The following is a 72089-nucleotide window of genomic DNA, read 5'->3' on the forward strand; positions in this document are numbered from 1 at the left end:
GGAAATCCAAGTAAAGAGCATATGAAACAGAAGCTATACCATGCTGATACTGTGAATAAAATTTCAGTATGTCTTGGAGCTTTACTTTTAGTAACTACAGAGTTTGCAATGATACACAAGCAGGATATGGGATGAATATTGCCCAGCAATAGAAAAGCTCTTTATTAAAGAAAAAAATGTACATATCTGTTATTTAGTGTCATAACTCTATAATACTATTAAATTAAATCCGTTAGTTCCTAACCCAAGTAATCTCTGAAAGTTTGTGATAGATAAAGCCTTTTCATTGTATTTTCTAAGCTCTTAATCTGTGAAAACTGGGTATGTCTAACAGGGAAATAATCTAAGAATAAGGTTCAATACTTGAAATTCAAGCTTCAAATACTTCAAAATTCATAGAATCATGGAATCACTGAATGGTAGGGGTTGGAAGGGACCTTTAGAGATCATCTAGTCCTATCTCCCTTCAGAAGCAGATCCACTTATCACAGGTCATACAGGAACATGTCCAGACAGGTCTTGAAGACCTCCAAGGAAGGAGCCTCCACAACCCCTCTGGGCAGCCTGTGCCAGGGCTCCCTCACCTGAACAGTGAAATAGTTTTTTTCTTCTATTTAAATGGAACTTTTTGTGTTCAAAAAAATTAATATTCTTTTGATTATATCTTGATTTGGAAATTAGTACTAAAGCAATTCAAAAGTCTCGAACTCTTAATAAAAATCACTTTGAAATCAAGGTGAGGAAATTTTCCATTTCTGAGATGGATCAGACATGAGTGAAGCATGACCATGAAAACAACCTGCCTTGTTCAAAGACTGGCACACTGTTTTCATCATTTTCTCTCATTGTTTGGAATACTGTATTGAGTGAGCCTGGTGTTTGGAAAGGGTGAGAGTAGGTGTGAGATGCTGAGACACTGTGTTTAAGAAAGGGTGATTTCTAGACACAGACCTAGTGCCGGCAGAACACCAAATTCTGCAATTTCATTACATCTGCAATAAAATTTGTCTGCTTCTCTGAAGATAGCAAGTGTTGTCATCTAATCTGGCAAACTGAAGACCTCTTCCTTCCCTGTGGTTCTTTTTTCATCCCTTAAATAATCAAGAAACTGTAAAGTTCATTTTGGAATAGTAGTCAAATACTTTGAGAGGAACAAAAGGTATTTCATTTCAATATTGAAGATGTTCCTTATTTGAGGTGGTGTATCTCCAGTCCTCATTGCTCTGCTTTCAGATGAAGGTGCAATGTCAAGCTTTTCTCTAGTATTTTATTTATTATTCTAGAAATTAATTGATTAATCTGTTTTGAATCTTTCAGTATGTAATTTGCTAATTGCATGAGCATATTGATTTTGATCATTCTCAGTCTTGCATAGGCTGATGATTTTAAAACTCATATTACAATCACTGAAAGATGATGCAGCCTTTTAATTGTTATTCTAGACAGTTGATTCATGAGGTTCAACAAGGACAAGGGCAGAGTCCTGCATCTGAGGAGGAACAAATCCCTGCACCAGTACAGGCTGAGGACTGATCTGCTGGAGAGTAGCTCTGCAGAGAGAGACCTGAGAGTCCTGAATGATAATAAACTGAACATGAGTCAGCAATGTGTCCTTGTGGCCAAGAAGGCCAATGCCATCCTCATATGCATCAAGAGGGTGGCCAGTAGGACAAGGGAGGTTCTGCTCCCCTTCTCCTCTGCCCTGGTGAGGCCTCATCTGGAGTCCTGTGTCCATTTCTGGGCTCCTCAGCCCAAGAGGGACAGAGAACTGCTGGAGAGAGGCCAGTGCAGGGCGACCAAGATGATCAGGGGACTGGGGCATCTTTCATATGAGGAAAGGCTGCAGGAACTGGGGCTGTTGAGCCTAGAAAAGAGGAGACTGAGGGGGGATCTCATTAATGTTTACGAATATCTAAAGGGTGGGTGTCAGGAACTTGGGGCAGCACATTTTGATGGTATCTAGCAATAGGACAAAGGGTAATGGGATGAAGCTGGAACACAAAAAGTTCCATTTAAACATAAGGAAAAACTATTTCAGTATTGAGGTGAGGGAGCCCTGGCCCAGGCTGCCCAGGGAGGGTGCGGAGGCTCCTTCTCAGGAGGTTTCAAAACCCTCCTGGACATGTTCCTATGCGACCTGATCTAGGTGACCCTGCTTCTGCAGGGAGGTTGGACTGGATAATCTCTAAAGGTCTCTTCCAACCCCTACCATTCTATGATTCTATGATTCTGTGATTTATCTTTGTCTGAAAAGGAAGAGTATGACCTTAAGTGTAGAAAATAGTTATTTAATGGATTTTATCTTACCTGTATAATACCAAGCCATAAGTAGTTACTAAAATATCTTCTTGAGGTACGGAAACCTTGTCAAACATTTCTTTTCATTTGCACCTTCAAACACAACTGCCAGGCTCAGGGAGGCAAATATTTCCTTTTGGTTTTGCATATTTCCTTTTCAGGCACTGATCCATAAACGTACTGCTAATTAAACTGTGAAGGTGTTCACAACTACTACTAACAAACATGTGACAGATGAGGTTTTTGCATGACAATCTGCTTTGCAAATTGAAAAGAAAAAGATTTATAGCTTCACTTCTGTTCTTCTTGAATTATTTAAGCAATGGGTCCTGTTAATTGAATCTCTCACTTTTAAGGTACATAGAAGCAGATCAGCTGGTCCTTGGGTAATGAATACAGATAGTCAGATTTTTTTCATTCATTATAACCTCCCTGCTAGCAGCTACCCACAGGATTTTTAGGAAGATGAATGCTGTCTGACCTGCTATTATCCCATCCCTACTAGCTATCAGGGAAGCATTGACAGTCCCAGTCATGAGGACTGCACATGGCAGACCAACATGGGTTCCATTGCCTCAAAGTGACACAACTTGGGAACTAGTGATCAAAATTCTGCTACTTCTTTTCTATCAGAAAAGATTTCATTTTCTTTCTGTGTTCCAAATGCATTAGTCAGAAGTCCTGAGAAAAAAAAATGAGTACCTCCATACAGTGAATATGATTGATTCTTTCTTTCCCCCACAGCCTTATATTTCTTTCCATAGGAATGTGGAGGGAAATGTCTCAGCAGGGCCTGGGCTATGGTTTTCCTGAGGGTCAGGGGTATACTAATTGTGTTCAGTATGTTAGTTCCTAAGGACAGAACAGATCCACTGTGGTAGGAACAATCCTTATTGCAAAGAGATGATATCTAAATAAAGATAACACAGAGAAAAAAAAAGAGAAAGGATAGAAACTGAAAATAGGATAAACAATGCAATGACAGCAGATGTCACATTAGTGGAACGAGTCTTTTTAGGAGTTGAGAGGACACTGAAGGCACGGATGTGTTCAGACAGAGCTGAAGTGACAGACCAACTTGGCAAGCACAGTGTTGCCTCTACTGATTTTCCAGTGGAGGGTTAAATTTTCAGTGCTGACGGCTATCATACACTGAGAAGCTGAGACAATGAGGAGTCTGACAGAAGACAAGGGTATATCTGACTTGAGATGGCAAGGAGCTGTCCAAAGCTGTGTTGATATTGGTCTGAGCTCTAAGATCTCAACTGCTTTGTCAGCCATCATACTAATTCACATTTACAATGTAGGTTTTGAGCCTACGGACTTCAATTGGTTCAATGTAAGTTTGGATCATCCTTTGTCATTTTGTTCTCTCTCAGAATGCCAATGCTAACTGGCAGCATCAGCCACTGATAATTGATCTCTCCTGTTTAAACTTCAGCTAGGTTGTTCCAGATTGCAGCGGTGAAACTTTGCAAAGCACGTGTTTACTTAGAGAGTTGGGAAGGAGGATTTAGAGGAGGCAATATCACATCATGAAAATGGCAAGATATCAGCTGCTTCAAAAATCTCTGGAGGTTTCTGCAGACTGCATATTTCTTGGGATCCTTTAGGATTGAATTCAGAGTCTAGATGTCAAAAGTCAGCCCCGTGTTAAGAGTATTTCCAGAATCATCAAGCTCAAATAACAAGTTAGGGCTTCTAAATCTTGCTGAAAAACTTGACATGGAAAAGCCTCTGCTCCTAGTATTTTGGACTAAACCCCATCTTTAAGGTTGCTGAGCTTGCAGTCTCTATGAAGCATTCAGTTGCAAGCTTGTAACCAAAATGTACAATATCCTACAGTAAATGATACATAAGAGAGTAGCTTAAAGATGGAAAGGAAAGCAGCAAATGTTTCAGAGCAACCTTCACAAGCTCCTCTGTGCTCACAGGCAAGTGCCAGTTTATACTCCCTTACTAACAGAGATCTCAGTGATTATAATTACTGGTTTTTAAGATCTGAGAATCCCAAACTTGCCTGGTGCCTGCATCCTGTAATTGTATTAAATCACAGAATCAATCTTAAGGGTTGGAAGGGACCTTGAAAGATTATCTAGTCCATTCCCTCTGCCAGAGCAGGAGCTCCCAGAGTAGTTCACAAAAAGAGATTGTCTTTTCAATGCCATAACGAAGATCTACAGACTAAAACAGCAGGTTTCCTCTGAAATTTAAGATACATGGGATGGTTTCATGTAAAAAAATTATCTTGCAGAAGTCTAGAATATATGCAATAGAGACTGCTGACCCCTCTGTCTGCCCAGCAACAGAGACAGAGCATTCTTTTGTGTTATTATTGAGTATCATCTACTAATCTACAATATAATCTACAATATTTTCCTTTATAAATCTATTTTTGGTTTTCCTTTTTGAAGTTCATTTTTGCCTTTGTTAACTGAATAGTACTTTAAACATGTAAACAAATAACATGTTTGTCTAACCTGTTCTCATTATATCTTGGCCACTGAGAAGTTACTGAAAGCAGAGAAATAGCTCAGCAGCAGGAATCTGCTCAAGTAATGACAAAAAATATAGATAAATAAAAAGTGAAGGCCTCCAGATAGGATTCACCTATTCTAACCATTAATTGTTTTCTTTCTAGAAGAGTTACACATGAGCTACTCACCCAAGACTCTCTCAAGAATTAAAGGAGAGAGCTAGGCAATTTTAAATCATGAATCATCACACTTTACACACTTGCATCATGAGCTGACTCATCCTCCACATTCATTTCAATATGTTCACTTATCAGCTACTAAGGGGTCCCTGCAGTGATGTAGATGTTTGCATTGCACATGTCTGCAAAAAGCGTGTGTCCTTCCTTTAGCAGGAGGCTGATTGCAAAGGTGACATTGCCACCACCCTAATTTTTTGTGGAAAAGGCTGAAGAGAAAGCAGTTGGGAGACTACTGGTCATGAGACTACTACTCTCCTACTAAGACTAGGAGAGGAAGCATGTTTTTTTGTATTTGACTCTTCTGATCACTTGTAAAGAAAAGCTCTTCTAGACAATATTGAAAGTTCCTCCCCAGTAACACTCCACTCTTTCTTGGGATTGGAGCCAATCCAATTTATAGAAAATACTTGCAATGGTGAATCATTGAAATCCTGCTTTTGTAAAGAGGTGAAAGGCACGTTAAAATTTCCTCCTGGGACAGAAGAATCTCCTGCCTGCTCCCAAGTTCCCACTGAAAGTATGAGTAGAATAGTTTCAACAGCTTTGTGGTCGATATGAGTGGAGTAAAACTTCCCAACTCAGAAAGGAAGAAGTAGGTTGTTATCAGAATCTTTAGTCTGTGTTGTATTAGCTTTAAATAGCAGAAGAGGCTTCACTAGCCAGTAGTAACTATTTTCCTCCAATTTACATTTGCTCAGAGATTATCAACTATCTCTGCTGACTATCTGTTCCCAGCTTCTCTCATGTGAGACTGCCTCAGAAGAGCTAATCTACTTATAACTCAATTAATGAAATGGTATCATGAACACAGCTTTAACAAAACCTTTTAATCAGTGGTTATCTCTTCAGTCATCTCTTCTGACATTCACAAGGTTTTCTCCACTGCAGTCCTGTAAGATGGTGACATTTCTCATTTTAAAGAAGTTTCTTTAATAAACGACAGCAAGATAGGCAGCTCTATCAAAACACTGATTAGGAACTTCGATGTATCAGATGCCAAAACGAAATTGAGGGTCGTTTCAAGTTCTTTGCATCTGTGGCCACAAATTTGGTGTGATAGCAGCATATTCACATATCTACTGCTGATTTCCTCCACTACAACTTCTCTGGATTAAAAAATATATACATATAATCTTTTTTTCTCAGTCCCAGAAATATCTGTTTTTCAAAGATATGTGATACACCACCATCTGATTAAAACCCAAGCAGATGTTTACATTTCAAGGAAATTAGTTTACTTGTATCACATTGCATTCCTCCTGCAGTTTTTATTGAAAGAATAAAGTAAGTGTAAAATGAATTTAAGAATATACTGAAGACAGCAATTCCCTCCACTAGTCAAAATATGTATTAGCTGACAGAGTCAGACTTCATTCAGTAGTATTGCAGTAAAGCATACAGAATCTCAGGAAAATTTGATTGAAGAAGCTATAAGACAATTTGTTTCTTCTTTGGCACAAGGCAGTATTTTGCAGAATTGTGTACATTAGTGGAAAAAATCTGCATTCCTGAAACTCCTAAATTGATACATTCTTAAGGCCATATTTGCTTGGCATTTCAAGTGAGTTTAGAATGCTACAGAACTATCCATTTTACAGAGTATAAACAAATTAATTTGTTTCATAATAAACATCAGGTTTATAAAATGATGAACTTTTTTTTCCCAAAATTCCTCATCAGTAATGCACTTCCTCCTACAGCCAAGAATACAGTTCATTTCTTCTTCTTCATGAAAGTAGAATACATGTTCTGTCTTTTTGAAAGCTCGATCATAATCAGGTGTTATTCTTCAGCTGGTACTAATTACCATTCATCAGCAAACAAGGAGTAAAGTGGAAGCTTGATTTAATCAGCTTTTAGGAGTGTAAGTGTAAAGCTTTAACTCTGGGAATCCTAGGGATACATCTTGATGTGAGATTTGTCTCATATCCTACATGAAGCAGTCTCACATATCACAAAGGGAAATGTTGGAGACATGGATAGTTCTACATCTATAGTAATATATTCAAAACTACCAGGTGCATCAACCTGTCATTCCAATCCTCAACTGCTAGATTTGCCTTCACAAGACCTCCACTGACAGAATTAATTATCTTGCTTTATAGATGAGGAGAAATAAGGATTCAACTGTTAGGAAAAGCAATTCTGCAAGAGCCTAATGAGTTCTTCCCAAAAGCAGAGTTTTAGAAGAATAATCAGAGTTACAGACATTAGGTAGAAGGATATCTGTTAAGTCCTGTATGGGTTGTCTCTGATGAGGATATGGAGATCCAGATACCAGCAGATGTGCTGAACACCTTGTCATATCCAAAGATAAGCAGCAGTTACAAACTAGCACTAGGCTTTTCCTGCTTCTGTTTCACATAGCTTTTCTTTTCACTTATGAACACAACTTCAAAGATGTGCTTCCTTTGGTTGGGATAGAATTCATTTCCTTGACAGGAGTTGATATGGGGCTCTGTTTTGAATTTGTGCTGAGAACAGTGTTGATAATACAGGGATGGTTTTCACTATTGCTATTAGTGCTTACACAGAGTCAAGACCTTTTCTGCTCCTCACATGTCCCCACCAGCAAGTGGGCTGGGGACCCAAATGACCCAGGAAATGTTCTAGGACATGTGATATCACATTCACAGAATGGTAGGGTTGGAAGGGACCTTTAGAGATATCTAGTCCAAAACCAGTGCTCAGGTAGGTTCACCTAGATCAGGTCTCATAGGAACGTGTCCAGGCAGGTCTTGAACACCTCCAAGGAAGGAGCCTCCACACCCTCCCTGGGCAGCCTGTGCCAGGGCTCCATCACTCTCACAGTAAAATAGCTTTTTCTTATGTTTAAATGCAACTTTTTATGCTCCAGCTTCATCCCATTACCCCTTCTCCTGTTGCTAGATACTATAGAAAAAAGGATGCCCTCCCCCAAAAAAGAGATGCCCTGTTCAGCATATGAAAGCTTTAGAACTCAGATCAAGTATGAAGATTACCAGATGGACTTTCAAAAGTGACTTTGTTGAACATAGACAGAATAAGTCTGCCATTGGTCAAGTCTGCATGCATCCTTAAGTCCTCGCTTTCAGATCTGCATTGTACAGTCTAAAAGCCATCAGAAAACAGTCTCTCATGGCAACAAAGGAGGTTTGGTGCTCAAATACCAGGGCTTTTTTGAGGAGAGGTGGTGTCATTGTACCTGGGGTTGTGCAGCTCCCTGAAGTTGTGTGACCTACTCTCAGTGGTCCTGCTCTAACAGGGGGATTGGACTGGATGACACATATAACATTCTGTGACTCTGTGATTCTGTGATCTTCCTTTGCCATTTCTATATACAAGCACTTAGGAGAATTAACGGTGTTATTTCTTGTAATAACCTGTAAGCCCGTGGATTGCTCTGACTTAATCACACCTGTGTATTGCCTGTATGTTTCCTAGGATGTAGAGACCTTGAAAAACCTTAATAAAAGAAATCAAAGCCTCTGATGAGTCACAGCTGGTTAGTCATAGGTGGGATTGGTTGCCCTCTTGCAGACCTGCTCTTCAAAATTCCCAGCAGTTGTCATGCTTTCTCCCACACTGTCCTGAGGAGTAAACTGAGTAAATATCCACACAGTCACCTTGCTGTCCTCTAAGTCCAGTCCTCAAAATGCCTAAAGAAGAAGGAAACAAACTCAACTGGGTAAGTCCCTTGCTATATTATACGTGTTATATTTTATGACAGCAGAAGTGTAAGTTTTCTTATACTGTTTCTGTTGATTATCTTGCAACATGTACTGCTCTGGTTTATGTAAGCTTTTTAGGACAAAGACAGTCATATACTTACAAATTTGTACATTGCCCAGCGAAACAGTGCCTGAGGTTCATCCTAAACATAAATAGCATCAGGCAAAGCACCATAATATCATGTCATTGTTAAGTTGTTAGCATATGTGAAGAGAATATATTTTAATTAAATCTGGATTATATATGAGAGCTGTATGAAATCTTGCAGTAGATGAAGAATAACCCTTCTTCCCCTGATAATGGCCTTAGCAGCTGCTTGGAATTGAGAAAAGAATTCTGAAGTCAAATAATTGTCCAAAAGAACAGCTTTGGCTCAAAAACCATCTGCACGTACTGCAAGAAGGAAGGCTTTGCCTGTGCCTTCAGCAGTGGCTAATCAGACTGCAGCACAGATGGCTGGGCCTGTGAGACATGATCACAACAAGCGGGAAGACTACATCATCATCATCAAGTGACTGCACTGCTCTTGGATGGGTAGAGATTTCTGCAGTGGAGAGTGGGGCTGCTGTTGACATGGTCCTCAGCAAGCTGAAGGTCTGGATGCAGTGGTGCAGACTTTCCTTCCCTGGGCCATGTTGCATTGTTGGAAGGAGCCAACATTTTTGTTTTGTCTGGATTACTGATGAATAGAGACAATGTGAGCCTCACTTCTCTTGGCTATCATTGCAGTGAGTTAACACTATCTGGTACTCTACTGTCCAATTGCATTAACAAGAAGTTAGAACAATTAGGCATTCTCTAATTGTATCTGAATAGCCACTGCCTGTTCCACAGACTCCACCTACTTGGCTCCTAGCCCATTCTGTAGATTTAAGTGTCAGCTGACACTTAAGCACCGTGGCAAAATGAAAACTTACTGATCAGAGTCAATCATCTTGTGACCCTATAAATAGTAGTCCTAAGTGAGACCCTTTGAGCTCTCTGGAATCACAGTAGTCTCTGTCCTTAATTCTTCCCCTGAGTTAGGATGCCTTTCAGAGCTTGAGTTTATGATGATCTCCTGGTGGATGCTGTTGAAAAGCCAATCGTTGTTTGCTGACAAAAGATGATGATAGAATATAGTGAGTAAATCAATACAATTAGGTTTTGTGCATATTCAGAACTAAGGATTAAGGATTAAAGATTCAGGATTAAATATTCAGCATAAAAGATTCAGGATTTAAAGTGCATTTGGTACCAATAATTCACTACATTTGGCAAAAATGTGTGTATCATTTGATTTAGGGGTTTCATTTTAAGTTGTATAAACTGTATTATTTTGAAATTAACTGAATCATTGCATTGATTATAGAAAATAATATCTGATGATTTACTGATGATTAAGTATAGGATTAAGGAGCTTTTCACAGAATCACAGAATCTTAAGGGTTGGAAGGGACCTTGAAAGATCATCTAGTCCAACCCCCCTGCCAGAGCAGGACCACCTAGAGTGGGTCACACAGGAACTCATCCAGGTGGCTTTTGAGTGTTCCCAGAGAAGAAGACTCCACAACCCATCTGGGCAGCCCCTTCCAGTGCTCCCTCACCCTCACAGTGAAGAAGTTCTTCCTTGTTGTCAGTTCATAGCACTTCATCTTTGCCAATCCTTTCTCCTCACACCCGTCCCCTACTCCATCATGGAGACTCTCCCATGGGATACAATCCCTCATGAACTTCTCCAACAGGAGTCCCCCTCACTGGCTGCAGTTCTTCATCAACTGTTCCAGCATGGATTCTTTACATGGGGTAGAGGCCTTCAGGAACAGACTCCTCCAGTATCATTTCCTCGTGAGGTCACAGGTCCTGCCAGGACACTGCTCTAATGTCAGCGCTCCACAGGCTGTATCCTTATAAAAAAAGGGTATCCTTATAAAAGACAGGATGGGAAAATGCAATTGTTTAAAGCTGAAATATTTCAGTCATATGAGGAGTTTATCTACATGCTATGAAAAGTAAGATGTTAGATACAGTGGTGCAGATGGTCCCTCACAAAGCACGTTACTGGATTTATTTCTAGAGAAATTTTAATTGTAAATATATTTAGGTTCATATCTCAAAATCATAATCTTGTGTGTACTTTCTGATGACAAGTACATAATGCATCTTTTTCTCCAGTATGTAAAGTGTCAGCTCTTTGTTGTCACCCATTTTCACACAGAAAAAAAAAAACAAAGAGAAAAAACAAAATCAGAACAAAAAAATCATATTTCTCCAGAAAAAATAATATCTGTAAAGATTACTTTTTCACATTTAATTCTAAATGACCTTTTGACTTAAAAGTTATTTGGAAGACCTTAAAGATGCATTGATACGCTGGGACTCAACAGTTAACATGGCAGTTTGTTATTTGCAATGTCAGGCTGCTCCAGTAGAAAACAGACACTGAGATACTGACATATTAGAGAAGCTTCTACAACCACCACCAAAACAGATGGAGACTGGAGAATTTTACCCTGTGAGGAGATGCTGATGGAGCAGGTCTTGCTATAATTGGAAACGACACAGCTTTGGAATGGAGTCGTAAAGCTGTCAGACAAAGAAAGTGGAGCCAAACTCTACTCAGAGGTGTATAGAAACCAGAGAATAAGCAAAAGGCACAAGCTGCAAAACTGGAAATTTATAGTATTTAACTAGATTTTTCCTCACTGTGTCGGTAGTCAGACTCTGTAAAAGCCTGCCCATAAAGGCTGTGAGGTCCTATCCTCCAACATCAAATTGGACAAGGCTTGATCCAAATTGTCTCTCTTTCCAGGGAAAGACTGAATCACAAAACTTCTAGAGGCCCCTTCCTATCCAAATTACCCTATAGAATCATAGGATGGTAGGGGTTGGAAGGGACCTTTAGAGATCATCTAGTCCAACCCCCCTGCAGAAGCAGGTTCACCTAGATCAGGTTGCATAGGAACATATCCAGTTTTTCTTTGACTTTTGTAATAATTCCATTGAACATAAACCACTGATCAAGTCTGAGACTCTCTGGATCCAGCAGCACCAAGACTCCTCCCTGAGAAGGCAGGTAAGAAAGAAAGGTGTCCATTCTGAACTCTGTGACTCCAATCTCTGTGCAAATCATTCTAAACAAACTATAAACAAATTTCCTCTTGTATGTTTCTTCCCTGTAGTATGTAGTAGAGAGCAGATCTTGACATTTTTTGAATTAATGATAAAAATCACATTTGCTAATACCTTTCATGGTGTTTTTTAAGTGATCCAAAACCTAAATAACTTGTTTGTGACACCAGACCAACCTGAACCTCGTGAAGTTCAACACAGACAGATGCAAGCTCAGCATCTGGGACAGAGCAACACCATGAGTCAATGTAGGACATCATCAAAGTGACTAGTTATGGATGCACCATTATTGGAAGTGTTCAAGACCAGGTAGGACAGAGCAACCTGATGTAGTGAAAGCGAGGTTGGACAGGGTGGGGAGGTTTAACTAGATCATCTCTAAAGGTTTCTTCCAACCCAAATCGTTCCACAATTCAAAAAATTCAATGATTCTGTGATTCCATAGTTCTATGATACTGATTCCATGAACTGGCTAAAGAGCATCTCTGCAGAGAAAGAAACAGTAGCCAGCTGGACACAGCCAACTGCAGGAGAGTGAACAGAATACTTGGCCACCACGCATTCAGCTTTAATAGCAAGAGGGCAACCATCAGGTCATAGTACATGATTGTTTCTTTCTATTTGGCACTTGTGAGACCACATGTGAAGTACTCCTTCCTTTTTTTTACTGTGAGGGTGAGGGAGCCCTGGCACAGGCTGCCCAGAGGGGTTGTGGAGGCTCCTTCCTTGGAGGTCTTCAAGACCTGCCTGGACACGTTCCTATGAGACCTGATCTAGGTGAAATTGCTTCTGCCAGGGGGTTGGACTAGATGATCTCTAAAGGTCCCTTCCAATACCTACCATTCTATGATTCCATGATTCCAGTCTTGTGTCCCCTAAACAGTAGACAGTAGAGAAAATCCAGACTAGTGACCCTGAAAACATTTGTGAGGCTGGAGTCATTTGCTATCTAAAAATCTGATCTGTTCTTATAGATCAAATGGAGTCAGACTTCTCAGATAGGCATAGTGTAAGGATAAAAAGCAAAGCACAAAGAAAATTCCTTTAAGAAACAAGGGAAACGTTATGATTTTGATGAAGTGGTTGGGTATGGGAACAGGTTTCCTAAGGAGATGTTAAATCCCCACCCTTGGGGACATTCAAAATTCATCTGGGCAAGGCTCAAAGTAACTCAGTCTCTCTCTGTAGCTGGCTTTGATTTGAGAAAGAAAGGTTTGACTAGGAACATCCAGTTCTTTCCAACCTGATTTCAATGATATATATGAAATATGATGTCATGGAGAGGGAGCATATACATTAAAGTAAGCTGAAATTCATTTACTTTAAAACACTAATTTCAATACCTTTAGTCACAAAGTCATTACTTGATTCCACCGTAAATCACATTTTTAAACCTACTTTTTTCATCTTAATATATCATAGCCTAATATCTAAGTGCATTCTTAACTTTGCTATCCTGGTTTTATTTTGCTTAATTTTTTAATTTGACACATCTTTATTACCTTTTTATTGAGTTTTTTTAAGTGCTGTTTATACATTCAGCCTTGGTACCATCCCAACGTTGTTTTCTTTGAGCATTAATGAAATTTAATGAATTAATCTTCTTTTATAGGTTTCAAGGTAGTAAAAAAGATGAGATCATTAGCCAATGTTATTGATGCCCAACACAGCTACAGCACAACTCTGTCTTAGGAATCTTGTCATATCTGAAGGGAAAATCAAGCCTGTTCCAGAAATAAGTTTCTTTTGTTTTCACAAATCAACAGTAAGAGGCCAAGTAAACAATCCAGACACTAACTTTTGCAGCTGATAGTTGCCTCTTACTCAAGAGGGTTTTGAATCAGTTTGTTTTACCTTTCCAACTTTTATAAAGAATTCATCTCTGTGAAATGGTTCCTTTCTCACCCAATATTTTTCCCAGAAAGGAAGGGTCTAGATCTCTTAGGACTTTTTCACAAGTCTCCATAGCATCAATTTAAAACAGGCACATTCTGAGACTGGATTTTACAGTTTTACTTCCTCTAAACTCCTTTATTTTCTCTGACTAGATCTACAGCAAGAAAGGAGAACTTGGAATGTGTGTCCAAGAACAGCAAAGGAGAAGTGAAAAGGGTCCTTCAAATTCCTTTTAAGATTGCCTATGCCACAAAAGAAGAATCCAAAAATCGAAATACAAGCCATATATCTCCATATTTTACATCCATCAGTCAGCTTCATTTTGTTTCTGTCTTATTTAAAAGAAAAGCCCTGAAGATGGTTTACCTGAACAAAGGGGAGGATCGATAAATAATAGCACTGAGACTGGATGGATTCTCAAAGAATCATTAGTATTTCTTTTCTGTTACTGTGACCACAGGCAACCTAGAGGGAACTTGCTTGGATCAATATCCATAAAAGCAACAGTAGCTTTGAGCTGTTGGAGTCTTGTTCTGGAATTGTCTCTTATTTCTTTCACTTTCTGAAGTTTGTAAGACCACACACAGGAGGATTAAACGGTGTGAAAGGTCTGGGTGGAGAAAAACAATTCAATTTACCCAAAACAGCTGCTGGGAGTTATGATTGGACTATGGGAAGTGTACAGAATAGATCCATCAATGATGAAGAATTTGAGGTGTATCTGAAAAGAGAAGAAAGGCTTCCAAGTCCTGGAAGTTTCACACACCAGAAAGCCCTTCTCTCATGTAGACTTTGAGTACTCCCTGCTCAGCCCTGTTCCTCATGATGTGAGAAACTAAGAAAACTGCTCACTACTACTGCTACTACAACCACTGCTCACACTTTAAGAACACAATAGATACTTATGTCTTCAGGGGAGTCTTCCCATCAAACAAAATCCATGCTACTGATTTCTAAAAGCCTACTAGGAGGGGATTATTATCTAGCTGCCAAAGTTAGCAGAACAGACATTGAAGATCTACAAGTTTCCATTCTGGTCTGTGCTTCTGGGTAAAAAACCAACTTTCCCAACCCAAGAGAACTTCATGTTGCCTTTGTATTATATATAAGTATTATATATCGTGACCTACTTAATCTGCAAAGTGCACAGAGAGAAAATTCACCTGTCATAATCAGCTCCATTAGATACAGAATCATTTCTTGATTTTTTTTTTTAATAGATATAGATACTGTAGAATGGATCCATGTGTGTGTAGTGAGTTATATTGACTGCAACTGAAAATATGGGGACAAGCTGTGGGATTTAAACAGTTCTCTCAAGATCAAGAAAAATCAAGTCCAACTGGAGGAGGTTTTCAGAATGGCTGGAAGGTGGGAGATAAAATGGAAACTCCACCATGGGAAGAAGTAAAGACATCTTTTTTTGTATTGAGTCTATGGAAGGGACAAGCTGAATGGAAGCTCTGACTGCCATCCATAAATGCATTTGGCTAAAATTGAAATCACTGGTGAAATTAAAACAGGGTAGGAAGACAAACAAACATGACCAGTAATATATTTGAGTTGTAAATTTGAAAGTTTTTTGCCATTTCACAGCAGCAAAGCGCTGGAACAGCATCCCATTAGGACTTGCAAAAACAATTAGTTTGCAAAAGATAATAAACTACTAGGTCTCCCAGATCCCATGAGAACTGTAGAAGAGAGGCACAACATTCAAAGTTATCAGAACAAATTAAAGATATGGTCTTAAATAAAAAAGATGCAGTTCAATGTAGGAAATTACAAGATATTACTTTTAACTGGGAATAATCAACTGCATAGAAACAAGATGAAAATTTCTGTGTTAGAAAGTTCTGTAGAAAATGCACCTGGAAAGAAGAGTTGATAAAAGAAAGCAAGAGTCAGCTTTAGTGAGAGAACACATACTTCTTACCAAGATGCCAGAAGGTTAGGGTATCACTTTTTTCTATGGTATCTGTGTACAGGACAAGGGATAATGGGATGAAGCTGGAAAACAAAAAAAGTTCCATCAGGAAAACTTATTTCACTGTAAGGGTGAGGGAGCCCTGGCACAGGCTTCCCAGGGAGGGTGTGGAGTCTCCTTCTATAGAGGTCTTCAAAACCCACCTGGATGTGTTCCTGTGCCACCTGATCTAGGTGGATCTGCTTCTGCAGGGGGGTTGGACTGGATGATCTCTAAAGGTCCTTTCCAACCCCCACCATTCTGTGATTCTATGATTCCATTCTATGATTCTATGTCTACAACATTGCTGTCAGTGTAAGGTATGTGAAGAAAAACATCCTGCTTTTCTCAAGCACTGGAAATATCCCAGTCACCAGTTCAGGCACTATAACCACAGAAATGCACAGGGAGTTCAAAGTCTAAAAAAAGGCAACCAGAATGACCACAGTTTTGGAAAACAGAGTTTCTAAATAAAAGCCAGGGGAGCTCAGTGCAGTTCAGTTGTAGGGAAGTCAATTTTGCTTCAAAGAAATGTGGTCAATGAAGGTTTGAAAAGCATGATTAATTATCTTTCTCTGATTAAGTTAGTCATTCTGTTGTTATTAATTTGTTTGGGACTTGTACCAACCAAATATTTTAGAAAATGTCAAAACAAAGGAGCAATGTTTCTTAACCAAACTGTACACATGATGGGCATGTTACTGTGTGTTCACAATGCAAAGAAGACACCTTGAAAGAGTCTCATCTGGAGTAACATATCAAACCTTAGATGTATCAAAACCTACATTGAAAGTAATAGTGAATAGATTCCCAGAAACTGAACAGTCATGGTTAATGAAAACATGCCTTGCTATTGATTATGCAATAAAACAAAAATAAAATACTTCTGAGGCTGCTCTACAAATAGAAGCAGCCCTGGAGCTCTTCTAGACATTTCTACAGAGTTAACAAGCATTTATCTAGCTTCCTCTGTCATTTCTAATTAATAATATTATGCAATGTACTTAAGAAGTTCAGTGACATGGTGATTAATTACCACAAAGCAAAACTCCTTGTGTAATTGATCTCTAAGCTCCTATGCTAATTGCAAACCTACCACTTGAGGGTGTTATAAATATTGATTTCAAGTGTAATGTCTCATTCAGCTTTTCCATTTGGGCGTTTCAGTGTGGCTCATTATCATGGTATTAAAGTCTATGAGGACATAAGCTTATTTGAAAAGATATATTACCATTAGGAGGTGAATTAGGCACTGAAATTGCCCTGAAATGGAACCACAGGAAAAAAAGTGCTTAACATAATATTTTCTGGCAATGGAGAAGACTGGAAGTTAAACACTGATAGTAAGAGCAAATTGAAGTTAGAAATACAACATCAAGAAGTGCCATTTTTCAGTATGCAACAACAAATACATGGATCTCTTCACTTTTTCTGCTTTAATTTGTCAAGTAAGCATGTCATTGGGAAAAAAATAAAGTTTAAAAGTAAAACAGAGCAAGGATGCAACCACCTCCTATGCAGATGAGGTCATATCTTGCAACTTCCCCAGCCACTACTTCGTATTCAGAATGTAAACACAACGCCAGCTGTGCTGGGAGGAGAGGTGGTGGTCATGGGGGTAATTCCACCTCTATTGAAAGCACAGCAATTTATGTCACAGGGAAAATCACGGGGACATTATTGCATTGCTTTGCCCAATGTGAAAGGAGCAGAAGTGCTTTGGGTAGAAAAAAAAAATAATCAGCCCAACCTCTGAAAATTACGTATACAGAATACTGAGAGGATTGATAGATAATAGGATTAGAGTGACTCAGAATGGTAGAGCTTATTAAAACTTTGTATTCCACCCACAGAAAGGAGTAGAAAATCTCTTTCACTGTGTGTCTTCTGCAAAACTTAGGTCAAGATGCTCAAAGGAAAACAAAAAGGAAGTTTTCAGGATTGTCTGTTTGCTTTTCTTATTTTGTTCTCCCATATGTTTTTTTCCACTTCTTGAAGAGTCTTGTCTAGATTGTACAAGTGTACTCGAAGGTTTAAGAATGTGGATGAGTCCATTTCAGGTTTCATCTGAGTCTGGCAAAGGTGAAGTTCAATTCAGAGCAAAGATTTGTCAATTGCTCTCAGGAGCAGAGCTATGAAGAACAGATACCAATGAGAAGGGCCACAATAAGGCCAAATGTTGTCTTTAGGTGGTTGTACAAGATCTACAAAATACAACAATAAAAGTTCACCTTTTCACATTAAGCCCATTTCTTTATATTTCAGTATTTCAAAATAGAGTGTTTAGTCTTGGAGTCCTCATTACAGGTGCAATCTGTCATAACCAATCAGTTTTGTTCCAGTCACTGTTCAACACTTGGTGTTCAAATGGAATAGGTTGCCCAGGGAGGGTGTGGAGTCTCCTTCCTTGGAGGTCTTCAACACCCACCTGGACATGTTCCTATGTGACCTGATCTAGGTTGACCTGCTTCTGCAGGAGGGTTGGACTAGATGATCTCTAAATGTTCCTTCCAACCCCTACCATTCTGTGATTCTATGAAATGAGCTAGCTTTGGAGTAGACAGAAAACTGCAATCTTCCTCTCTGCAGGAATGAACACATTTTAAAGTGTTTGGTATTTCCAAAACTGAAATTAAAATTGGGAAAGAGTGGGTACTGCAGGTTCTACAGTCTGAAAAACATAAACGAGTCCATTGCTGTCCTCAGTGTTCTGCTACAGGTTTCTCCATGTGAGGTACAGCTATATGTACAGCCCACAAGGAAAGGAGTGCACTGTCTGATATGTAGTTAAGGAAAGGGAACAGAAGAGGACTAGGAAGATGAATGTAGTACTTCTGGAAAACAGTTCCTAAAAGGCAGTGATACACAAGAGATCCCTGGAGGTGAACCTTCAGCTACCTTGGAACAAAAATCAGTTGATCATTCCAGTGTCAGCCATATTGACTTTAAAGATGTAGTGATAGCATTCAGATTAGAACTGGGAAATTTTGGTTAGAAGAGTGAAAAAAAATGAGCAAAAGCTTATTTTTCATGATCCACCATTGGAGGAAAAATCACTCAACAAAACCCAAGGAAAATCCTTTGTCAAATCTTCCTTTTCTAACTTAAAAATTGACTAGAATCAATCTTCCACTATTGCTTCTTGTCATAACAGGACCAAATATAACTGCATGCATTCACTCTAAGGCTTCTCCAGAATGCCTGCCCTGTTTTCTGTTATTCTGTGCAAAAGGAAGAGAAATAACAGCTCACTACAGGAGACCCTTTTTTATGCACAAAAGTGCACAAAGTCTCCCACTTGAGAAAAAAATAGTGGTTAGGATCTAAGCAGCTGCTTATAATTTGTCTGTTATCTTGCTAATCTGGCTTTGTAAGGTTTTTCCTTTCCTTTTCTTTCTTGTTTCTTGTGGTTTATTGAGGAAGGAATAGTTCATAGAGCATAAAAAGAGATTCAAAGTGTATTATTCTCAGAATATTCCGTTCCTGAGTCTATGATCTTTTCCTTACTGAGGGCTCTGGAAGCCTTTCAAATATATTTGATGGGTCTCATAAACACACAATTTAGTGTTATTTATAATAAAGAGGGAAAAATATCACATGGCTGTAGGCTATAAGAAAGTCCTAGATTTATCAAGATTCCTCCTCCATGTTGATTCAGAGCTGAAGTCTCCTAAGAAGGGTACTTTGTGAACTTCATTTGTGCACTAAAGCTTTATTTTTAATGGGGATTTTATTGCACTTTTAAATTGGATAAGACATTTCTATGCAAAATAAACAAACAAACTTAAAACCAAATAATCCCTTAGTTTTAGACGACACTTTGGTTTCAGGTCAAGTGCTTAAGATATTGGGATGAAGACAGTAGTGACACTGAAGAGTGTCATTTACAAAATTAACCACCTTTCAAATCTGACAAATGTTCTTAGATCTAACAACACAGGAGTTAAACAGAAAATGTTCCAAAATACTAATGCTACATATTATTTGACCTTATTATTTATGGTAGGGACATCAATAACCTAATTATGCTGAAAATCTTTGTCTGTCTCTGCACCCTTCCAGCACAATTAGTCAGCGATGGATGCAGTAGACACAAGCAGAATGTGGACTCACTTCTGGAATAAACTTCATTTATCCTGTCTTTATCCTCCCATGTTTGTTTAATGGGGCATTGTAGAGCTTGCCCAAGAAAAAGAAATCACATGAGAAATATTAATTTCAGTGAAACATGACTCCAAAGTATCATCCAGAGATGAGCACTGAACTTGAACAGACAAATAGACAAAGAAATAAGGTACAGATGAAGGTATGCTTCATGGCTTTATTTAATTAAAGCTTCGTTTATATTGCAGCCTGAAGGCTGGAATATGAAAAGAGGCAACTCTAGTATGTAACATGCCTCATAGGGGTTGTTTCTTGGTGTGGGGCGGAGGGGGAGTATAACAGTTGTCAATGTATAACAGTGTATGTTAAACCTGTTGCAATATTAATAAAGTCAAAGAAAAACGTCTGATATTCAGTGTGGACAAATGGCAGTCTGGTTCCCCAGTTTGCCAAAGCTACTTTCAGAAGGTCATGTGAGGTGATTAATCATTTTTAGGATGTTTTTTCCTCCAAGAAAGAAATAACATTTTTCACCCATTGCCTTTTAGTTATTGCCAGAAGTGTTCTGAGATAACTGAAAAAGATACAATTACACAGCTTTATTATTATTTATACCTTTCTTATGCTCTTTAATTTCAGCTCAAACATCTCACACTTTTTATCTTCAGAAGTCTGAGTCATTTCTGCAACAGCCTCCAAGATTTATACCTTTCCTGTCTCTAACAGCCTAATTTTGCCTCCATGAGAAATAAGCCTTACATAGAAACTGATCTCCAAAAACATTTCTCACCTCAGGTTTTAGACACATTGCCCTTTCAGAATCTTTTCTCATCCTGCTTTCAAGACACCGTTTGGTCTGAGTCAGTAAAAACTATCCTTAAAAACTCAAGGTTCATGGGAGAGAGGAGTGGATTCAAGAGAACAGCAAAGATATGATTTAAAATGAGAATCAGAAGTATCTCTCAAACTCCTTAAACTTCATTTTCTGGAAATAGTGGAATTAAATTATTAAACATTATGTAAGTACTTACATCACAGAGAGGTGATAAAAATATGGCCAGTGTGGAACAGTCAAGAACAAATTATGTTAAAGCAACCTAATTTCCCTCTCTGATAATTTAGCCTATGTAAATGGAAAGAAAGAAGAAGGGCCAACAGTCTCAAAAGTTTTTCACATTGCTCTGGTATGAAGTTCTCACACAAATGAGGGAATATGGCATATATTTTACAGATAAATCAGAAAATCACTGCCTAAAAACTTGGTAAAGAAGAAAAGGAAAGTCTTTTGGTTTTCAGAATGTTTCAGGTGAAGGTCCTACCGAATATGTTCTCAACTTGTTTTTATTCAATAATTTTATTAGCGAGTTGATGATGGAGATACAACCTAATCTGATCCCATTTGCAACTAACAAGTGAGAAAAAAACTCTTAAAATACTCTGGAAAAAAGAACCAAAATTTTAAATCACCTTGCTAAATTCAACAGAAATTCAAATATCCTCATGGTGGCAGGCAACTAAAAAATATAAAGTATTATAATGATGCAAGGGGAATCGTGCAAGACAACAAGGAAGCCTTTAGAGTTGGCTTTATCCCAGAAGACTGGGCTTTAACATAAGCAACATATAATCAGAATGGATGCTGCTGCAAGAAGTCAAATTCCAGCCTGGACTATGTAGCATAAGATAATATTCTCTATTTGTACAGTGATGGACTTATCTGGAATGTTGACAGAGTGCACCTTCAGCAAGTTGCTTGGTGATGCCAAACTGGGAGCACTGGCTGATTCCCCAGAGGCTGTGCTGCCCTTCAGCGAGATCTCAACTGGCTTGAGAGTTGGGCAGAGAGGAACCTGCTGAGGTTCAACAAGGACAAGTGCAGAGTCCTGCAGCTGGGAAGGAACAACTCCTTGCACCAGGAGAGACTGGAGGTGACCTGCTGGAGAGCAGCTCCAGGAGATAGACCTGGAAGTTTCAGTTGATAACAAACTAAACATGAGCCAGCAATATGACCTCATGGGCAAGAAGCAGCCTGGGGGCATCAAGAAGAGTGTGGCCAGCAGGTCGAGGGAGGTTCTGCTGCCCCTCTGCTCTGCCCTGCTGAGGCCTCATCTGGAGTCCTGTGTCCAGTTCTGGGCTCCCCAGCTCCAGAGGGACAGGGAAGTGCTGGAGAGAGTCCAGCACAGGGCCACCAAGATGATCAGGGACTGGAACATCTTTCATACGAGGAAAGGCTGCGGGACCTGGTGCTGCTCAGTCTGGAGAAGAGGAGACTGAGGGGGAACCTCATTCATACTTACAAATATCGGAAAGATTTATGTCAAGGGGATGGGGCAACACTTTTTTCTGTAGTGCTCAGTGATAAGACAAAGGGTAATGGACAAAAGCTGGAACACAAAAATTTCCACTTAAGGAAAAAGTACTTTACTGAGAGGGTGATGGAGCCTTGGCACAGGCTGCCCAGGGAAAGGATGGAAACTCCTTCTCTGGAGGTTTTCAAAACACACCTGGAACACCTATGCAACCTGACCTAGGTGGACCTGCTTGAGGAGTGGGATTGGACTAGATGATCTCTAGAGGCCCCATCCAACCCCTACCACTCTGTGATTTGGCAATTCTATATTTAGTCTTACTTGAGAAAGGGTAGAGAAAAGGTTTAAGAGCATGAGTTATGGAGTAATGTTTGAAGGAACTGAGTTTGTTTAGTCTAGAAAGGAGAGGATGAAGAGGAACATTTCAAGTTGATGATATATAAGGTGTTGTTAAATTGATGAGAATCCTCAAGCAGAAAGAGGAGTGAGAACAAATCAGTATAATCAGCAAAAGCTGAGGTGGCAAGAATAACAAAAAACCTAAAAGTACAAAGATAGGAAAGTAGCTCAAACCGTCTGAGGAAGGTCCAAGTACCTCCTGTACTGCACAGTTTAAAACAGCCATGGCAAACACATCAGAAGTAGATCTTCTTGCTTCTGCCTTGATGATGTCAACAGGACTAAGTGATCACTCAATGTTCCTTTAAACCTTATGTGTGATTGGAAAAAAGGAGGCACAAGAACACTAGATAACAGATACTGGAATGCCTAAAATCCAGCATGTCATGTACTCATTGGTGTGATGGTATCAGAGAGTTGAGCTGGGATCTCAGAGCACAGTATGAGCAATAACCCATTGTGAGGATCCCGTGACTCTGGGGTCAACTTTTCCAGGTTGACAGTTTTGAACTTTTAGCACTCATCCCAGCTCTCCAGTTATAATTTCCTTTGAAAGTAGCATCCACTGGTCAGTGGTGTGGGACCAGGACACAGCAGATCTAGACACAAAAGTCTGCTGTACAGTTCTACACATAACAAACATTCATTGCTTTGAGGGGTGGGGGTCCAGGTGACTTTCCCCTCTTGGTGTGGTCATGGAGATATGGAAGGGAAGAGGGCATTGTCCTCCTGAGTCAAAGAGCTCTGGGTCTCTGCACAGAGGAGGGAGTTAAAACTACACAAAAGACTGCTCACTGCAATACAAGCAGATCAAAATTTACCTTTCAAGGCAAAATGTCACCCAGAACCACTATGATCAATGCAAACCTTGTAGGGTTTTAAAAACACGTATGTGCATAAGAAGATATTTTCCCTTTAGTACTTGATATTCTAAGAGCTCAAATGTCTAAGATGAAAAAGAGTCATATCTATTTCTGTTATTATAATGTCAGGCATATTAACACCTCCAGAAATTATGTTCTTTTTTTTCCTTGAGATGTGCCTGCTTGAAATGGAGCAAAGTGTTCAATGTGAGTCAAACCATTCACTCAGCAGCTTCGGCTCTTGAAACATCATCCTGTCATGTTCAACATGACCCCATGCTTTTTCTTTCCCTAAGAAAATTTCTAAAGGATGACCAATATATGGCCAGTAATCAACACAATTCATCAGTGCTTCAATAACTCTAAAAGATGTTTGTAAAAACTTGACCTTATTCTGTTTAGCAGAGTGCTTATTTATGTAAGAAATCCTAAATTTAAGAAAAAGAGAGGTAACAGGAATGAAACCCAAGTAAGTATTCAATGGATGTTTTATTGGGAAGATTCTTCTGTAACAGAAGCCTTGCTCCAGTATCCATTTTCTCTACAGATAAGAGTTCACTGCCTGACTGAAATCACATGAACTAAGGCATGTCAAAACCCTGAAATCACTGCCCATGTACTCAGGGCACAGCCAACATACTCTTACTTGGTATTTCTGCAAACTCCTACTTGTCCACTCTGTTGAAGATGTCATCTAGTAGAGAAACAAAAAGAGAAAGAAAATGATGCAGACATGAGCCAACTCCTGATTGAAAACCAGAATCAAATACACAACAATCTGGTTTCCCCTTGTGATTCCAAACAATGTACAAATATTAATAATTTCCTAGACTGGATTATCTTCCCGAAATTGCTGCTGTAAAGCTCTATAGAGCAGGAGTGTTCTCAACCTCTTCACTTTTCTGGCCACAAGAGCAATTGCAGTATTTTATGTTTCAGCCCCATCAGAGAAGCTGCTGCTGAATGCTCTGTAGAAGCTTCTCACATTTACTGTTGCCAGCTCAGCCCCTGCCCTTAGCAGAAAAATCACCATCATTTTAGCAGCACCTTTGCAAGTTCTTATCTTTCTTTTATGTTGTGGTTTTTCTCTAAAACAGAAGCATGTTGCTGGCTAGCAAAAAAAAAAGGCAGAATTTGCAGAAGGCTCACGTGGACTGTTACCAATTCATTACCTAAGCAACAGACATGGATGGAGGTGGATGTTGGAGGGTGGGAATTGAGACATCTGTTTAAGATTCAGCAGGAATAAAGAAGAGATGCTGCACCAAAACACTATGTCAAAGATCAGCTGATGAGAATTGAGAAGCATCTAAACTCTGAAATACAATATCTCCTGACCTTATTGGATTTATACCAGTAAATTTCTAATTTAGAAGGAAAACTGTCTTGTGATCCCTGTTCAAAAGGTTGTCAAATCTTTTAGCGTCAGGGACTCTCCAGCGTCCTGTCAATCATAGCGACCTTGAGTTTTGAATTGCTTGGAGTTTCTTTTTCCATAACAGGAACATTTTCTCTGATTTTGCCATTTCAACTTACACAGAGGAGTCTGTTATGGAGAAACATGAGTTCTCCTTGCCAAAGAATGGTTACGTTGTCACATTTTGTCAGAGGCTCAGGAGAAGGGGATGGAAAGCCATGGTATATTTATGTGGATCAAACTGTATCAATGTAAGTATTAGGACAATTTTTGCCATTATTTTTCTATCCCACAGAAATAATTAATGACAGACAGACTCCTTCAAAAGTTCTTGAGAGCTCTGGAGATTCACCTCGTTGTTTTCCAGCTTGGGCTCTGCAGTGGTGCATTCTCTTTTTATTGAGTATACTTAAAAAGGAAAACAATAATCCCCCATTTTACACCAGGAACCTGGACCTGAAGGCCCAGATGGGCAAACAGATGGATATAAGTCCTATAAGTGTGAACTTGTGGCATAAATGCTCAGCTACACCCTTGGCTGAACTAGCAAGAGAGCAGACAGCAGGTCCAGGGGAGTGATTGTTCCCCTCTTGTCCTGCTTTTCTGATACTGTGTCCAGTTTGAGGTCTCCAGGGAAAAGAGATTTTGTCAAACTAGACTCCTTCTGCATAAAGTGTCTTCTGCATACAGACAAAGTTGTTTTGCACAATTTAAGGAACTTTTGGCTCAAGTTTCCTCCAGTACAGAAAGAGAATTTAAGCCAACATAAAAACGTCATGTTTTTTAGATAGTCTCTTGAAAAATTGCATTCTCCAGTACTGTGAAATGCATCAGTACCAATCCTCCTGTCTTACAGATCTCTTGTCCAGGTGAAAGTGCACTTGTTCATTCAGAGAAGCACACACATAGATCAAACCTTTCTGTCACATCTGACAGTGAGACATCACTAAGTCATTTCCCTCAAGTGTCTGTAGTTCCTCCAAAGGGAAAATGTTTCCTTATTCTGCAGTAGCACAATACTCTTTTTGTTTTAACTGAAAGTCATCTGCTGACATTTCTTCATGCAGCCTGGAAAAGGATAATGCTTCATGGCACTCAAACACAGCTGTCCCTTCAATCTGTGTAGGCATATCAGGAGACAAAAAACTGCTAATGTTCCTATCACCTCTTCAGCTCCTCCTTCAGAGGAGAAACTCCAGAAAAATGTTCAACAGCTATGGGTGCTACAAAGAAAATCCAAATTCTAACAACACTGTTTCAAATGCCCAGGCAGTGGGGATAAACAGCTCTACTCACTGAGGAAGGATGTTCTGATGGTCAATCCAAACCCACGGAGACTGTAATTGCAATAAGAGCACCACTTCAAAGAAAGTCTTGAGCTGTTCAAAGACGTCACAAAAGGACTAGGAAGGAATTCAATGAACGAAGTTTAGCAGAACACATTTTCTTCAATAACTGGAGCCATATTCAGTATAATCTGGATTGTGCTCTAGATGGATAATTCTTGTGTTAAGAAACTGTGTACCTCCTAAATGAAGGTTTCCAAGAGTTTATCCAAGTGGTCTTTGGAGGGATCAGTCTGGCAGTGCTCTGAATCAACTAATGGTGATGCAGTCCTCAGCCTAACTAACTATGATCTTTTGCCCTTTGATAAGAGCTGTTACTGGAGACTCTGCAATGTATCTGCAACTATCTGGATCACAGAATCACAAAATGGTAGGATTGGAAGGGACCTTTAGAGATCATCTAGTTCAAATTATGTGCCAAAGCAGGTCCACCTAGATAAGGTCACACAGGAAAGTGTCCAGGTGGGTTTGGAAACCTCCAGAGAAGGATCCCCTACACCCTACCTGAGCAGCATGGGAAAGGACTCCCTTACCTCATAGCTTTTCCTCGTGTTTAAATGGAACTTTTTGTGTTCCAAATTCTTTCCATTACCCCTTGTCCTGTTGCTAGATACAATAGAAAAAAATGATGACCCAATCTCCTGACATTCACCATTTAGATATCTGTAACTATTAATGAGATCCCCCCTCAGTCTCCTCTTCTCCAGACTAAACAGCCCCAGGTCCCACAGCCTTTCCTCATAAGGAAAATGCTGCAGTCCCCTGATCATCTTGGTGGCCCTGCACTGGCCTCTCTCCAGCACTTCCCTGTCCCTCTTGAGCTGAGGAGCCCAAAACTAGACACAGGCCTCCAGATGAGGCCAGCTATCAGACAAATTATGACTAGTTCCATACCTACTTGGGGAATATTATTTGCTCCAAGATGCAAACTATTCCTTTCTGGAAAAGAAAAAAAAAAAAAAAAAACCAACAAAAAACCCAAAACTCACCCAAAAAACTCATCACTTTAATATTTGCAAATATTCTCATAAAATTTCGTTGCAATCCAAAAGTTCACAATGAAGACAAAGAAAAGGTTCAACAAAGGAAGTAATGAAAAACAAACAGTTTTCAGTATTTTTTAAGAATCAATTAATTTTTTTAATTATAAAGTCTTATTATTCCATTTCCACTTATTGTTAGACCACAAATATCAAGGTTTTGCCAACACTGATTCAAAATCTGATTCAAAAGAATAATCACTGAATGGCTGAGATGGGAAGGGATCACTGGAGATCGTCTGGTCACACCACCCTGATGAAGCAAGGCCATCCAGAGCCATTTGCTCAGGACTCTGTCTGAACAGATGTTTAATAGCTCCAGGAATGGAGACTCCACAAACTTCCTGGACAATCTGTGCCAGTCAGTGCTGCATCACCCTCACAGTTCAAAGGTGTTTCCTGATATTCAGAGGGACCTTTGTTTTGGTTTGTGCCCATTGCCCCTTGTCCTGTCACCGAGCACCACTAAAAGGAGGCTCTATCCTAAAACTATCTTTCAGACATTGGTATTTCTTTTGTTCTGGTGTCACCATCTTTCTTACTCTACATACTATAATACCTTTTTTTAATTTGTTTTTCAAAGAATGACATATTTCCTATACTTTTATTATCCTTATTTTTGTAAGAGGTTTAAGATTTACAAGCCATCCAAATTATATATCAAGTATTCTCCAGTTATGTTTAAATGAAACCTTAATTTTTACTTCAAAATTCTTCCTTTCACACAACAGTTTCCACTTTTTACTAAGTTTCATTAGTTAATGCTCGATTTCTTTATATACATTACTAAGCTTTGTAGAGATGTTCTCTTTTTCTTTAAATAATTTCTACTATGACAGGTTATAAATTATGTCCTAGGATCACTGTCTTCCCAACATCCAGCAATTTATCTGCATTTCTAATGCACTCAGCACAATATCCAAGTGCCAACAAGGTATTTGATCTTGTAGTTTTACCTGAAATTAGGTATTTAAATATTTTCTCTCTGGTTTGTATTATTTTGATTGATTAATGAAACCTGCTCATTGCAAGTTGCTGTTTCCAGGAATAGCTTTGAATGTGTTATAAAAGCATTGGAGACAGCAGAGGAAATTTTCTGCCCTGGTAAGAGTTTGCTGGAGATTATCCAAGTGCCAAATTAATTGGCATTTAGGCCTGATCTGATTTAAAAGATTCACTTCATTATTTTAGAGGTGCATTTGAAAAGTACCTCATTCATTTAATTTATTTTATTGCTATAGAAGAATGATAAATTACAGGTTACCTAACACTTTGACTAGATCCATAAAGAGATCTAATGGTCTGTTACTGCCTACAAAATCCTGACAGGCAGAGGATTGACAGGCATTCAGAGAATATGTGAATTTCTGTCAGTCAAAGCAATCACAAGTTCTTAAATGACAAGAAGGGGTCTCTCTCCTTATATTTTGCCTTCTCTTTTTGGATTTTATGATCTCACATGCAGATAAGTCTATTGCAAACACAGATATATTTCTCCCTACCAAACAAGAGATCTTGTAGGTATGTTCTATCAAGGTCTCAGCAGGATGTCGATACTAAACAATTTGAAATTGTTATGTCAACTCTTCTTCTTCATTGGTTATCAGTTTTATTGACTTTTTCGCTCTGGAGGAGACTGAGGGGGGATCTCGTTAATATTTACAAATATCTAAGTGATGGGTGTCAGGAGGTTGGGACAGCACTTTTTTTCATGGTACCTAGCAACAGGACAAGGGGTGATGGGATGAAGCTGGAATGCAAAAAGTTCCATTTAAATATAAGAAAAATCTATTTTACTGTTGAGGTGACGGAGCAGCGGAGCAGGCTGCCCAGGGAAGGTGTGGAGGCTCCTTCCTTGGAGGTCTTTAAGACCCGTCTGGACACATTCCTGTGCAACATGATCTAGGTGAACCTGCTTCTGCAGGGACTTTGAACTAGATGATCTCTAAAGGTCCCTCCCAATCCTTACTATTTTGTGATTCTATGTCAAGCAATCTGGATAAATCGCTTCCTTTAACAATAGGGAAACGTGATACAGAAGCAATAACCTGAGATTGGACTAGATGATCACTAAACATCCATTCCAACCCCTACCATTCTATGATTCTATGATACATTTGTTTATTTGCTGGTATGCTGCAAATTTTTGTACAATGCTTCTTTTCCAGAAGACCTTGTAAAAGTCTGTTAACAGACTAAGTCATTCCAATACAGGAAGACCACTTCATCATCGTCATTGACAATGTGTCTCAGAAGATAGTTCTGTCCTGCAGTGTTATGTAGTTCTTTAAAGCCTAAAAAGATGATTGGCATCATTACCTGTATATTCAAGTTGTTTTAAACCACTTCTAACTAAAAAACGATGTTGAATCTTTCTATCTAAAGACTGACTATGGTTTTCTGAAGTTCTTACTTACACAGAGTAGTAAATTTTGCTCCTTTTCGTAGAGTTCAGGTGTCTCTGGTGAAGAACTTGAAGGACTTCAAAGGAATGAAGTCTATCTTACCTCAAAAAAAAAGGAAAAATTACTGAAGGTCTACACATTAAGATGGTCAATTGCAACATACAAGTGCTCTTCTTCCCAGCCTTGAAAGCTTTGCTAAACCATGGCTGTCAAATTCAGAGGAGCAAATCATAACCTCACTGAAATCACATGAAGCCTGGCGTGATCAAAGGCTAAGGCTTCTCACTTGTCCATATTTGCAAGCACAAGCAAACAAGTTAGATATTCTTGATTTATACTTCTACATCTCCAAGCTGCATGCTATGTCCATCAAGGTACTCTCAGGAGAGACATAGCTTGCAGAGGCTTGAAGGAAATTTCTGCAAATCTTCACATGAGGCCTGACTCCATCTTCCTGTGAAGTCACTGAAGTACACCAAAAAACAGAGTCACAATGTGAACATTCTGCAACTTTGTCAAAAATCACCCAGTAAGTTCTTTTGGCAAAGGGGAATCATTTCCTTAAGTATAACACTCAGCACAATTAAACCTTTTTTTATTACTAGCACTCAGATTTGGTCACATTAATATGGGAGTAAAAGTACAGGGAAAGCCCATTCCTGATTTTATTTTCCCTAGTGCCCAGTGTTTAAAGTCTCCCAGTTTCACTTGATGGTAACGTTCACTGTGCATTTTATAAAAACCTGGCAGCTTCAGTGAATCAAAACCAAAAGTCTGTAGCACAGTTTGAGGCTACATAAGCCACATGGGATGTGCAGGCACGTAAAATCATTTTAAATGTAAGAAAACTGTGGAACTCTGTTGTATTGTTTTCCTGAAATCCAAGTCCACATCTTATTTACTTTCAAGGCTGCTACCATCCTCCTTTCAACAGGATACTTTGGCTTCAACTCTGTGTATTTTTTCCTGGCTATGTTTTTAATAGGTCTTCACAAAGTCTAAGAAGGAAACTCTTGTCTCTCCTTCACTGCTGTACATGGATTTCTGACTATCGGCACTCGACTCCTATAACAGATATATCCTAACCAGGGTTTTTGGTAGCTGGCTAGAACAGGCTGATCTGTACCTTTCTATCCATCTGCACTTGTGCCAAAGCAAATTAGGACTTTGGTTGGGTCTTTGACAGGCTTCATAATAATCTCTTTCTGCTAATTCCCTGTGTGTGCTGACAAACCTGCAGCACAGAGAAGCCTGACACTGAAATCTCTTGTTAATGTGCCTGTCCCCAGCATGTTATGTCTCCTGTCAGGCTGAGAATGAAAAGCTTCATGAACCTTTGTCATTTGTTTTTGTACTGCAGCAGTGGCACCAGGATTTCATCCAAAGAATTGCTTGCTGAATAAATCATCAAGCTTCTCTGACAATTATCAAGTGCAAGCCTCTGCAAGAGGATTGGAGAGGAGCTAGGTCAGCTTCAGGGCTTGGAGTAGCTTTAGACTACAAGAGTTCTTACTCATTTTCACCCTCCCAATTCTTCCTTGTTCTCAGCACATCCCCACTTACTGTTACTGGTCTAAGTCTCTGTAATTAAAATACTGAGTAAACACTCTTCATCAGCCAGGCACTTCTTGTTCTAAGTGAGGCCACTGGGCTTCATTCCTGTTTTTCTCTTGTTCTTGCTTGTTCCAGCATGCTTGGGTTTACTCAGAGTTGTTTTTTCTGGAACAGGGAATAGAAAGGGATTACTTGGTTTTGATATGGACATTTTAGCATCCATCTAATTTTTTCAGCAATCTCCAGACAGGCCTATCCTTAAAAGCATATGAATTCATGTTGCATGTATTGTTTATCCAGAGTATTTCCTTCTGCCATCATTTGCAAAAGTCAAAACCTTCCTGTTGACAAATATCTGTAGGTAAAGGCTCTGCCACAGAGAGACATGAACATCAGAGAGATTAGATTAAAGGAGGATAAAGTTAGTGAATCAAAAAGCATTTGAAAGGAAGGGGAGGATTTGTCTGAACAAGAGAACAATGCATATACTAGCAACATTCTCAGTATGTTAGTTTTTAGTCATTTATGTCTAAAGCAGCAAGAAAATCATATTTCTCCATACTTTTCCTCTCTCTTTAAATCCCACTTACATGCACTATTGCTGTGCACCGAGATCCATTATTCACTGCATTGTCATTGCCTGCTGTTCACTGAATTCTGACCTTTTCTTTTAATTCAAGGAAATTCCCGACACAGACTTGAAAAAAAAAAAGCCCCTTTTCTTGCAGATGACTCATTTCTTTGCTGCCACATCAGTTCCATAACATATTTGACTTCAAAATATTACTGGAACAGAGGAAGAGAAAAAGAAAGAAGAGGATCAAAAGGTCATTAGTAACTAGTGCTCTTAGGCAAATGTCATGAGACCAAAGATGAAAAAGGGACATAAAAAGGTCCACTGATGAAAACTGAAAGGGTTAGAGGTAAGACATGACTGGACATCACAAAGTAAAAAAGAAATAACATGAATGTGTTTAATGGAGAGAACTAGAGAGGTGGCTTACAGTAATGACATCCTCAGAAGTCCAAAGAGATCAATGCTGAGCTCAAACCTTTTGGACAGCACAGATGTGTTACTTAAGAGGGAGATTATAAAGCTCAACCAGAAGTCTAACATTAAATGCATCAAGGGCAATGAAAAGATGGAGACCAACAGTGAAACTCTTATTACACAAAGCCTTCCCAATGTGAGGGAAAAAAAAATCTCTCTTCTTATTTTCAGCTGTTGGATACCAGACCACTATCTGGACACTCATGAAAGATGATGATCTTCTGGAAGCATGGAAATGAGACTGTTGGTGGAAACTATATTGGCACTGAAAAGAGAAAGGAGAAGACATTTTACCTCCCAGGACTACAATTATGTTCCTTCCATATTTCTAAGAATCAGTATGTGGAAAAAGGAAGAGGTTTGGTTGTTGAATGTGGGCTCTATCCTACCAAACTCAAACCATAAAATCATAGAATCGCAGAATCGCTGAAGTTGGAAAAGACCCTTAAAATGATCAAGTCCAACTAGTACTCCAGCATTGCCATGGTCACAACTAAATCATGCCTCAGCCACAGCTACACAGCTTTGGGATCCCTCCAGGGATAGAGACTCCACCACAGCCCTGGGCAGCCTTTCCCCCCTTCTTGGGGGGAAAAAAAAATCATAATATCCAATCCAAACCTTCTCAACTTGAGGTCATCATTCTCTCTCATCCTACCACTTGTTATTTAGGAAAAGAGATTAATACTTACCTCATTACAACCTTACAATGTTAGACTGAGATGCAATTATGATCCCAGTGAGAAGTTTAGGACTATGGTGATATTGGGAAGTGTGAAGATGAATTAGTCGTGTCACTATCTGGAGCATTTCAATGAAAAATAGAAGTATTTTACAGTCATTTCTCTCATTTAATGACAAAAGGAAAGGAGAAATACAGAGGAGATTTTAAACATGCCCACTTTACAAACCACAAGAGAAAAAAAGTGAGTGAAAACATCACTAAGGTGATAGCTTTAGAAGAACTAAAATATGATCTATAAATTAAATTGAAATAGAGATGTCATTCTCTTAAACATACATAAAATTACTTACTCTTGTAAGGACAAGGGGTGATGGGATGAAGCTGGAACACAAAAAGTTCCATTTAAACATAAGAAGAAACTGTTTCAGTGTTTGAGTGAGGGAGCCCTGGCACAGGCTGCCCAGGGAGGGTGTGGAGGCTCCTTCTTGGAGGTCTTCAAGACCCACCTGGACACATTCCTCTGTGACCTGATCTAGGTGAACCTGCCTCTGCAGGGGAGTTGGACCAGATAATCTCTAAAGGTCTCTTCCAAACCCTACTATTCTATGATTCTATGACTGTAATAAAATGAGGTCTGTCTTCAAATATTACAAGCTACAGACTGATCTTATATAAAATCTTGTTCCTCTCTCCAAGCACTAGTATCTTTCAGTCCTTTAATTATGTAGAAGAAAAAAGTTTACTAAAACTCAGGTATCCCCTCAAAACTCCCATTCCATCCTGCTCCCAAACTGCAGTCCATCTCATCTTTCTCTGGTTTGTTGGCACAATTTCAATTCATCCACTGAGTGTATTCACAGATTCAAAACGTTTCATTTGCCACCAAAAATTCCCTGTTAGTGATTGTTCAGTGACTATCTTTTAGTCATTTAAAAAAGGAAAATAGTTTATATCAGGCCTCCTAAACCATTGGAGGTTCATTATAGCTCAAAGAGAACCAGCTTTAGCTAGAAAAGAATTATTTCATATCAAAAACCTTTACAATGTGTTAAAGGGTTTCCCTACTGAGATTTACAGTCACTACTTGCACTTTGTTTGTAAGAATGGATATAATGTATGCATTATCATCTAGATTTACTGCACAATATTCCAAAAGAACAAGTTAAAGCTTGTTAATTGCACAGAGAAATGAGGTGAGTCCCAATAGCTCTGACCTAACAAAAGTTTGCATTTTGTCAACACAGAGACTTCATCAAGGAAATTGTTTGCTTAATACAAAAATAAAGTCACGTTAATGATGCTACTCTTGAAAAGTTTAGTCTTGATAATCAATGTCACACACACAGAGCACATCACAAGCAGCAAGGTCATTTCCTCACATCTGTTTAAAGTACTGCAAGCTTGGATGCAAGGCAAAGGGTGAGAACATTCATAACTGCTTAGACCTACCAAACTCTGTCCAAAAAAGCAAAGGAACCAAAGGTGTTCCTTTCAGGTGAAGCAGAAAGCATCATCAAGGTCACTATCCACCATGGCAGAGATCAGTGGAGTTCTTTTTGTGGACTTCAGTGTCTTTGGGAACAAGTCAATGCACCTTGGAGATTTGGACATGATACCAAGAAATCTGTCAGAGTTTAGTTCTCATGTGCTGCCTTCACTTATTCCTTCTGTTCCTGTTCCTCTGTTCCCCTTCCATCTTTGCCAAGTTTCTAGTTGCTATTACCTCTAAAGAGTTCTGCTTAATTAACTAATGTTTGCAAAGGACAGTATGTGGTAAGTGCTACAATAACTCTTTGGCAAAAAAGCCTGATTAAGATTCGAAGCACAGCCAGAACAGCTGTCAGAAAAACCTCTTGTACTGTCAATGTCTTTACAATGCAGACGATGCCACTGGATACAAATACATCAACAATTCATTTTCTTGAGCTTGCAAAATAAATTCTAAATACTATCTCAATAAATTTATTCTTTGCATCTAATTTCTGTCACCAAATCCATTCAGTAAAGGCTGGAATGCTGCTTCCTTGTTTAGCTTAACTATTCAGGCCAAGCAGCTAGCTGAAGTATAATCAGATAGACCATTATTTTAACATCTACTGGCTGCTGTAAACATTTTCCTGATGGAACAAACATTCTGGGGTAAGCTTTTTATTATTAATATACAAAGAATCAGAATACAAAATCTCAAGTTGATATGAAATGATTGTCTCCTGTTGAGTTCAGCCTCATACCGACTGACAAAGAGAAGCACTGATCTATTTCTTTTTCCAGTATTAATTCAAGAACAGGAAATCTTGCACCATGAGTTGGAACATAAACATTTTCTTCCTTTTTTGTCTCTACTGCTCAAAAATGTAATGATTCAGTATATTAACACCACTCCAAATTAGGGGTTTTTTCCTGCAATTGACCCATGTTGAAATCCCAAAGCTAACCTGCTCAGAAGTTTTGACTGACATACTTTTGTCTTTGTTTCTTTTTTAACTTGCTGTGAATAGAACAGGAGAACACAGCTTAAAGAATCTGAACAGATACTGACCAATGAAATAATAACTGTTATTGCATCCTTTAAAGATCTTTTCAGAAGAATAGTTAATCTTTACCAGTTGCAACCACTCACGATGACCTTGAATTAAATTATCTCCGTTTCCCTGGGAAACGTATTCTTTAGGCTCAGTTATTCCTAAAATAAATGTCTTTACATTTATTTTCAGTAGTACCTGGAGTCTTCAATCAAGTTCCCATTATATGTTCCAGTGCTATAGCACAATAAAGAACAGAAGTAACTGAGAGGCTGCAGGATAATGTGTTTAAGATTCATCATTGGATGCCTCTATTAAACACAACTGGCTTTTACAAAGGCTCTATATAGACATATCTAAACATCTAACCAACAGAAGTGATGGGGTTCCCCTTTCTCTTAACAATTCTCTGATTTTATAATCAGTGTGTTTTCTTACTCCTTGTCATTCACACATTAACCTACTCATTTCTTTCTTCCATCGATTCTACTGAGCAGAAGTTAATTTAAGCCTTCTGATAATTCAGGAACAATCTTCTCCAAGACAGAGACAGAGTTGGGCTTTTTTTTTTCTCATACAGGAAGATCTGAGAGCCAGATTTTTACAGTTGCTTTCCATATGACCATTTGTGTTGCTGCTATAATGTACGACTACGCTTCCTGCTAACTCCCTTTGGGACATCATTATCTTCAGTCACATTTTAGAGACTGTAAAGGCTCTTTTCTGGTCTTCTCCTACATATGTCAGAGGGAGTTAGCATTTATATGTGCAAGAATGGATAAATATATCTGAAAGGTAAAAGAAACTAAGTAATTAGTTTCTAGAAATAACAACTATTTGCACAGGGGCAACATTTTCTTTAAAAATCCTCAAACCTGAACTTCTTCCATTGAACCCTGGTGAAGACAAAGGCATCTTTCATATGGGACAAATGAAGGTTCTGGGAATGCTCCAATCTAGTAGAAGAGTAACCACCTATTTTTCTGTCTAAAGAAGATGTAAATATTTCTCAGAAGATTCTCTTCAAATGCTGAGTGCAGAGAGCACTGGGGTTTCAAAAGTGGCGTTGGAAATAGCTGCATTCCCCTAAATATCATTCTAACTTTCTCCAGCTTGAGGACAGACCAGAGAAACAGAGATAATGTTCAAAATTTGTGTTGAATTCTGCTGTGTATACTATTACTATCATTTTACATGCAATGTAATTTTCATGAAACCATTAGCATAAACATTGAGATCAAGAAAAGACTGAAGGTTTGAGACAGTTCTATTTGAGCCAGTTTTCACCATACTTGCAAGCACATCACAATAAAGTAAGTCAGCCTCTTGAACAGCCAAGAGATTTGGTGTTTGCCAAACATTTGATTCAAGCCATGTGGGATTTGCAAAAGCAGAGGAATAATTGTCAGATCCTTACCTGCTAGAGAAAAAAAAAAATGAGTCATCATTTGACTTATTCAGCCAAAAGGGACAAAGATAAAGAGTAGAAAGATGAATTGAATCCTATGAGACAACGAAAAAAAAGTTTAGTAATAATCTAAGTTTAAGGTAAAGGCATCAGAGATGCAAGCAGTTTGCACAACCAATGAAAAATAATAAAACCATAAAAACTGTCCTAGGAAAAGGTTAATGTCTTTTTGATGCAATTGAAACCAATGTAATTTAGTTTGGGACCTGTTATTAGCTTCCAATTTCACTTACATCTTCATATTTTTCCCCTCCTGAGGTACTCTTCAGAGGTCTAACTCTCCTCACTTGTGGTAGCACAGGGAGAAATCAGCCTGAAGATGCCTTCCTGTGCTCTTCCAACCACCAGGCTTTTGCTCTTTAACTTTTACCACCAGAGTCCTTTTAACAAAACAAGACTCTTGGTCAAGGACATCTTGAAGAAATGATTGATATCTTTCCAAAGAGTATCGGATGACAAACTAGTTGAACTAGAAACTACTTATCAGGATTAACTCCTGGCACTGAAGGATTAAGTGATGGAAAACATCAGAATATCTCCTTTGTAACTCTTTGTAGCTGGAAAAGGCATATGCTAATCCTACTGCTGGATATAAAGCTCCTAGAGAAATCCTGGGCTCTGTACAATCCTTTCCTGGGAAGTTAGTTCTGATTATATCATGCAGTGTTTATGCTCTAGAAAGCTGGCAGATTCAAAAGGACTGGTTCTCTGATGTTAAAATCCTTGAGGTTTCATCAGACTTACCCACATGAACTGCACATTGTTTAGAAATGTGCCATAAAATCCAATTCTTTGAAAGAGAGATAAACAACATATTGGGGTAGTTACTCTCCTCTTGGCCAGTTTTACAACAAAAGAGTGGTAAATAACCCTCCCAACCTTATGTCTGGTCATCGAGCTCTGCAGAGGTAAAACATGCTGTCACCAAGTGTTAGTGTTACACTGAAGCTGGCTGCAATGAGAAAAACCAACTACACCTCCATACTTTCAGATTGCTGCTTTATTTATCTTTCAGTTATACAAATTCACTCTGAACTGTATAGTTCACACCAAATGTGTAATACAGTGAGTGTGGCTGCTCTGTGCTGTCTCACTACTGTTCCTTCACTGCTAAATTTGAACTCTACAGGAGTATGTTCCTCCTCACAGTCATAAACTAGTTTTTAGACTTTCAACATGTAGAATGTGCCTTATGTAGTAGCAAGACCATACATTATGAGGTCTGAAAGCAGATAGGTTTTTAAAGCTCTGCAATCAAAATGGCATATACAGGATCAAGGAAATAAAGCATTCAATTATTCACATAGCTACCAGCACCAGAGGACTATATCATCAGATACAATTGAGAAAGAATATGGTAAGGGACTTGGATGCCACACTTGATGCTTTCAAAAATACTGGATGCAAAGAAAATAGTTCTAGGATTTCAGGTTTCCCAGAACAATTGAAGAGGTTTTGTTGGCTCTTGGGAGCACAGAGCAGATGGGATAGATTTCTGAAGGCTGACAAATAACCCAATATTTGTTAAAAATGAGGAAAAGAAGGAAATAGAATTACAGATCTTTTTTTCTTTTAACTTCCATTCCCAGCAACATGCTGGAAAAAAAAAAAACACAACTATTTCTAAATATCTCAAAGACAAATATAAGAAACTGCTGAACTGTATTTTATAAAGGGAAAGTCAAGGCTCACTTCTCTTTTTAATGGCCTAACGTGGAGAAGAAAGAAGCAGCAATGCAATATTTACCTTTAATTTTTGAAAGATTGCTGCCAAGACAGAGCCTGACAGACTTAGTTTGTAGCTTAGTTATTGTTTAGTTTGTAGCTATTGAGGACATTGCAAGAGGGAATGTACAAAATGGAGAATGGGAGATTTGGTTAGACAACAGGTAAAAACTTCCAAGTGAATATGGTGAAGCAACTAAAAGGCATAAATTGTGTGTTTACCATTGGAAGATTTTAACAAGAAACATCTGGAAAGCCATCTACTAGAAAGTGATGTAAATAGGAGTGATCATTTCTTGGAGCAAGAAAGAGTATAGGTGGTCCCTTATGGGTGCTTTTCACCGCAGGCTGTGGGTGGCAATACTTGAAGCTAGATATAAGAAGTCTTCACTAACCTTAAATTAGGCTATATTGAATATTTCAGCTGTTTTTCTCCTGTTTTGAAGTGCCAATAGTTAAATACAAACAGCTCCTATTCTCTGTTCCACTTTCCTAATAATACAACTAAATACTTTTCATCTTAAGGTATGAATCATAGGCAATTCCAAAAGGCAAATCTGTATAACTTGCTCTGACTATAACAGCAACTTAGATGGAGATGTCTACCTTCAAGATATCAGCAACAGCTGACACAAGTCCTATTTCTATTTAGAAATATAGAAAAGTATGTGCAGGACAAAAGAGGAGTAAAATGTCACGAGTGGGTGGTGAAGACTGAAAATACTTTGAGGCTGGGAGGCAGATTAAATATAAACAACTGTTAGAGATGCTGTTATTCCACTTCTCATAAAAAAAATTACAAAAGAACTTCCTGAAGTATATTACAGAATCACAAGGGGTTCAAAACTGGTTATGAAAATGATCAGGGTCCTGGAATAAAAATTTCATAAAAAGAGATTGAAAGATTGTATGATTGTTTACAGAAGAGATGAATACAGGGAGTTATGATGAAAATATATTACATTTTGAGAAGTTAGATGAAAAACTCCTTATTCATCATTTTGCCATGCCCAAAAACTCAAGGAGAAATTTCCATCAAATTCTCCAGCTGATAGGTGTCATGAATGGAAATGCAGTCTCTTGAAATATGCAAACCAGTTATGGAACTCATTGCCAAAGTGTGGTAACATTAAATATTTGTAACCTATACTAATAACAGTTGCAGCAACTGTTGCTCCAGTTTACTACTGAAAAGTGTTGGGGTTTTTTTAACAGATAAGTCTAATTTTGTATCTAAGAACACTAGAAGTGCAGCACACGTTTATCCCCTTTACATTGAATTTCACAGGTATCTTTGCATACAAATCATGACAGCTATTTGTGTGCAGATGACCATAATGGACAAATTAAAATGTAGCTTTGCTTTCACTCTTCCCCTCTGATATTACCCCTGCCCAAGTTCAACATTGATTCGATCAGACATAACTTGTCTGGCACTCTAAGCAATGTCTTACTTTGTCACATATTTTATGCCTACAGGATTCTCATAGGGTAGGAGAACAACATGAATTTCATCTACTCATATTCTCTTCCTGATCACACTCAAAGAATAAGTACCTAGACAAAATTTGTTCATGTATCTAAAAGGAAAGTGAATTAAAATATGGAGCTTCACAGCGTTCCTGTATTTCAAAAGACCATCTTTTGTGGGATGAAGGTCCTTCCCAATCTACCTGTTCTCCTACTAGCTATCAAAAGGTCCTAGTGTCTTGCCTCCTTTGCATGTCTCATATATAGATTGCTGAGTTCATAGAAGTAAAAACTTAGACTCATAGAATCCTTTAAGTTGGAAAAGACCTTTAAGATCTTCAAGTCCAACTGTTAACCTAGTGCTGCCACATCCATCATTGAACCATGTACTTAAGCACACATCAACATGTCTTTTTGTTATCCCCAAGGATGGTGGCACCACCTCTTCCTGGGCAGCCTGTTCAAGGGCTTGACAAGCCTTTCAGCACAGAAACTTTTCCTAACATGCAATCTAAAGCATCCCTTGTGCATCTTGAGGTTGTCTCCTCTTATCCTATCACTTACTCCTTGACATAACAGCATTCACTTCATTACAATCTCCTTTCAAGTAGTTATAACTTGAGTCAGATTAAGGGATAATAGCAGTACCATTATACATCATAGCAGTATCATATATACTACAGTAGTACCATTTAATTTTACCATTAAAATGTGTACATTCCTAACAGCAAATACAATGGTGCTACACCGATTTGCTTCCTGTTCACCTTGACATTCACACTATGGGTATTCCTGTCACCACTGGTTTGCACCTGGCCTGAGGTAAACTTCCTTATTTTATTTGGTTAACTTCATTCAGTCATCAGAAGATCAGACAACAAAAAAGAATGATTTCTCCTTTTCTTCAACTGCAGCCAATTTCCCTTGGAAATTTATGATGCAGAGCTTTTGCCCCCCCAGTACCAGTTCTGCAAAATTCTGAGCATCAGCACAAGCACTAAGAGCACCAGTGAGTAATGAGGGTGGGTCAGGGGCTCTGGGCAGACAGAGATCCTGTTGATGTCGAGAAATTTGATCACACAAGCGAAAATGAAGACTTTTTCATGGTGCCACAAAGAAACAGAGATGTCTGCCTAGTACCTGAAAGATGGAATGGTCATGTAATGTAAGTAGCCCCTACATTTCTAAAACTACAAGTACTTAAAAAAAGGAGAAAATTGCTTCTGTGTATGAACACCAACACCTAGGCAAGCTGCCACTCAAATGAGATTCAGGTGTGACAAGTCAAACAAAGACTTGGCATCTTTGTTTGAACAAGCTGTGCATTAAGCAAGAGCAATAAATAACATGATTATACATTGATGGTGCTGAATCAAGCCCTACAGCTTTCTGTAGTGATTTATACTACACTGAGGAAATTATATCCATCTACAAGATTATGGAATAATTAATAACATCATTCAATGAGTGAAGGGATTTAACACTCAGGAAGGCTTATAGATGAATGGCTAGAAACATGCATTTGGGTAATTGATGACAAACAAGATGATCATTACACAGAAGCTATTTAAAAATTACAGCACTTGAGTGTTTAGAACCATTTTAGTAAAAGATACAGTTACAAACCCACAGGAGTTGTCTTAATGCTCAAATTGAACTTCTAATACCATGAACCTAGCTCAGAAACGATGTTCTCCATAAGAGTCAAATTGCTGAGATTGTCAGTGGCTTTCTCTTTGACTGAAGACTTTTAACTTTTGTTGCTGAAGGAGTTGGATCAATCTCTAGGAAAGAACAAGAACTACTTCAGAATAATAAATGCTTCAGAGGTCCAGTTAACATTTCACCTTGAGAAGCTGCTTCATAACAGGACATCTGCAATTCTTCAAAGGTATGAGATGGATCAGAGAAGGTTATTTATGTTGTACCAGTTCCTAAAGGATATAGAATTAAGAGGTGGACAGCGTGCAAACAGCGCCTAATGCCATAGCAGAAAAGAACTGGGTCCTGAAGATTTTAAGCTGCACTAAAACAACTCTCCTGAAGGACAATTTTAGTTAACATACATCAAGTCATCACTGTTTTACTGTTTATATCATACAGTTTTACCATAAGGCTCATAGTCTGATATTTCACTTTGAGCGCCAGAACTCCCACTGTGAAGAGAAATGTAAAATGGAAAAGATACTTCTGGTAAAATCTTGATAAATTGTTAATAATAAACTGTGGGCATCTGAAAACTAGAGCTGGACATTCTGCATTAAATTAATTTATCCCTGGGTTTCAAGACCAGTAACACTAATAAAAATTCAGTCTGAAACTCAAATAGACAGCACCATTTACTCTCATCTCCTTCATTACAGAGATCTTACTGCTGTATTGGTACAAAGACCACTCCTTGACTAATTCCCTTTCTTTTTGTTCTTCAAAATGCAGCCTGAGGCTAGCCACATCCTCATTGTATCTTTTATTAAGAGCTCATAACCAAACATTGAGAGGACAAGCACAGCAGTGTGGGGTGAGATCTCAGCTCCTCCAGCTGTAAGGCTCAATATAAGTTTTCAGTCCTTGCTGCTCCATGGGTTTTGCTTTAGTCAGTCCTGCACCCCTACATTTTGCTTTCTGAGAAGAGCACCTTTACAGCACCACAACATGCTCACTATGGCAGAGCATCAAACACTAGACATGATTAACGTCTTTGAAATGAAGGCCTGGAAATTTCCCAAGAGCTTGCACGTCAGCACCTTTAAAACAGAATTCATGTAATAGCAATAAAAAACACCAATAACAAAAAAGGAAATAGTTGAAATGTGAGGAAAAAAACCTGATTTGCAGTGTACAGTATGCCTAATTATACTAATTATATTATGCAAATATAATTAGGGAATACAAGTGTAAACAATAAAACTTTTCTCCAACAACGTAGCAATTATCTGCATGCATTTGCCAGTAGCTTCAAGGGACTGATTTCTAAGAACAGTCAAAGCTACTGGGATTCATGTTTTCTTTTAATGATGTAGATTTTTGCAATGCTCTACAGTCACAGCTTGATGGAAAACCACTTAAGGGATCTGGAACCAAACTTTGAACTTAATTGAATATTCATATGCTGATATTGAATAACATAATAGTTACTTTAAAGTATGTGAAAAGTTCTAGAGAGTTTCACCCCCTCCGTGTTCTTTCTCTACCTGGGATGTGAAATCTCTTGTACAACCTCTACAACCTCTGAACACCAGGTCTAAAGCAAGTACATGGTAATGCAGGACAGTCAGTTCTTAAAAATACCTTAAGTAGGTACATATGAAAAAGTATTCTGTCAGGCACCTAGCTCTGATGATATTTGATAAGGAACATTAGACTCAAAATATGAAAAGATATTGTCTTATTATGCTGTTATTATTTAACAATAAACCTGTTAAAAGTGTTCAAACAGGCTAGAAAACAGTCACCTAAGCAAGTTGTGTTTATTTGCATGTGATAATTCTTCACCATTAGACAGGTAAAAGAAATCTCTATTTTAAAGAAAACTGTGTCTCAAGGAGTTGTAAATATCACTTTCAGTCTAGAACTCAGAATGCTTCAACTTTTCAGCTTTGCCTTCTTGATGCACGCAGTTAAAATTGGGCACTGAATAACATTGAAAGATTTAACAAAGTATGAGCTGAATGTTGCCTGTACTATCTGCTTTCATTCTGAAAACACTCAATATGAATTTATCAAAGAGTTGGTTTATTTTCTGTTTTTATTTAACAGAAGATGCTTTCCTTCTCCTTTGCAACTAAGCTTAGGAGTACTTGAAAGTACCTCAAATGTGCTGCTAAAATATCAGCCTAAAAGCACATGTCTTTATTAAAAAGCCCAAGTCATTAAAAAAAATATTATCTAAAAAAAGCCAGCAAAGGCTGATATGACAATGAATTAAAAATACAGAGGAACAAGTCCAACTTCAACACCTCCTTTTTTTTCTCCTTTTCTTACTTACCCTTCAATTCTTTTGTAGAATATCCTGAAGACATGCCTGAAACTGAAACACGTTGCAGAAAAATTGCTGAGACAGAAGAGCCCATTTGTAAAATAAAGCACCACTGGGAGGAGCTCCACTAATTGACAATTAAGTCAGGTCAGAAAATATAAAGGATACCAGCAACTGGTAGTAGAAGTTGAGTGGGGGAAGATTGTTTGTTCATTTATTGGTTTCATTTAATGGCTTTTTTTTGGTTGGGACTTTCCATCCTTTCACATCCTGTGAAAAGGGGTCTCTGGGGTTAAGCACAAAAGCAGTCATTTTGTTCAAGGCTTTCTTAGAACTAAAATAGTGTTCCTTGAAAAGTCCAGTGCTTGTAATTATGAGCTAATGTTAGCATTTTAGGATTTTTCTGAGCTAGGTGTCTTACTCTTAAATTTTTCTATTAGTTGAAGAAAAGAGGAATGAGAGGATGTTTATGGGGCAAATACCTATTAGAGTATTTAATAACAACTGTTAGCATATTGCTCCTAACTTTATTGATTAACTAGATCCTCTTTTTGCTACTCAGGTGCTCTATATGCTGTCTGTATATATTCTAATGTCTAGGTCATTTTCAGCAACCTTTGTAGAATTCATTGGCTTGTAATTTGTTACCTTCTTTTGCAAATAACTTCCCACAGCTGAGTGCTACACTATTTGGGTATTCAGTTTCTCAGCTCTGAATCTCAGAGCATGACAGGCTTTCTCTGGTTGCCTACAACATATGGAAGGGTAAAATGCTTCCACAGGACTTGTCCAACTGGTGTTAAAATTCTTTAGGGTCTTTCAGGTTTTATACATTAAAATAAGACTTTGGCAGAAGAAATAAGAAGGAAATAGGTATTTCTTCTCACCTGTGAGTCATTAGCCTTTTGTGATCTGAATAGCCTCTGCTGGTCACCGTGTTCTTTTCTAGGTACTGTAGCAGAAAAAGGAGTGTCTGTTGGTAGCACAGGATGCTAGTCCAGAAATAACACTTTTAAGCTGAGAATACTTTGCTATGTCTTTTTTCATCTCTGTGAAAGACAAGATGTAGAATAACTTTCACTTGTAGTAGTGAGAGAAAACACCAAACCTCAAGTTGTCTTAACTAGAGATAAATAAAAAGATTATCTTTCATCCAGTTGACTTACTACAAGTCTCTCCAGCAATCACTTCATCAGATATGCACCTTATCTCAGGTTGCTTCTAAGTAAAGTTACAGACTGAGGTGTTTACTAACTTGAGTTTTAGGCTTTGAAGCTGCAGTCTTCCTCTGGTGTAGATGCTGTCCCTTCTCCACGAGATAAGAAAGATGCTCAAACAAATTCTGGTTTGCTTTTTGGAACCATAAATGCCCCTGAACTTCTATTCAAACCATCTCTCAGGATGGTTTAAGACTTCATTATGAATTTGCATATGCATTGCACTGTCTGCATTTCCTTCTAGATTCTAAGGCAATGCCTCTAAGCATCAGAGCAGGCAACAAAATGAGCAGACTTTGGAGAAATGTAGAATTGTGTTTTAGTTCATGTTTCAGTGGAACAGTAGTAAAACACACTAGTGGCAGCGATTAAACTAGTCAATATCCTTTAAAATATAACTTGGTACTTCATATTCCACTCATTGAAAAAGACAAACACATCAGATAATGTGTAAAGGACTTGGTTAGTAAGTTTTCATATTACTTAGGTTTTCTCCAGTAATAATGAGGATAAAAGGAAAGATAAGTTTCCTATTTACTGGCTGTAGGTAATGAACTTGGTAGCATCCTGCCTCTTAAACAAGATTAAATGCAAGCTTGTTGGAGGAGTGTGAGCCTGTAGAGCTAAAAGTGTGGTCTGAAAACACTGTCCTGTCTAATTTGTCTGGAGATTTGAGAAAAAAACCACTGTGCTGATTTTGTGTTTGAAATGGCTGTTGCCAGGTGTACAAAGGAGAATCCAACTGTAGGCTTCTGGGCATAGCCTTAAACTTAAAGCAACATGGGATTGCAAGTTTCAGTTTATGTATATGAAATTCAAATGTCTGAGTCCCACTTCAGTTCTTCATATGACTGTTTTCTCCACTATTAACTCAAAAAAGAGTTGACCCATCTTCTGCTTAAACAAACATCTTATTTCCAGTGTGTAATTTTTGTTCATATTTATATTCAGTTTAAAACTACCTTGGGAATTGAATACAAAGGTTAGAGTAAGGTTATTTCTTACTAAGGTTTTAATTGGTCACTGATTCATCTGAACCTAAAGTGGTGTATTCCCTGTTGATTCCTGACTCATTGAACTGCAAGCGTAACTAGTTTTTTTCAAAGCACCTCAAGTCCTTAAAGGAAATCTGCATGCAGTGCTACTGATCAGATTGCAGACACAACCAGCCACCTTGCACTCTGGGGTCTCACTAATTGCTGCCTCTTGATGGTGGTTACAAGCCTTGTTTTTTTGTCTGTCAACACATCTCCCAAATCAAGATTTGCTTGGCTACATCTTTTCAGAAGAGAGGTGACAGACAGTGAGGAAACAGATGGTTTACAGAAAGAAGCTGTCACCATTTGGAATTAAGAGACCTGAAGTTCTCATTTGCTAGATGATCTCTCTTGACCTGAGATTCATTAATAGATCATGTTCAACTTTTATTTCTCTGCAGTAGGAGAAACAAGCTGGATTTATGATGGCAATCTTTTCTTTACAAATAGAATCTATGATTCTAATCTTTTCTTTACAAATAAAACATTTGCCTAAAACTCTAGAAATTGCTGCTTAACTTTTGCCTTGAGCTGAGATGAGATGTTTCTCTTCCTGGGCTTGTTTTATTGTCATGCCTCCCTCCCATTCTGCATTTGATTGATTCTGACTTAAGCATCTCTCCCAAAACACTAGCCATCAAGCTGAACTTGTGTAAAACAGCAGCCTTACTTCACTGCCATGTGCAAGTCTATATTGTGTATAGGTTGAAGGGCAAAAGAAAGCTTTTGCATCCTGCATCACTTCCTATTCATGTAGATTAAAATAGGCAGGCTTTTGTGAGAAATTATTTCAGTTAATACCTGCCCTGATATACTCTAATACCTCATAATTCTATGCCTTGACAACAAAGACAATATTTAGAATTTGAATCCTGCACAAGTGATGTTCCATCTCTCCAGTTAATAGCATTTGAACCAAAAGTCAGTGTTCATCTATAATAGGATACCACTTTAAGTGTGTGTGGGCATTGCTGCTTTCCACCATGTGCACCTAACAATGGCTTGGTCAACTTGCTGTAAACAGCAGTTCAGTGTGAAGCTCCATTGTTGTTGACTTGAGGATAGTATGAGGCAAAGAATTGCATTGCTTTGTGGTAACAGCAGTTTTAATCAACTGTTGGAAGTTTCAGTGCCTCTTTCTTACACATTTTCTGTTTTTTTTAAACCAATCCTCTTAAACTTGACCATTTGTATTATTACATCTGAGATCTATCTTGTTTCATAAGGATATAAAGGGATATAGTGTATCTATCTTTCCTGCAAGGGTTGTCAGGCATTGGAAGGGGCTGCCCAGGGAGGTGTTGAAGTCACTGTCCCTGGAGGGGTTTCAGAGATGGGTGGATGTTGCACTGAGGTAAATGGTCTGGTGGTTGATAGGGCTGGGACAAAGGCTGGACTCAATGATCTTAAAAGTCTCTTCCAGATGAAATGATTCTATGATTAAAAAACCACCTAAAGAGTTCTCTGTCCTGATGAGGAGCTCTCTTCCAAAACCAGCCATTTTTGCCTATCCATTCTTGAGTTACTGCATGGTGGCAAAGATACCTTCTCCATTGGGGAACAATGTTCTGGAAACACTTAAAATCTCCAAGAAATTATAAATTAATCTTATAAGCCCTTGGATGTTCTCAAGGAAGAAGCTGAAACCCTTGATGCAGACAGCATTCTGGACAAAGTAAATCAGACATAGACATTAAGCTGATTTATGTGACAGTCACAGGCTTGCAGAATAACTTAGGTTAGAAAAAAACCTTTGGATATCTGTTTCCCCCCAAAAAAAAACCACTTCAAAATTATGTTAGGTTGCTCAATGAGTTTGGACAGCCTCCAAGGATATGGACTACATAGATCTTTCTGATTAACCTCATTGCAAAGAACTTTTGTCTTTTAACAAACGAGGTTTTCTGATGCTGAAATCATCCTGTCAGCTCATGCCTCCAGACTGAGAAGGATTCTTTGAATTGCAGCCACATGTTAGTCTAAGGATAACTTATATTGAAAAAAAAAAAAAAGACATAAAGAAGATGCTTAAGAAGATGATTGACATCTTTCTGTTAGAGGCAGATGCTCCAGCTGATACCAGAGTCTGCACCTTAAATCACATCACTGTTTTGCATGAGATTTTGCATGAGAAGCACTATGTCACAGATACATGACTCACAGAATCATAGAAAGTTAGGGTTGGAAAGTGCTTTTAGAGATTATCTAGTTCAACCCCCCTGCAGACACAGGTCCCACCTAGATCAGGCTACATAGGAAAGTGTCCAGGCAGGTCTTGAACACCTCCAAGGAGGAAGCCTCCACACCCTCCCTGGGCAGCCTGTGCCAGGGCTCCCTCACTGAAACACTGAAATAGTTTTTTCTTATGCTTAAATGGAACTTCTTGTGTTTCAACTCCATCCCATTGCCCCTTGTCCTGTTGCTAGATAACATCAAAAAAAAGGGATGTCCTGACCTCCTGACACCCACCATTTAGATATTTGTAAATATTAATAATATCCCTCCTCAGTCTCCTCTTTTCTAGAGTAAACAGCCCCAGTTCCTGCAGCTTTTCCTCACATGAAAGATGCTCCAGTCCCCTGATCATCTTGGTGGCCCTGCACTGACCTCTCCAGCAGTTCTCTGTCCCTCTTGAGCTGAGGAGCCCAGAACTGGACACAGGACTCCAGATGAGGCCTCAGCAGGGCAGAGTAGAGGGGAAGTAGAACCTCCCTTGATCTGCTGGCCACACTCTTCTGGATGCCCTCATGATGCCATTGGCTTCTCAGCCACAAGGGCACATTGCTGGCTCGTGTTCAGTTTATTATCAACCAGGACTCCCAGGTCTCTCTCTGCAGAGCTACTCTCCAGCAGGTCAATCTCCAGCCTGTCCTGGTTCATGGGGTTGTTTCTTCCCAGATCCAGGACTCTTGCACTTGGCCTTGACTCTTTACTGTGCTCCTAAACAACATTATTTATTTTGTATTGAGAATATTGCTTTGACCCTTTTTGAACAGGCAAAACCATTGTGGGCATCGTGCAGAAGGCAGATTCCTATGACACACATACTTATTAAACACTTCCTCGGTTTTAGAGCTTTCAGTGAAATTTGTCAAACTGCTGATTATGTTCAGAGCTTCTCCAATACTGGGAAATGTGAGGTAACTCTAAGACTTTTGGGAAGTCGTCCACAGATAGAGTAAAAGGTTATTCAGTGTGCAGCTCCTGATAGAACAGCTGACAGCTGTCACACCACATGATATTTTCAGGCATAATAAAGTTGTCTGCATTATCTGAAAGACCCTTTTTTTTTTACCCTCACAGTTGAAAGATGCTGCCTGAATAGTGCACAGGGAGAACTTCCAGTGCACACAACACAAAAACTGTCAGGGGTACTCAAAATTATCAGTTAATACTTTTTATCACAGATCACCTTCTGTTTCTTCACGAGAGACCTGGTTTCCATCACCACCTTCTTGTTCATGAAGATGGAGCATTGCTCTACAATGACCTTAAGGATTTCACCATCTGGATTTACACCATAAAATAACATGAGATCTCTCAATGCTTTAATGTTGATGTTTTTTTCACAGTCGTCTTGAAATGGCTCTAAGAGACTGTGAATCACTGTCAGGAAGGCAACAGTGATCCAGCACAGATGGAGAAGCAACCTCAGGGACCAGCTGAGCAGGGATGGGCTGGTGACAAAGACTGAACGAATATGAAGCTTATATGAGCTCATAGGCAGAAGATGTGATGGAGTCCTCAGGAGAGACTGCTCTGGGAATTCAAGCTTGTAGGTACTCTCAGGGCCATGCCAAGTTGTAGACATGTTTATGCTGTTTTTAGTAGCAAAATGACAAAACCCAGTGATTTCAGAGACCCTGCAGCCCTTCTCCATGGTCTGGTTCAGTTTTGGGGTCCCCCAGGTACCTATAAGGGCTCTTTCTTCCCTGCTGTAGATGGGGTGGGTCACACATGGGACACATTAACTTGCCATTTACCCTCATGGGAATTGTGGGGAAAGCGTCTTTGTGGTGGGCATGGTTTCATTTTGCCCAGCCCTAAACAGATCATCAGCATCAACAAATTCTCAAACCCCACTTTGGGGTGCTTAAGTGGCAGAATATTGTTTTCTGATGAAGACCCAAATCCTCATGGTTATAACCTCATCTGAGCATCAACTCTCTTCTAAGAGATAAAGACTGAGCTGCTTTCCCATGAGATGTCGAGTTGCTGATGGAGGCAAAAGCTTCTGTCATGGTATGTGATGCTTTACAAATGTCAGAGAAGTTAATGCCTTGAAAAGAAATCTCTTCTCATGAACAGGGGTCTGCTTTCACACCATCTGCAGATCTTTCTCTCCCTCCTTATGCAGAAAGCATAGAGGAGCGATGCCAAAAAGAACATACACCAGACTCGAAGTTGCTGCAATGTAAACAGTTGTCAAACAGCATGCTGATGTGAAATACAGTCAAGGGCTTTGAGCTCTGATTATTTACTCTGAGGCCCCATGCCAAGCAGTTCAATAACACTGAGGAACCCAAACCATCAACTATATAAACCTAGCATGACCTATTGAAAGAAAACTTGCTGGACTTGCTCTTCTGAAGGTAGAAACCAGCTGAATTCTTGAATTCATCTAAACCAGCGTGTTTTCACTAAGTAACTCTTTTTCCTAAGGGCCAAGTTGATTTTTCAGTTTTAAAAGGAACCTAGGAGTAGATGTCAAATCAATGATCTTTTATAAAACAATTAAACCAGTGATTAAACGAGGCTGCTGCTGCTGAACTATCTGAATTTTGAGAATGAAGCAGGCAGTCAGAAATGATCTGCCTGCCACAATTTTAGTTCTGTTCCATTATTTTCAATGAACTGCAATTTCTCTGATAGAACAAGATAACATTAGAGTAGTTAATTACTGGGTGCAAAAACCAAGAGGGTTCCTCTCTTTGCCCTACAATACTTTAAGCAAGTGTCAAATTCAGTTATGTTATTAATTACTTTCTTCCTCTCCTCTTTTCTGGATTCCAGATAATTCCAAAAATGTGACTGTGTTTGTATTCTTGTAAGTCTCATGACATCTGGGGACCGAGTCTTAGCTCCTGGGAATTCAGTTTTAATATTGGTTTGTTCCAAAATTCCACAGTCTGCAATTAGTAGTCCACAATTAAATTCTTGAGAAAGAAGAAAAGATAAAATGGAGGCCTTGGGGTCAGAGGACAAGTGAAAAAAATCCTGCATTTTCATGGCTTAACATCCTGCCACTAAAATTGAAATACTTTTAAAAGTATTGGTTGTATTTAACAAAGCCTGGCAGTAGTTTATCCTTCTGGTTGTCCTGGATCTTCCTTCAAGCATATTTTGAGATATCTTTCCCCAAATGTGAGGATCTGACAGACTTTTTCCTTGTATCTTCTTTCTGCTGGCTGTAAGTACAACTATATTCAGTGGCAGCTGGCATCTTGACAAGATAGTCCTCTGATGCAGCTGATATTAACAGATGACTGCCCTCCCACCTGTAGCCTTACACACTCCAGGGAGCTCTTGAACTTGAGCTCAAGTTCAAATTCAAAGACAGATAAATGCAAAGCTATATCCACAGATTTAAATTCCTTATATCCCCATCTCCTATAGAAACAGATTTGGGGAGCCTGTGAATCACAAACTAGGTCCTGAAATGTAAGCAAGATACATCTTTCCCTCTTGAGAGACAGATCAATTGGATGAAAAAGTCTGGGAAGTGAAGTTGCTTTGACTTCAGTTTGGTTGTAAAGCCTTAGCTTAGAAGAATTCTTTTTCTGACTCCACTGGGATATTTTTTTCCTTTGCTTTTAGAAAGGAATGTAATTGATTTTCACTTTTAAACAAACACTGCACATGCATACGAAGTATAATCTGATGGATGTGAAACAGCTGTCAGTTGTTTTGTCAATGTCTTAATGAATGGATAGATACACCTTTTATGTAACATTAGAGGGAAATGTTTTTACTTTAGGTAACTGGCAGTCTGTGGTGACTCTGTGCATCATGCACCACCTAATAAACTTTCTCTATGATCAGCTGCAAGTATTGATAGAAAGTATTGTGCTAGACCTGGGTGAAGCCTGTGGGGCTTAAAAGTCATCTTTGCCTTTACAGCACAGAGTTCAGCAGGGCTTAACTTAAAGTGTTCACAGAATGGTAGGGGTTGGAAGGGACCTTTAGGACCATACAGCTGACATTTTTATCTAGTTCTGCAGTATCCTGGTCCCACAGCACAGAAGAGTGGATGCTGATTTCAAAGGAAATTATAACTGGAGAGTTGGGATGAGTGCTAAAAATTCAAAACTGTCATCCTGGAAAAGTTGACCCCAGAGCAACAGAATCCTCTCAATGGATTATTGTTTGTGCTGCAGGACATGCAGGATTATAGGCATTCCAGTATCTGCTATCTAGTGCTCTCGTGCCCCCATTTTTCCAGACTAGATGATCTTTTTGAGGTCTTCCAGCCCTTGAGAGTCTCCAATTCTGTGACTGGTTATCCTTATAAAAGTGACCCAGAATAGCTTTGAATTCCTTCATTAAACTGCTTTACTTGTCTTGCAAAGAAAGGTTAAAGCTTTGCCATTATTATTCCTACTTTTGGTCTATTTCTATTTTCCCAGTAGAACTTCTACCAGGCTGAGAACAAATCAATCCTCCTTTCACTATGACTTGAGAAATGCTTCATTTGCTCCTATATGACCATCTCAGGAATTGAAAGGTTTCTTGTCCTCATTAAGGGAAGAGGCAAACTTGAAAGCTAAAAACATATGAAGTTTCTGTGTTATTGCAATAAAAATGCAGGGAGCTATGGATTTCTGTTCACATACATGGGGTTTTCAGCTTTATTTTGCCTGAATAAATAGAGTTCTCTTCCCCTAAGAAAAGATGGACGATGTCAAAAGGAGACATTTGGCCATTTTCCTCCTGTGAGAGAAGCAGCTATTCAAAATAGATCAAAGATGTTCAAAGTAATGTATTTCCAGTTCTTTAGATACTGAAGCATAGATACTAACTTTTTGATTCTTCCCCAAAGGCTTTGTGGAACAAAATACTTTAATGGTATGTGATTAAATGTCCTTTTTACGTGTTTTTTTCTTTAATAAATTCATCCTTCCAAAATTACTGAGGATATTACTGAAACCTGCAGCTTTTCTTCAGACCAAAATTAGGAACTGAAGTAGTATATCTCACATTTAGTGAAGTCCAATGTTTGTACTCACAAGACCCAAATTTGTAGGGGTTGGAAGGGACCTTTAGAGATTATGTGGTCCAACCCAAACTTAAAATAAGTATGCTGGAATTTTCAGTCATTACCCTCTTCCCTATGTCAGTTTTGTCTGTTGTGGAAAGCTCAGTTCCCTACAACAAAACCATACTTTGTGTTGGTGCTCAAGAACTAAACTTCCTCCATTGCAGATTGTTGGGGTTGCAGCTGTTTCTTTCACAGATTTATATAAAATCAGACATTCAAGAGAAAAAACACTTAGGAGCACTGAATACTGTCCAGGAGAACTTCATCCCTGTAGCTTTCACACACTTGCTAGGCAGTAGAGGATGAGACCTTACTTTTCCATCAGTTGCCCTTCATTTCTTGGATGTCCTGGATCAAGGATACAAGATTACAAGCCACTGCTCCTAAGCTAGATAAACTGCTACTGTCTGGTGGACCTGTGCTTGTAACATAGAAATTATTGCAAAAATATCAAATAGGAAAGAAAATGAGGTGTCTGAGTTTGGATTAGGTGTGGGAAATTATGCAGTTTTGTTTATGTGAAATGTCTTTTCATATTACACTTTAACTGAACACATAGAAGTGTTCATGCAAATATGGACACATTTGCATCAGTTCAATGGGATCACACTCATGTGAAGGTGAAAAACATTAGTTGGCTAGATCTGGTGGACAGTAGGGCACAGAGATTCCTCTCTGACCACTCCAGGGATATGAAAGGTTGCACTTTCATCTAAACACACCATGATAACTAATGCAAAACTGCAAAATTCTCCATTGCAACGCCGGATCCTCTTCCTCCCTGCATGCCATAAAATCTATATCTTCACCAGCTTAAAGGCTGTGCAGAAAGGAACCTCATGAGGTTCAACAAGGGCAAGTGCAGAGTCCTACATCTGGGGAGGAATAACCCCCTGCACCAGTACAGGCTGGAGTGACCTGCTGGAGAGCAGCTCCAGGAGAGAGACCTGGGAGTCCTGATTGATAATAAGCTAAATATGAGCCTTATGGGCAAGAAGCCAATGGCAGCCTGGGGACATCAAGCAGAGTGTGGGCAGCAGGTCAAGGGAGATTCTCCCCACCACTCTCCTCTGCCCTGGTGAGGCCTCATCTCGAGTCCTGTGTCCAGTTCTGGGCTCCCCAGTTCAAGAATGATAGAGAACTGCTGGCGAGAGTCCAGAAAAGGACTACCAACATGCTGAGGGGACTGGAGTATCTCTGTGAGGAGAAAAGGCTGTGGGATTTGGAGCTGTATAGCCTGGAGAAGACAGGGCTGAGGGGAGACTTTATCAATGTGTATACATTCTTAAAGGGTGGCTGTTGAGAGGATGGGGCCAGTCTTTTGTCAGTGATTGCCAGTGGCAGGACAAGGGGTAACGGGCACAAGTGCCCCCAGAACAGGAGGAGAAACTCCTTTGGTGCTGAGGTGAGGGAGCCTTGGCCCAGGCTGCCCAGGGAGGGTGTGGAGGCTCCTTCTCAGGAGGTTTCCAAACCCACTTGGACACATTCCTATGCTCCATGATCGAGGGGAACCTGCTTTAGCAAGGGCTAGGGCTAGAGTAGTTCTGCAGGGCCCTTCCAATGACCCTACCATTCTATGACCTCTTTCCTTCATTGATGGTGGAAGTCACCAATTTAGTCCAGTTTGTTTTTCCCCACATTGATGGATGTCTGTACCTGGCAGCCTTACAGGGCTCTTACTTAGTTTGAACACCTCTACCCATATAGTACACAAAACAGTCTATGAATAGACAACCATTCATTAAAGGAGGCATTTGTTCTGTGGGAAAGTTATAAACATTGTTAAGAACAATTTCTTAATGCATATGCAGGAGAGGGTGGAATGAATGTTTCCTGGACAAATCTTAATGTTGTTTATTATTCATTTTTTTTTCCACAGCACAAAAAAATTCCCCTGATGGTTAAACACATGAACTTACCATCCAGGGCTCTTCATTGTGTTTTTTACCTATTCCATAAATACAAGCAATCTTTCCTTATTTCAAAAGCTCCCAGGGAGAGGAGGGATGATATTCTTAAAGCAGGAAGGAATCTGAAAACCTATTCAATGAGAGACATTCAAAGACATTATTATTAAAAAGTGAATAATCTGACATGTGCCTGTATCCTAAAAAGTAAGTCAACACCAGGATTTCATTAAGCTTCAGCAATATAGTTGAATTTTAAGAAAGAAAAAAGATGTCGTGCTAGTTACATGCCTGACTTTTTGAACTGGGAGGAGTATTGTGAGTAGTGGAGGAAATGGGCAAAAGACACAGAAAAAATCTGTAAGATTTAACTATGAAGGAATGATGGCAACAGACTTGTGTGATGTGTGACAGATACTCCACGTGCCACTTTGCTGTCACAAGAGGCACTGAACTGTCTTTACAAGGAACTCCATTCATGTCCTGATGGACAAAAAACAATTTTCCCACAATATGTTTGCAAAAGAAAAAGGTACTAAAAAAACCCCACAAACACAACAGAGAAATAGACATTCTGTTAATCTTTTTATCTCAATGGCCAAAAAGCATGTGAGTTTTTCAACAAGCCACAGAGTCAATAAAACCATAAATAGCTCAACAAAACAACACGTTCCAATAGAGCAGCAAGAGCACTTTCCAGCTTTCCCTATTTTCAGACTTCTTTCTTCTGGGTTTGTTCAAATTGCTGTGATTAGTTTCCTTCGTCCTCCCATAAAAGTACTTATATTCAGCATCCAAGAAGGCAGTAAGTTACTCAGCTCTCAGCATTGATAATCATTTTAATAACATGTAATATTCACTGCATAAAGTGTTAGGAAGGGACTCCCAGGCACATAACTGCCTACTTATGTATTGAACTGTTGTGAGCCTAAAAATGATTTAGACTTCATCTATTGGGTCCTTTTCACAAATACTTCTTTGTGAGACCTCCTGATAGGCAGAAATGTGCCTAAACATTCAGGGCTTTAATTTACTTTTTTTTCTCACTGATGAAGGTGTAACATTTCCATTTAAACATAAGAAAAAACTGTTTCAATGTTTGAGTGAGGGAGCCCTGGCCCAGGCTGCCCAGGGAGGGTGTGGAGGCTCCTTCCTCGGAGGTCTTCAAGACCCACCTGGACACGTTCCTGTATGACCTGATCTAGGTGGGACCTGCTTCTGCAGGGAGGTTGGACTGGATGATCTCTAAAGGTCCCTTCCAACCCTACCATTCTATCATTCTGTGATTCTTTGATTCTGTGATTTATACAGTTGAACAACTGGAACTGGAGCCTTCCGCTGCTGGCAAGCTAAACCTTTGTTTCCAGTAGTGATTAATAGGACATTTAAGCTTTCAGCATGAATGTGCTTCACCCTGGACAGCTTCCCTTGGAATAGGGCTTCTGGGTGGGTTCTTTTTATTTCAAGTTTATTGAGGAAACATCAGGTTAGACATTACTTTTGCCCTCTTCAGAAAAGATTACTTGGGAGATCTTGATGTCAGAGCAGAAACCATAGGATCATAGAATCATAGAATGGTAGGATTGGAAGAGACCTTTAGACATCATCTAGTCCAACCCACCTGCAGAAGCAGGTCCACCTAGGATAATTCAGATTGGGAAGGATATCACTGAACCAACCTCTTCCTCAAAGCAGACTCAAGACTAAATTTAAACCAGGCTGTTCAGGGCTTTATCCAGTGTGATCTTGAAAGTCTTCAGGGTTGGAAACGGCACAACACTTCTGTGAAATAACTTATTTTGCATTAATTTATGCATGCAAATACCATACAGTGGACATTACTAATCTTTATCAGCATAGTAAAAAACAACAGCCTAAGGTCATGCAGGTATGTTTAAATTCCATCAACTCTTAAACCACTGAGTCAACAGATATGAGAAATAGGAATCATCATTATTTTCCTTCTTAAAGGTTTATTCATCAAATATTTAAATAGGATTAATTTCTCTGGATTCATTAAAAAAATAAAAGATTATTTGCTGGTTTTACTCATCAGAGTTTCAATACATTTCTTTCTTTTCTGTTAACATTTCTGTGGGAAACTGCTTGTACCCAAAGTAAATGTTTCCTCAGTAAAAAGCGCTGGGTGATGCCTGAACAGGTGAATAAATATTCAATACTAAAAGTGATAGAACAAAAAATTTACTCTTGCATTTTGAAAAAAAAAATGAGATGGGCTTATTTATTACTTTAATTTTACCTCCAATGAGATTTATAAATAGAAATCACTTCCTATAAATGAGCTTTTTTAGGAAGCTTTAGCTATACTACTAAATGAGTTCCTTGATTAGATGGTAAAAGATCAGTTACAGTGTAATTTTTAAAAAAGCTAATTACTGCCCTACATGGATTGTTTTTGCATGAGCTGAAAAGCTTATTCAATACCCTCAGAGGGGTTTTGTCTTTTTTATTGAGGTTCTTTGCATATGTTTACATGATATCACATAAAAGCTAGGCTTATTTATCTCTGACATTTCTTGAGGCACTGAGTTGTTCATGTCAGTATTGCAAGGTCACTTTCTTTACTTTTCACAGAGGGCAGGAAACACGGTGGCTTGATATAAAGCTGAAAAAACCCCTCCCAGGTTGTTCAGCCCTGTCATTTATCTCTGTAATGAAACCATGGCATAAAACCATGTCCATAAATACAGCAAACGTCCTCCTGACCTGCCAAAATAGTTAAGGTGTGTGTCCTATCCTTCTTCTTAAAAAGTACATTGGAGACATGCTAATTCAGATCCTTTTAATTTCTAGGCCAAGCTTGTTTTGTCTGCTCTTGTACCAACTTTTCCCTTGACTTTGTTCTCTTCATCCTGCTGTTTAGTCACTGCATATTTCATGGGCTGGTAGATACCTCATGTACTTAATAGTAGGACTTTTTATCTTTCAGTACATGAATTCTAGAGACTCAAACCTAATCCAGAGAGTGATTTTTAAGTTAGATGGGATGAATTACTCTGTAGAAGTATCCTCATAATCTCCTGCCCTTACTGATGACAGAAGAAGCTTATGTTACTCAGGTAACTTCAAGTTGGATGTAAACATATAAAAGCAAATTAAAGGACCCTTGTCTTTACCAAACCAAACTCCTTTGGCTGCCTTGTCTCAGAAAGTGAATTCTCTCCCAAGTGCAGAGTACACCAGTGTTCAGTACTTCAAACTAGGTCTCGTTATCATCCTGCAAGAACTACACTTCTCTGAGAGTATTTCTACTAATTGACATTTCTGCAGCAGTGTGACTTGATAGCAATATGCACCAGTCCTTCATGCCTTAGGCTGTACTTGTAGCAGGACTGTTCAAGGCTTCAAGATCACACTAAGCTTTTTATCAACAGTCACAGGGCAGGTAGAAACAGCAAATATGTAGACACTCAGAGGACTTTTTAAATGCATGTTTGTTAATACCATTAGAATAGACCTTTTATTAAGAAATAAGATGGTTATTCTTTCTTCAGCATTATTCAAAGCAGAAGCCAATGTCAACCAGAAATCCTCTTGTTAATTATCCTCCTTTAACAAGAAAGGTGTGAAAAATGGAAGAGTCAATGTAAGCACACAAAAATAAGATGTATTCCAAACAAAGGTTAAAGACAGGAATCTGTTGACTTGCTCAAGTAAATAACTGGTTGTGTAAAAGCTTGAGCTTCAGCTGGTGCTGACTCATTCATTTGATAGCTTCACTGCTCAGGAGATATGTATTTACACTGAATAATCTCAGGTCCATGTTCAAGTATATTGAATTCTTAATGCAATTGAGCATAGCAATGACTAGAAATAAATACTGGTGTTAAGAAAAACAGGCCAATACTTATTGTGATACAAAATGAATGTGTAAGCATGAAAATGATATGTCACACTGGAGATAAGAGTTGACTGCTGTTACTTTCCTTGCTTGTGCATTACTAGAGTTTGGGGATCAATAAAGAAGGTGTAAGCAGTGGTCAGCTCATACATCAGAGAAGAGAAATACAGTGAATAGTAATAGGAGATATGAAAAATGTTGGGAAAAATAATAGTTGATCTTGTTAACAGCTTGTGAACCAATGGAAGGTTGAATGTGCCCAGGTTAAAAACACTGGGAGAAACGTGGAGTAAAAACTTTGAAGCACAGAACCTCTACAGCTTTCCCATTATTGTTTTACTCAAAGATTTTTTTAAAACCCCAGAGGTAATATTTGGACTATTGCCCTTTATGGGATCATAGAATTTCTTTACATAAAATTATAGCTAAACCTTTATTTCATCATAATTTTGCAGTGATAAAATACCCTTGATGGGAAGAGATTACCCATATTCTTTGATTCTTCTTATCAGAAGGTTTTAAATGCTCTGTATTTATCCAAAAGCCCGAGATATAAGAATTAACATGATGGCCCTCCAAAAAATATATCATAAATTCAGGGTTTTTTCCCTCTTCAATTCTTTCAGCTGCATTGCCATATTGTAATGACCTAATTCCAAGATTGTTAGAAAGAGAATTTTTTACTAATTGAGACATTAATGGGTTGGAGTGTGTCCAAAGAAGGGCAGCAAAGCTGGTGAAGAGTCTGGAGCACGTCTGATGGATAGCAGCTGAGAGAGCTGAGGTTGTTCAGCCTGGAGAAGAGGAGGCTGAGAGGAGACCTTCTTGCTCTCTGTAACTCCCTGACAAGAGACTGTGGCCAGGACAGAGTTGGTTTCTGCTCCCAACCTACAAGTGACAAGACAAGAAGAAACAGCCTCAAGTTGTTCCAGGGCAAGTTTAGACTGGAGCTTAGGAAAAATTTCTTCCCTGAAAGGGCTGTCAAACCCTGTGCCAGGCTGCCCAGGGCAGTGCAGGAGTCTCCATCCCTGGAGGGATTCCAAAGCCGTGTAGCTGTGAGGCTGAGGAACATGGTTTAGTGGTGACTGTGGCAGTGCTGACAGAGCTTAAATGTATTTCCCATCCTAAATGATTACATGGATTCTGTGACTTAGCTGTACTCATTTAAGGCATCATGTGACAGGCAACTAAGCTCTTCTAGCTTAGTGAAATCATCAACTTGCTCATAATCCCTATATGTTTTTCAGCTCAATATTGACTCTGAAACCAAGCTGCTGTTTCTCTAAGTTCTAGGAATGTTCTGCCTTGAGAAAAATGTGAATAACAACCTCTGAAATGTCAAAGCTACTTGTTACTGGAGATACATTATGCTTCTCTAAATTATTGAAGTCACAAACTTATTGGCCCAAAAGCTAATCTTCTGTTGCTGCCATTCCTGAACCCTTTACAGGCAAATGAGATTTAAAAAGTGCCTGTTAACAATATATACTTCAATCTTCCTGACAAGAACTTGTGATATCACTGGTACTTTCAGGCAGTCTAAGCTTGCCAGAAGCTATGGAGATGCTACCTGAGATGGGTCTGGACTTGAGGGTAGGACCCTCAAGGCAATGCAGGAAAACCTGCTATTATTAGAGGTCTGAGCCTTTCATGTAATTCACAGGAAAAAGCTGTTGATGAATCCTAACTGTTTCTGATTATAAATTGGAAAATACTACTGGAAAACTCATTAAAGAAAAAGGGGAAAGTTATTTAGTAATAGCCTGAGGTGTGTGGTATGGAATATAAGTATGCAAGAAATGTTCTGTTCTGTTCTGTTCTTGCATTATTGGGACTCGATGGGAAATGATCATGGATTTGTTTTCTTATTGATACAGAATGCCAAACTCTCAAAACTTCTGTCATCCTCTTTTAAAGACTCATGTAATTGCAAAGTTATATTGTGTCTGACATGTCCCTCAGTTGGGAACAGTCAGAAATAGGATGACAAATGCTTTTTCCTTGCTGTGGGTTTTCATTTCCATTACTAAAAGTTCTTTTGCATGTGACATACAGAAATGTTAACCATCCAGAACAAAATACCTAATAAGCCAAAAAAAGTTTTCCTGTTTTTCAATGTCATTTCATGAAGTGGTGATTTTTTCCCATAGCTTTCACATTGTGTTCTGTTCATTGTGACATATGACACAAAATTCCACGTGGACTTCATAAGGTACATGTGACTGATCTGCTTAGATTAACATTAAACTCTGGGATCTAGAGTCTGGACTGAGCCAATCTGCTAGAGTGTGTAAAGGCAGTATGGCTTTGAAATATTCCTCTGCAGTTTGTTCCTCTCCAGATGTAATTAAAATAAGCTGTAGAATAGAATCACAGAATGGTAGGGGTTGGAAGGGACCTTTAGAGATCATCTGGTCCAATCCCCCTGCTCAAGCAAGTTCACCTAGATCAGGTCACACAGGAACATGTCCAGGCAGGTCTTGAAGACCTCCAGAGAAGAAGCCTCCACACCCTCCCTGGGCAGCCTGGGCCAGGCTCACTCACACTCACAATAAAGTAGTTTTTCCTTATGTTTAAATGGAACTTTTTGTGTTCTAGCTTGATTCCATTACTCCTTGTCCTATTGTTATATATAATAGAAAAAAAGGATGCCCCATCCTCCTGACACCCACCATTTAGACTTCTCCAGGCTAAACAGCCCCAGGTCCCGCAGCCTTTCCTCATAAGGAAGATGCTCCAGTCCCCTGATCACCTTGGTGGCCCTGCACTGGCCTCTCTCCAACAGTTCCCTGTCCCTCTGGAGCTGAGGAGCCCAGAACTGGACACAGGACTCCAGATGAGGCCTCAGCAGGGCAGAGTAGAGGGGCAGCACAACCTCCCTCGACCTGCTGCCCTCACTCCTTGGTGTCCCCAGGATGCCATTGGCTTCTTCCCATGAGGGAACGTTGCTGCTCACGTTTAGTTTATTATCAACCAGCGCTCCCAGATCTCTCTCCTGGAGCTGCTCTTCAGCAGGTTAATCCTCAGGCTGTCCTGGTGCAGAGGTTTGTTCCTTGCCCTTGGTGAACCTCATGAGGTTCCTGTATGCCCAGCTCTCAGCTGATGGAATAATGGGGATATCTTTCAAGTGGTGATGCTCCAGCACTGGCAACATAAAGGTAATTTTTTTCAGTGAGAAAGAAGTTGGGGTTTCTCTTGTCATGTAAGTTGGTGACTGTTGAAATTGAGCTTCCAGGTACATTTGTTTTGGCAGGAGCAATCTGATTTCTTTCCTCCTGTTGAGATATTGCCTACTATCATCATATAGTTGCCAGTGCTGGCATTTTTCCAAGCACCTGCTGACTCATTATTCCTTTCTACTACACAAAGTCATAGAAATGTGACCTACTCTAGGTGGTCCTACTCTGCCAGGGGATTGGACTGGGTGATCTTTCAAGGTCCCTTCCAACCCTTAAGATTCTGTGATTCTGTGAAACAAAGTGCTGGAAGAGACACCAAGATTGTGAACATATCTAACTTCAGGGGGTGATTCTTTTTTGGAAAGTAATTGTAACCCATGGGCTTTTAGTCTCACCTGTCAAGAAATGCCAGCAAGTACTTGGATATCCAAGCACATGAGCAACAGTGTACAAATAGACCCTTTCTATGCTTTTGGGACAGAGCAGCCTTGAGGCTGTTCCCAGATTAAATTATCCATTGGTCAGAAGTGTACAGTCAGGTCAAAGTGTACATTGGTGTATGGTCAAACAGCTCTTAAGGGATTTGCATGTGCTTTCAGAGGGAAACTTTGGGCTCTTCCTGCATTTCATAACAACTTCAAGACACATAACTTGCTGTGCCCCTGTCTCATCTGCCCAATATCATCATCTCATACCCTGTCTCATCTAGTACCCTGTCTCAGCTGGCCAATATCATCATGAGGTGAGATTTGGTGGAAACTTGCTACTGTTGGGACATTTCTTGATGTGTTGTTACACTGCTGCATGCCACTTATAGCCTGCAAACTGATTATCTTCGGTAACAGCACAGGCTAGGTGCAGAAAGCATCCCTGGTGTAAAGAAAATGATGACCTGCCTCCTCATGTCAGTGGCTTGGTGAAGTACATGACTTGTCTTTGAGCTACATGCTGCTGAGTTAAGCTTTGGATAGGCTACCCTGGCAGGAAACAGCAATGCCCATGTTACACTTGCCTCCAAACAGATGGATGAGTGTTGTGAGCAGTGTGTTTATTTGATTATCTAAAGTAACAAAAATATCCTGCAGCAAAACCAAATGTCTGCTGTTCAGGGATCCAAAACACTCATTTTGCAAATGAGTTTTCTAAACTTTTTTTCTTTCCAGTGGCTCCCAAAGGAAAAGTACCCCATGCTGCCTTGTAAACTGTTCCCACACACACAACCACAAACAACTAACAAGCCTGCTAATTATTTCCTTTGCAAAGGCTGTAATAGAGCCTTTGCAGGATGAGTTATCTGCTGCTGACGTGGGCTCAGGGGAATGATTAAAAATGTTCAGCTGAGAGCTGATTCAAAAGGGCCAATGACTGCCTTGACAGCTGGAATGTGCAGGAAATTTGGTTTACCAAAAGGCATCCAAGCCTTTCTTGACCCTCTGGGATTGAATACTCATTGGCAACTGCTCCAAGGACAGTTTCAATATTTAAAGAGTTCTCTTCTGTTGCTCATCCAACTGGCAAAATTTGGAATGTCACACTGGGAAAACACATGAATGGTGAGTAGTACCAGAGGGGATTATAAAAAGAGACTTTATAACAAGCAAAGCAGTTTTTAATGAGGAAGGGTATGGCACAATTTTGGGTCTTGAATCAGCCTGATTGTAGTAGTGTGTAGTAGCAGTCTGTAGCTGATTGTTAACAGTCCGTAGCTGCTCCCTTTGCAAAGCCTAGGAAAGGAATTTGTCAAGAGCCAGAGCTCAAAGGTGTTGTTGGAAATAAGGTGAGGATCTGGAATAAATGCTACTTGGTACATCACATCATTCATCCAAATTCTGTTTCCCAGAACCTTACTTATCTCCTATTCCAATCTCCCATTAGTAATCAAGTCTGAGTTACTTCTTATCTCTTGACCAACAACCAGTTATTGCACTGCTACCACCAAACCACCCTTCCCCATTTCCAACCCTGTTGTGAAGGCACTTGAGGTAACTTTGTGGCACCTACAGATGCAGCTGGCAACTTTTCACCAGATTCTCAAATGCATGCTCAGCCCTGCTCTTCTAATTCTTTACACTTTTTTCTCTTTACCTTCTTTTGGTTCCTTGGCCAGTGAAAACATCTGAACCACTTAGGACAACAGTAACCCTAAGGAGAAAACTGTGGTCTTACCACATCAGCTTTCACATGGCCTAAAATCCCCAGGTCTGATGTTTTCTATTAGCTAAGCATTTGTGAAGGAAATGCTAAATAAGGGACTTGTGTGAAATTGGAGCCAGATTTAAATGGCACAGGGTATCCATTCCCTGACCTTGTGCTCCACTGTCCCCTACCATTGATCCTTTCCATACCACTGCTCTTGCATATTCAAGTACAAGCTTTCTCACATGGCTGCTTTCAGCAGTTTTTCCAAGGCCAGTTCTCACAGCTGACACTTCTTCATGGCCAAAACCCCTTCAGCAATAGAACCACTCTCTGCAGGAAATTGTGTTAGCAATTTGCTCAAAGCACAGCCTGGCTTGCTGCTCCTGTAAGACTTCTTGTACCCATTCAATAAAGCCAGATGACATGTCTGCTACACTACCCTACATCTGGGGTGGTGGACATCCTTTATAATCATAGGCTAACATGACTTCAGTAACTCATACATCTTGGTAACAAAAACAACACTTTCCCCATTGAGTTTCACTCCTTTCATTTCACGTGATGGCTTTAGTTTTTCTGACTACAGGCTAGTTGCATCACTTAAACAAGTTCAAGCACTTCGATGAAGTGTGGAATGTTTCCAATATATCTGCCACAAAGACTGTATTTGTATGTTATGTGATAAAAATAAACACAATGTTTATTTTAGGTCTGTGTTAAATAGAGACCTACGGCTGAGATTAATTTAGTGAAGCACTGTGAAACAAACTGACGTCCAAACCCAGCCTCCTCCTCAATTCTTCTTCCAGACGAGTAGAAACATATGAATGGAGAAGTTGTCACCCAATAATGTGACTTATTTCAATAGAAGGTGCATATAATAATATTTAGCCTGCTGAGGATTTTATTACTTCCTACAGTATTGCAATGAGAAGTGGTTTTCCTCTTACTCCTTGGAAAATTGCAGAACAGAATCACAGCATGGTGGGGTTAGAAAGTACCTTTAGAGATCATCTAGTCCAACCCCCCTGCAGAAGCAGGGTCACCTAGATCAGGTCACAAAGGAATATGTCCAGGCAGGTTTTGAAGACTTCCAAGGAAGGAGCCTCCACACCCTCCCTGGGCAGCCTGTGCCAGGGCTCCCTCACCTCAACACTGAAATAGCTTTTTTTCTTATGTTTAAGTGGAACTTTTTGTGTTCCAGCTTCATCCCATCACCCCTTGTCCTGTTACTAGATACAATAGGGAAAAAAGGATTTAGCTGCTTTTCTGCTGCTTTACTGCTGCTTTACTTCTCATTTTGTTGTGGTTTTAAGATTCAAGTGTAATAAGACATTGCAAGAAAGTGTATGATGTGGCTAGTTCAACCCTTTTCTGCTTTGTCTCCTTTTATTCAGATCAATTATGGAAGAAAATTCTTACTGGGGAGTTTCTTCAGTTCTAAATGACTGTGTTCAATAAGATTTTTTCATAACCTGACATTTCAGATGAGGTGGTCAAAATAATACAAAGCATTTCAGAGTTTTGATACAGAAATTCTTATATGCCAATTAATATTATATACTTAGTAGAGTTTGGTTATAGATGTGCAAAAAAAATTCTCTGTTCCTCAGAGCCTGCCTAAACAGATGTAGGTAGACCTGTTAGAAAAAGAAACCTATTTGCAGCTTTTGCTGCTTTACTTGTGGTGTTCATAGATTAATGGTCTCTAATGCATGATTGCAAGGCAAAAGGTTGCCATTGAGATTCTCTCATTGCTCACAGCTGTAGCAGACAGGACCTATTTCTTCACACTGACAGGGAATTAAAAGGTTGATTTGCTTCCAGCACACTGCTTGCTCAGTATCATTGTGGGCTACTGATGGCTGTGGAGGGACCACTCATGTAACTCAATTATAAATAAGGTTTTTGAAAGAAGTTTTTGCACAGCAATTTACAAGTTTCAAGGCCAATGCACAGCCATTCAGTAATTACTCCAGGTAAAAGTTTGACTGTGAGTAGGAGTGGAAATTTTGCTATACCTAGTTTCTCCATCACTACTTGAACTTCCTTTTATATGTATAAGATTATGATGTTCACAGCGAAGCAAAGCAAGGACACCTTGCTGGGAGGCTTATAGGTATTCTCCATGGGAGGTATCATCTTTTCCTTGTGCTAAGGGAGAATAACTTTCTTCTGAGTATTTTTCCAAATGCATAACTTTACCACTGATAAGAAAATCACCCTTCTTGGTTATATTTCCATGCACTCTTGGTTTCTGAGAGAAAAGGATTTTTATTGCTTCTAAAAATGAGCACTTTACTGTTCAAAATATCACAAGTGACCTTCAGGATTAAGGAAACAGAAGAATGAGAGCTGCTCTTTAAGTGTTCAAACAGCATTTCTTTTCATCAACAACAAATTTGTGCCCAGCAAGAATCGAGATAAGACTCCAGGAAAACTTTTTGGAACACCTATAAGAAAACTAAAAGAAATCTGAGGAGGCAATATGTGAAAATATTGGACCAGGTTACAATCCCAAGTGTGTGAGTATAAGTTTGAAGTAAATATCTTAAAATTGATGAAGGGAATCTGAAGTATGTCTAGTAAATATCTTAAAATTGATGGAGGGAATCTGAAGTAGTCGTATATAACTTCAGGAAGAAAATTGTGCTCCTAATTGTTAACGTTTTTCTAAATGACAAGTTAATCCTTTCTGTTAATTCATCAGATCATACTCAGCAGAAGTTATCTTTAATCTTCAAGGGTGTATAACCAAAAGTTAAAATGATCAGAGTTATGTTATGCTTGCATGTCCTCCTTGCTGCTGCATTAGCTGTGAACATAGATCTTGTGGAGAGATTCTCATCTTTGTTTGAAATGCACTTTCCAACTTCAGGGACTATAGCAAAGGGCCTGCAAGTGTGTAGCAAGGTTTGACTGGTAGGGAAAAAACAAAGTGAAGTTATAAGCATTTTACAAAGATACTTGTACCATTAATACCTGAAGATGCAATGATAGTAAGTCACGTAGCACAGTAAGAGATATGAAATGCATTTGTTATCTCTTCTGTGCCTAGAAGATTAAAAAAAAAAAGCCGAACTCAGTACAATGTTTTTATGAGTAAGACAAAAAATGTAATTGCTTTTTGGAGTGTTTGAGTTTATATGCTAAGATTGGTTCTCTTGACAGTGTTATATACTTTGCACTCTTGATTCTCATGTTGAAAACTGGGAATTGCAACACTCCAAACTCCCTTCTGATCTTGTAGAAATTTTTGCAGCCTTTTTTTAGCATCAGTTTGCAGTCTGGAATCAGCAGCTGGATTGGAGTTTAAGTTCAATTTTGGAGAATTACAGAATCAAAAGGAGTCCCAGAGTTATTAATTTAACATCTAATGGGTGGTTCACATCCACCTTTAAGGTACAATCTTTTACAGCTTTCCTAGACAGGTTCCTAATGAAACTGCAAAGCAGAAAAATTTGGGCAGCCTTGGCAAGGCATGGTATGGCAAGTATGAAGGTATGGCAGACCAGTGGCTTGGAAAAACAAAATTAGGCTGCTTTGGTTTTGCCCTACAAGCTACTGAAACAGTAGTGTGTCATTTATCTATGCCAAGATTCTATAAGTCAAATTTCTTTGCTCATTCTCAAGCTCATTGCAATCATCAATCAGCATGAGAGATCCTCAGAAACTCATTGTCCTTTTTGGACAGATGTGATTTGACTACATGGAAGGATGAGATTACCTTGAAGCAGTTAGCACTGAAGTAACTCAGATCTCCATTGTATTTGAGTTGGGTGATTTGAGGTGATCTGAAATTAAGCACAGTCTACTATAGTACATAGACTTTATACAGAGTCCATGCACTCTGTGCTTTGTCATGGGTCATGAACACCCTTGCTTCATTGGCTTCTCATAAAATACTTCAGCTCTGAAGAAGGCACCTGCCTTCACACACCTGCAGGACTTAGAGGCCAGGCTCTCTGTATGGTATAAATGACGTGGCACACTGCCTGTAGTGAGACCAAAACAGTCAGTGAGCTGGCCCTGAGAAAACTGCAAAGCAGGAGGGAACTGGCTGCTATGTATATGTTGTGCTTGGTATCACTTATTCTGCAGAGTGAAAAAAGAGTGAAAATCTGACTTCCAGGGACAGTAACGTGCTGGACAGTAACATGCTGTACACTTTAGCTTTCATGCATTTCTCTATAATTGGCATGTATCTATTTCACCAAGCACAGATCATGTTTTCTTGTCTTGGGGAAGAAAACCTTCACTATCTTGATTCAGTTTTGCTGTAAATCATCCTAATGTAGCAACAGACAGAACATTAGTCCTGCCACTACTGCTATTTCTGCCCCTTGAGAAACTTTGGGATGAGAGGCCTCCAGAAGCTTCTTCCAACTAATATATGTGATTCCATGCATTAAAGTCATATAAAAAGCCTTAATCTGCTCATTTCTTATCAGCATTTGAGGATTTAACTTTAAAAGCAATTATTTTTTCCAATTTCTTTGCCCATCTTCCTCTCATAATCCAGAAGCAACATTCCTCTTCGTGCTATACAAAGACTGCAGATATTGGGTACAAGCCCTACAGAGTCGCATGGCTGCTGCCCAGAATAACGTTTGTTGTTGCAAGAGAGGGAGTGAGGCAAGGGTTTGAGGAGGAAAGAGGGAATACAGACACCAAGGAGAGATGATATTCCCTCTGCAGGTAAACAATCACGTTCTAGAAGTTGGCAATATAAAGTGCTTTCACTAAGAGGTAATGGTCTCATAGAATCATAGAATGGTGGGGGTTGGAAGACACCTCTAGAGATCATCTAGTACCATCCCTCTCCTCCAGTAGGTCCATATAGATCAGGTCACTCAGGAACACAACCAGGTGGGTTTTTGAAAGCCTTCAGAGATTGGGAATCCGCAGCCTCCCAGGGCAGCCTGTGCCAAGATTCTCTCACCCTCACAGTAAAGAAATATTACCTTATTTTTAAATGGAACTTTCTGTGTTCCAGCTTATGTCCATTACCCCTTGTTCTCTCACTGGAGACAACATCCATCCCATCCTCTTAAGAAATACCTTTTAAATACTTGTGTTAATGAGATCCCTCCTCAGCCTTCTCTTCTCCAGGCTGAACAGCCCCAGGTCCCACAGCCTTTCCTGATAAGAAAGATGTTCCATTATGACAATTCAATATTCTCATTCGTTTTTTCCTTCCATTGCCTAGCAGAAGTCAAATCTGTAATTAATTGAGCCACTGACAAATAATTGAGACAAAACCAAGTTGATTTGAGGCCAATTACCAGCCATGGAGTGCTCACGACTGGGTCATTGCATGAACTTATTTTAAACTAACACCACATTCACAGGCAAGATGCTGTAAATAAAATGATAGGAATTAGATTTCTCTGAGGGCATTTGAGAACTCTCCAGTAGGGTTGGTTTGTGAACTATGACCAAAAAAGTTTATACAGTCAGACATCCTAGCTGGTGGCCTCTGATCCAAGTCTGGAGGGAAACTGCATAGTTCAATACACTGATAGCAACAAACAGGGAATGTGATTATTACACATGCCTCTAAACCTTTCTAGAAGAAGTGGGTTTGAGGATCTTTTAAGGATGTTTTTAATAGGCCATCTTGTGATGGAATTACATTTAAGTGTGGACAGGAAATCTATGTCATTAACATTTGTCCATTGCCATTTGGCCGTTGTATATCTATCCCATTTCTCACCAGGTCATTGTTCTCTAAGGCAGTCTCTGAGTGAGCCAGAGGTTTCTCAGAGGGTGAAATATGGACTATAGCATCAACATGGCAGTTTTCACTTGGATATCAATGACTTAGAGAAGGCCTTAATGTCACTAGAATCAGTTGTCACTAAATGCATAGGATTGTTGAGAAAAGGGCTGATGTGCTGATACGAAAACTATGTGGCAAGAGGGAATTGCAAGTACAGAAGTGATTGATCTTGGTGCAAACTTGATGAAAACTCACTTCTTAGGATGCACTCCCTGCTGCTTCATTGAAATGGTTGTGCAGCAATGGGCTTTAAGATAAATCCTTGTACTGTACATGCAGATTATGTAGTAAATACACTTTACAATTAGAGAAAACACATGTCAGGATATATATTCACCATTAACTCATTATCCTTTGTATGGAGTTGTTCAATTACTCTTGCCAGTCTATTCTTGAACATCTGGGTATTAAGGGCCCTGTTTGACCCAAAGATCCTCCACCATGAGTAATGGTAGGTTCACATAGAACAGCATGCAAATGTGAGAACTAGTCACTATAAATAAATATTATCTTCTAATAAAAGTCATTGATATGGAACTAGAAATCATAAAAATGTAAATTGGTTTTTTGCTTCTACAGAGCTCATGATAAATGAAATCTTAGTTTACGTGATAAAGTTCTGTTAAAGAAAATAGCTGTAAACACAAATTTATTAAAACATTAACTTTCATTTTTGTCTTTATGTAGGCCTAAACTGTATATACTGGCCAGAGATTGCAGGCTCAGACAAAGAAATCTAATGGCAAATTTGGCATACTGAAAAGTGCACATCTGTATTCAAAGTCACATGTTTGAGACCTGATTTTAAATCAGTCCTTCACTTTGAGGATGGATTTCTCCATCACTATAGCAATGGGCACATTGTCATTCATTGGGGATGGGCACAAAATGAAATGCAGGAGATTCCATCTGAACATCAGGAAACAGTATTTTTCTGTGAGGGTGACTAAGCACTGACACATCATGTCCAGGGAGGATGTGAAGATCCTAAAGCAGAGATACTAGAGATACTAAAAACTAGGCTAGACTTGGACCGGGGCACCTGGCTCTAGGTGGCCTTGCTTAAACATAGGGTTGGACAAGATGACCTCCTGTGGTCCTTTGTGATCAAGTATGATTCTGTGATTCTTCTTGAACAATGGAAAATGACCAACTGTCCTCAATGTTCTTCCTTCTGAAGTTAAACCTTAGCACCACAGAAGACTGTGAGAAATATTCTGTTTGAAAGGTCAATGTAGGTGTTTTTGCTACCTCCAAATGCACAGAGCTGTGAACTTCAGTCTATCTCTTGCAAGGACATTGCAATATCATCTGCCAAAACTGAGCAGCCAAGTGTATAATTACCTCAACCTTCCGCTCCTGCAAGCTGTCCTACTTCTTTTTTGTAGGTAAGTTGTTCTTGGAGGGTTATGAAGGCTTCAGTACCTTTGTAGATGCCATGGAGTGCCACTAGAAGGAAAGCTCAAGAAAAGTCTGAATTTATCTTCTTACTAAGCATGAATGAAACTTGCCATGTAGATGGTTCCATTTTATTTTCATTAAAATATATTGGAATGATGCTGAAATTATGTCCATTTGTAAAAGTGTTTAAAATGTCACAAAAGGCTTTTGAAGTGACGAATCCACAGTTCATTCCACTCTCACCTCAGCACTAATAAACTGCTTAATTCTTCTCAAAT

The sequence above is a fragment of the Colius striatus genome, chromosome 3 (assembly GCF_028858725.1).
Source record: "Colius striatus isolate bColStr4 chromosome 3, bColStr4.1.hap1, whole genome shotgun sequence".
NCBI classification, from domain to species: domain Eukaryota; kingdom Metazoa; phylum Chordata; class Aves; order Coliiformes; family Coliidae; genus Colius; species Colius striatus.